Here is a 72089-nt window from a genome sequence, read left to right as displayed (position 1 = left end):
TTTAAAACTAACTACGAGATACATTTTTTACTATTTGCGGATACATTTTGTATTATTAGCGGATACACTTTGTGGAATTTGTTACAAGTTTTAACACTAACTCTCGTATACGTTTTATTTTTTTTTGCGGATACATTTTATAATTTTTGCGGATACACATGACATTTAAGACAGATACACATTATAATACTTCTGGATACACAAGTTCATACTTCCGGATACACATCGTATTAATACCAGATACGCATGATTATACTGCCGGATACACATGTATCCCGTATTAATACGGTGTGTATCTGGGTGGATATTTTGTGTATCCAGTGCCCACCCCTCACCACTGCCGCCATCACCACACAAGTCACACGCCCCCACCACCACCGCCCTCACCACCACCACCACGACGCCCCACCATCACCAACAAAACCACCATGAATCCGCTGACCAACACTCTATTCTACCTATACAACAACAAATCTCTTTACTCTCATTTGAGTCAAGCTCAATCTGGATAAAACACTTGAGCTTAACGTGGTCTACTGATAATCGGCAGACCCTGAATAAGTAACGAATAAGTTAGCCAAAGTTATCTGCTCAGTTAGGCCTAACACTAATATATATGTTCGATGGATTAGTCGACAAAACTCATCCGCCATGAGATGAAAATAGATAATCCGTGAAATCTTCAACACTAGCCGACTCTTTGGTGCTTGGGGTATCGCATGTGCCTAGTTCGACCGATCGAACATAGAAGACGCTTCACTTGATGAGTCCGCTCGAGGAATACTTTCAACGGAATGAGTCACCCATTCCTCTAAATAAGGTGAATCCTTTGCATAACCCTTCCTACTTGACTGATGTTGCATCGCCAAAGGATCAGAAGACGTATGTCTAGCCATTGGTATTCCGGATTTGTCACTGCCTCGTGCAAGAACAGCGCGAAGGTAAGCATCATGAAGCTACCCAGGTGTGACTGATGCGGATTTTTCTCACCTCGAACCGGCCGGAATCACGTTGGCGATAAGACAACCATTGTCGACAAATCAGCCAACATCAAAATTTCTCAAGGATTGCAAGTATATGATTAGTTTTTCGAAATTAATTGTATTTCTAAGTAGATCTAAGAATTGGAAAACGAAAAACAAGATGAAACAAAGGTAGTAATGTGGTACAGATGAAATTACGAAAAACAAGATGAAGCAAAGGCAGTCAGCCAACATCAGTCGGAAAAAATGTCGCCGACAACGGCGACGGTGAATTTTTGCATAAATAAAGGGAGTGATGTAGTGCAGATGCGATGGTGCTAAAATAAGGTGAGGGTAAGGCAGAGTTAATGTTGCCGGTGGACGCCGGAGCTCGTCTTTGGCATTAGATGGTAGGAGAAGAAGTTGAGTGGGTGAGGTTTGTGAGAGTAGTGGGTTACGAGGGAGGAAGGGAATAAATGGGTTCCTGAGTGATTGTGAGGATAGAGTGATTTAAGGGTTAATGTGAGAGTTAATTTGGACCTTTTATTTTGTTCATCCAATGGTTTCTTTTGAGTTCGTACAGTTCGCACCGTAATTTAGTTCGTACGGGATCCTGATTCTCTCTCTCTCTCTATATATATATGTATATATATATATGTATATATGTATATATATATATATATATATATATATATATATATATATATATATATATATATATATATATATATATATATATATATATATATAAATCGAATCATGTGAGGCACCCTTCTTAGGGTGAGGCAGTTGTACCCATCCTAAACCATTAGATCTAAAAATTATAGACTCACCTGTTGATGCCACGTGTCCCCTATATAATTCTAATTAACTAACGCACACATTTTCGTTCATTTACTCAATTTATTTACTTCGTCCATTTTCTCTCTCTATAATTCATCTTCAACTGAGCTCCATCTTCAGCTCCATGTTCGTCATTATCACTGAGCTTTCCGACCGCCATTATAACTGAGCTTTTCGACCGCCATTGTCATCCTGAAATTAGGTAATTTCGATCAACTAATCTTCATTTCGATTCATCCTGCTTTCATCCGTATCCATGACATTAATTTTCGATCGACTTATTTAATTTTCTAAATTAAAGCTCAACTAGTTTAATTACTCATTTTACTGCGTTTCCTTCTCTCTCTTCAACTCAGCTCCAGTGATTGGAAGAATGAAGTAAAGGAGAAATCAGGAGGCATTGCCTTTCAGGTTTTGACGCGCACCATCGCCATGGACGACTCAAGTTCAATTCTTATCCAAATTTCGACTCTCAAGGATATGCTTGACAAGGTTTACTCTAATTTTCATCTCATTCGATTCCTATGTTGTTGAATGTCGTAAACTATTGCAAATAATCGAAGATTTAATTCGATTTAGGTTAACGATGAAATCAAAACGAATAATCGAAGTTTCTATTTCATTATTGCTAGATGATGAAATCGAAGCAATTATTTGAAATTTTAACCGTATTTGATTGTTACGAACCTACGGTGTTAGATGATTTATTTGATATATTATCAGTTATGCTTTAGAGTTAGTTCTATATTTATTCTTAGCTTCACCAGCTTTCTCTCTCTTTTTCATGTGAAATATTGTAGATATCATATCTTAGTTAGACCACTAGTGGTCTTGCAATCTCTGTTAGATTGATTGGAATGGATTATTCAATGAGTGTGTGGAATAGCACTATGGTAGTTTGGGGGGTAACTGGTATCTCAGTTTAGTTTTAAAAGTGGCAAGGCACATCGAGGTGATGAGTGTTTATTAGCAACAAGGTGCCAGTTGTGAGGTGAAGGTTCACGCCTATTTCGCACGACACATATTGTTTTTACTAATTTTACAAATATATTTGTGTGCATTTCTACCATTTTGAATTTTCTCGTCACCTGATCCAATTCTCAGTAGGTGTTGAACCCCTCTTATGTTTTCAACACTGCTCCCTTTGTTCTTATACGTGTACTTTTTGTGACATGTAGATTCGACCAGATAGACAGACTTTATACTGGAGTGCTACATGGCCAAAAGAGGTGTAGTCTCTGGCTAGGAAATTTTTACGTAATCCTTACAAGGTCCGCTTTAAATCTGTTTCCAGGGGGAATTTTTGTTCATTTTCATCATAATTATGCCTTTTCAGTCAGTTCAGGGAAATCTTACCCCAAACATATATGTCATGATCTGATACGTAGGTCACTATTGGATCTGCGGAATTAAAGGCTAATCATTCTATCTGCCAAGTTATTGAAGTTATGACTGATATGGAGAAGTATAACAGGTTCAATATCTACTTTCCCAGGCCATAACCATCTATAGTTGTATGATTTAACTGTATGTTTGCCGATTTCTCCGACATAAGTTTAATGGTTCAGGCTGATTAAGCTGCTTAAAGATGTAATGGATGGGAGCTGAATCCTTATTTTTGTAGAAACAATAAAGGGATGTGATCAGGTCACAAGACAGTTGAGAATGGATGGATGGCCAGCTTTGGCCATTCATGGTGACAAAGACTAGTCTGAAAGAGATTGGGTCCTGGCAGAGTTTAAAAGTGGTAGAAGTCCTATAATGACTGCCACTGATGTTGCTGCTCGTGGTCTTGGTAGGATTGCTGTGTGTTAGGAGTCCTCGATAGATTTAGCTTAGGTCTAAGCTATAACTTTAAAATGCTAGGCTTGTTGGTGGGCTGTTGTCCAGTTCCTATCATACTTCTGTAATTTGGATGGGAGGAGAGGGTGCACTGTCGAAACCGTTGATGCATGGTTCGGGGATCGCTCGATCAATTCTATAACCCTATAGTCTGTACTTGATGAAGTACAGGTTACCAGCATTCTTTACATATGAATCTGCTAGTGTTTCTGCAAACGCGAACCTGCTCCTCGAACCAAATCGAACAGTGTACCATATAACACTGTTGAGACTTGCATTGGTGCAATGTGCTTCTGGGTTTCCCTTTTCACTTCACTTGGGGCTCAAGTTTATGACTACTAAGGCTGGCCTAGCAGACTTTAGCAGGCAGTGTATAGCCTGAGCCGCTCATGATGTATATGATCTTTAGGCAATACACAGAAGCGTGGACATTGTATTTTGTCAGGCATATGTGGGCTAATGATGTCTTCTAATTTCTAAGTATGAGGATATTACCTATTTAAAAGGGGACATTTCTGAAAGCTTATTCTTGTAAAAGTGTCTGAACTCCTAATGGTGCTCTCAAATTCTCACAAGTGTCTAGTAGAAGGCACCGTCACCCACCCAGACTAAGGAGCTTGTATTCATGGCAGCCTGGTTCATTGAGACAAGCTTATTCCTTTGAGGGAGATATTAGACGCTGCTGCTCTTTATCCCTGTTAGGTAAAGGTGGGCACATTTCTGTGATGAATGTGTTGTCTATATTTTGATCCATGTGATCAGTTAGGTTAGGGGATAAGGGGAAATATGCTACCCAAAGTTTATCATTTCGACAACATGATCGAAGTTCCTCTTTTTTTTAGGTTAATGATGAAATTGAAGCGAATATTCAGATTACAAGGCAAATTTAGTCCGAAATTGTTAAGTGTGAAGAAATTGAGGCCGCGCTTGCTGCTAGAGAGTCGGAGCTAATGAAGCTGGTGTATTTCTTAAATTTGAACTACGCGGTTTGATCTCCGTCACTGGTAATTTCTTTTGAATTTATGATATTTATATTTATTTGTTTTTTCGTTCTATGATTATATGATTACGAGTTGATTATTTGATCTCTAACTATTTGCATTCATGTGCAATTCTGTTGTTTGTTACACACATTTGCACTTCTGTCTAGCCCTAGTAAATGATGACGATTTGTGAAGTAAACGATTATTGAGAGAAGATCATTGAGAGTTGAGACACACCTTTAGATGAAAGAACGCGCTTGTCGTGGTGTCCACTATTCATTATCTCGACATTTAATTGTTTCGGTATAGTATCTATTGTTGGGATTTTGTATGTCCATGTGCTATCAGCAACTACGAGTTCATCAGGATTGCTTAGATACTCCTCCAGCGTGAAAAAACCGATTCCTTGTACAAAAGCAGAATGTTTATTTCATGTGAAGGCAGAATGCTAATTGTTTCAGAAATTAAAACATAAACCAAAATTCATCCCAATTAGCGAAGTTTAAGCTTTGTAACACTGTCTTTCTATAGACGGCCTGACATGGTAATTTAAGACGAAAGTATAATCAGCATGAAATCATGTAGGACAATAATTTGTAAAAGTTGCAGTTAAAATTCAACATGTCCGAGGTCAACAGCAGGATTCAGACTCTGTCCACAGTCGTAAAGTATGTGAGACCTTAAAATACTTGTTTCGCCGGTAAGAAGATTCACCTCCACCTGTAAAAACAAAGGTGCACAATCAGGGGAGGAGGCTAAAAAGGAGAAAAATTCCCAACAAGCAGAAAAAGCAGCGCAAACATGATGTGTAAGACCGAGGAAATGGAAGTTACTTACCTCACTGACTGTAACACCCCCATACTCCAAGTGCCTTACCAGGACCACTCAGGTATAGGAACGCCACCATCTCGGTTACCAGAGGCATTGATAATCAAATAGACAATAGCGAAACGTGCTTAAATGATTACAAAGTTTAAGTGATACAACTAAACTCCAAAACTGTTAAAACAAAATACAACTGTTCTCAAATGTTAAACCAACTAGCTAAAGAACAACGCTCGACACATCGGAAGACTTCTAGAACAGCTCGTGATGACTCAACCCAGTTATCCCATGCGCATCAATCATACCTGCTCAATAACTGCTCACCACCCCCGAATGGATCACCACAGATTTTAAAACATTTAAACGGGGTCAGTACTGATTACACAAAACAATAGCCATAATGAAACAGAAACACAAACAGTCCAAACAGCTCAATCAATCCCTAGTCTCCATCGCTAATCTCCACACAACTGACTACACACTAAAGTGTGTAGCCCTGCCAAAGTACCCATCACAACAAGTACTCCACGCCGCCAGTGGGGGACCGCAGCCGCACCCACCAAATCCCCGCTTATCTCCATCGAACGATAAACCCAAGTTCATTAATGTGCACATCCCCTCCTGTGGCGGGTTCCACGGAGGGCGAATCAAGGGCGTGAAGCCACTCCCGCAAGTGACTCCACTCAGCCAGGGACGCACTCCGAAGATCACAGACAGATAAACAGTAATCACAACACAAAAGCAACAACCGTCTGAATCAATCAATAATACGAAATCACAACCGTCTGAATCAATCAATAATCACTAACTACAGCACAATCACCACATATCATGTAATTAATATTGAGTAAGGAAACCCTACCTGGAGAAACAACCACCACAGACGATCTAGCAGCTAATCAGAATTCTCCTCTACGAATCCTCCTCCTATAACATGTATACATTCAATTACTACCACACACATACAAATCACCCAAAATCCTCAAAATCACCCAATTAGGGTTTTGAAGAAACTCAACCAAATGCTATAAAAATTATACAAGCAACTTACCCTTGACACAATGATCACAACGGCGTAAAGAACAAGATGATCCGACTCTCCTAGCCTTAGGGATTTGCTAATGATGCGATGAATCAACTTACGTAACTTCCTTCTCTCAATTTAGAATTTTAGAATGATAAAAAGATTTAAGAAAAGTGACGGAACTCATTATATATTAATCTCGCATCATTAACAAAACCCGTCAAAACTCAGCCCGTAAACTCACTTACTCGATCGAGTAAGGCACCTACTCGATCAAGTTGCCCCCTACTCGATCGAGTACCCAACTTACTCGATCGAGTACCCTACAGGCAGAATACTGTTTTGCGTCAAAAACTACTTACTCGACAGAGTAAGCCCCACTCGATAGAGTACCCAAAGACTCATAAAACCGTAGTATTAAAGTCTTCCCTCCTTAAAAAGAACTTCGTCCCCGAAGTTCAATCCATAAACAAAAAACAAAACATACTAACTCGATCAAGACATAACAATGCAAATAAGAACTCAAAACAAAACTCCAACCCAGCAAACATGGACTCCCAACACCAACTCCACCAACTATGTCTACCCCCACAACATGACTCACGATATCATATAAACCACATTATAGCCTCTCTGGACACTAACTCCATACACTAGTAACTACCCTCCACAAACGCTGCTAGCTCCGTTTCACTAACATATTATCCAATAGAAAATCCAATATCAAGACACTCATAAACATCAAACGGAATGTTACATTCTACCACCCTTAAAAGGAACTTCGTCCTCGAAGTTTACTCACACTTATAAACATCATCATCCAACTGCCAAAACTATGGAACTCATAATTATCATCATCCAACTGTCAACACTATCGAAATAGTCTCACACTCCTAAGCATCACACTACTACAAGCATGGCCATGGCCTTTTAACAATATCAACCACAAAACAAATCCATCCTTTATGCTACACTAACACTCTACTTCCAATTATATTACAACATGTACAACCATCAAACACTCTTTTCCGCATCCTACTCCTCTTAAGATAAATGTTACGTCCTCGTAACTCACTAATACTTGATCCTTAGATATATCTTCTCATTATTCTCATCACCCCACATGTCAAAGATAACCGCCTATAACCTTATATCTATAACCATTCCTATTTCCAAGGCTCTCTTACTTAAACAGTTCTCATACCTCAATTCATTCCGCACTCCATCTAACCAATACCACAAAATCCTTAGCATAACCAACACTCCAACTCTTCTACATTACCGCAACACAACATATTTCTCTATATAAAACACCTATCGCCAAAAGCCTAACTCACAATCCACACTTGTTACGTACACTCACACTAGATCCTCAAATTCTTTTCTTTCATTACTGCAAAACTCATACATAACTTAACATGACACTAATTCCCAATGATACGTCTGTCGTGTACCTAACAAAAATAAACTAACTAGACTAACTATATAGCTAGGGAAGTCAGGTCGATCTCCTCAGGGAGGCAAGATATCTGTAGAAGTCCGTCTATTTGGTCACAAGGGGGGGGGGGGTTGTTTGAATTGTTTTCTAAACTAAAGGTTTAAAGGAAGAGAAGTAGAGAAAAGAGCAGTAAAAGCAGGAAATAGAATTAAACTATCAGATAGAGAAGGGTCATGTCAGGAATTCAGTTCACTACGGTAGTCCAGTGACTCAACTGTAAACAACTTAGACAGATTAATGTGAGACGGATATGGAAAGGTCATTTCGGTCCACTTTCTATCCTAAATTACCACTAACTTAACTTTCATCCTCGTCAGGGTAGTCTATTGTTCATAGCAGGCCTATTTAGTACAACCTTTCGATTTAGGATTAATTTTAGCCAGATTAAAGGGATGACTCAGAAACGTGCACTCAACTAAGTCGGTAAAATACAATTAAATTGCTATGGTGACAGAATCTCACAATTAATTCATCTAAACTATTTACTACATCGTCACATTTCTACCGTAGATCCCCTAATCCCAACATGAAAGAAGTTTAGCTACTCATATCGCTAATAATACTATCAAAACTATCAGCAGATAAATAACCAGCATTCAACATATTAAAACGATGATTAAATTGCATAAAAAGTAAATTAGGGCAAAGGAATAAACGAAGTAAAACAAAGGATTAAAACAAACAAACGATTGATTATTATTAAGAGAAGAGGAAGAGATTACAATCGTGCGAATCCGGCGTAAAGAACAATCAAATCCGAGCGAAATAAATCCCAAAGTAAAGTTACAGTGAAGGAGAAAATAGTACGCAGTCTTGAATGATAGATCAAAAGATAGTAGGAAAATTAGATTCTAATAACCTAGTAACGTAATGCTTAAATAGAAAAACAACTAAGTCCATAAGATAAAATAAGTTCACGGGCTAATTAAAGCCCACACCAGCAGAAACCACTCGATCGAGTGGAATAAAACCACTCGATCGAGCAAAACTCCGTAAGATCTACTCGATCGAGCAGAATAGTTACTCGATCGAGTAACCCCTCTTAATAGCACTTCTGGATCGAGTAGAAAAGCACTCGATCGACCAACTGGGGCCATGAAAACCACTCGATCGAGTGGTAAAACTACTCGATCGAGTCTTCTGTCTCCAATTCAGCTCAAATCCCTGCCCGACTGCCTCGTAAACCGTGCCTTTACGCTTCCCAATGCAGTATCTCACTCTGGAAAAATCCCGTCTCCTCTAAATGCATGCAAAAAGGACGAAAAATGGTACGATTCCACTACTTTCGCGTTCATTTCTACAAAATGAACCAAAGTAGCCAATTCGGGGCATAATACAATATAAATAGTACAAAAATGCATAGAAATACGTGCTGAAATAGGCTAAAAAGACTAAACAATATGCACGTATCAAATCTCCCCAAACCGAACCTTTACTCGTCCTCGAGTAAACTAAAATGCAACTAATGGAACGGAAATGAAAACTCAGAGCTAGCTTAACTTGTCTACTTGAACCAATTTTAATGCAACAAAAACTAACAGTTATAGCTAAGCAGTCAATACGCAAACGAGTTGTAAGCTGTTCAGAAATATAGCCAACCTATCGACCTTGCAAGACCAACAAAATCGGACTCTCTCGTGGTCACTCTTCTCTCATGAACCAAAGGGTGAATGTTATATGTAAAAGAGAGAATAAAGGACAGTCACTCACCTAACTGCGACCTACATAGCATGCATGCAACAAAAATGAAAGACAATTCAAGTACTAATGAACACACTCCAACCAATAATGTCTGTCACAGCCGAGGGCTTACAAATAATATGGGAATAGTGAGGTTCAGGTGAGAAAAGGCAAAACAAGTTATGGTAATGTGGAGGTAAAAGCGTCAAGCTAGTTCCTAAATAGGACCATATAAGACTATCCGCTCTCAACTGACTGAAAAACTAAGTACAAGTGCCCTTCATTTGGCACACAGCTCACTAAACTCAACACAATCTCCTCAAAAATATAGAATAAGAATGGATGAGTTACACTACAAAAAAAAACGCGGGTTAGTGACGGCCCTACCGACGGAAAAAAGAGGCCGTCAGAAAACACGGGTTACTGACGGATTTGTGACGGAACTTCCGTCAGTAGCAATTCCTGACGGACATTCCGTCAGTTACTATTGGCGCGTTGACAAAGTCAAAGGCGCCTAAAAACCTGTGACGGAAATTCCGTCAGTAATAGTCTAAAACTGACGGAATTTCCGTCATTGCTATTCACATGCAAGAATGGATTACAGCTGGAAAGTATCTTGGCCCACTGACGGATATTCCGTCAGTTTTTTCAAAAAACTGACGGAATTTCCGTCAGTGGGCCAAGATATTTAAAATCTGTGTTGATGACAGGCTGTCACAATTATTGGCCCACCGACGGAAATTCCGTCAGTTTTTTGAAAAAACTGACGGATATTCCGTCAGTGGGCCAATAATTGTGACGTGTACAGTCACTTAAATTATTGTCTGTTAAAGTGGACATCTGACGGATTTGCCGTCAGTAAAATAGGAATACTGACGGAATTTCCGTCAGGATTTTTATTTTACTGACGGGAAATCCGTCAGATGTCCTTATAAACTGAAACACCGGATCACTTTCCCTTCACTTTACCAAATTTCCCCCAAATCAATTAAAAATCGTCAACCCTAACCTCCTTAAAACCCGACACCACCACCACCCTCCTCCACTTCCGGCGCCACCTCCACCACCACCAACACCACCACGCCGTCGCCATCACTATAAGGTAATTAACTTCATCTTTTTTTCCTCCGCCAGCCGCCGCCTTCGCTACCTCCGCCGCCAGCCGCCGCCACTGCACTGCCCCTTCTTTTTCATTTTTTTGTCAAGTTAATTAGGTATTACTCCTTTTAATTTTTTTAATTAGTTTAATTAATTTAGATTATTAGTTATTGTTTTAATTGTTGTTGAAAAAGGGCTGGTGTTGATGCATGTTGACTTAGGATAGAAGCCAATGTTGTGACGGATGTATGTTGTTAATTTAGATTATTAGTTATAATTTTTTTTAATGTATGCATGTTGACTTAAGATAGATATTTAATTTTATTGTTAAAAATTAGATTATTGTTAAATGTTAATTAGAATAGATATGAATTAGACTAGATATGTAAAATGAAAAGTAAATCATGTTAGTTTATGTTAATTGAAAAAGTAGTCATTGTTGTATGTTTTGTTTTTAATATTGTTAAAATTATTGTTCATATTGACCTAGTACCCGTTCAAAAATTACTCACTAGGAGTAATTTTTGAATAGTCCCCGTTTTGGGACTGTCTTTGTACGTTTTAAGTCACTTAGGTAGTAAACATGTGCTTGTGATTTGTTAATGAGAAAAGAGTTTGGTGACAATTCCTTTAATGTTCTCTAAATGCATATGTAGAGTAATTATTTATTCTATATTGTGTATTTGGAGAACGGATGGGAATTGCCGCCGAATTTTTTTTCTCATTAATAAATCACAATTACATGTTTGCTAGTGACTTAAAACGTACATTGATGGGTTTACGTTGGAGTGATAAGGACCCAATTCAAAGAAATACAATATTTATATTGTTTAAAATGTTAAATTATTGATTATTATGCTTGATTTTGATTGTTGTTAGGTTATTATGTTTTTTACTGACATATATAAATGTGTAGATATATAATAACATGAAAAGATTAGAACGGCAATGGATGTATGAAATATTAGACGAAAAAAAGAAACCCAAGAAAGCATATGCAGAGGGGGTGAAAGAGTTTATTAAATTCGCGGAAGGAAGTAGTGAGTACAAGAATTTAGGTGAAATGAGGTGTCCGTGTAAGAAATGCAAAAACCTAGGTTTTAAAAGGAAAGTAGATGTTCAAATTCATCTTTGGTCATATGGTTTCGCCGATAATTATTATGTATGGACATATCACGGTGAGAAACTACCTAGTACAAATGCTAGTGAGAATCCTTACCGTGAGTTCGTGGAAAATGCATTGCGTGATACTGTTGACCAAATTTTGGAGGATCGACTTAATCCTGATGACCTTAACGATAAAGAAGTGCGTTATGAAATCCCGAACCCCCAAGTTTCTTCGTTCTTTAAAATGTTAGAGCAAGCCGAACAGCCGGTGTTTGAGGGAAGTGATATGAGTTTGTTGCAAGCAGCTGCTAGGTTGTTATCACTCAAATGTGAGAACAACATATCTCTTAGATGCGCTAATGGTTTTGTGTCGTTCGTTGGTGACATAATTCCAAAGGAAAATCAAATGGCGCGCAATTTTAATGAGATTAAAAAAGTTCTGAAGGGACTCCAACTTCCCCATGAAAAGATTGATGCATGTATCAATGGATGCATGCTTTTCTGGGAGGAAAATTCTAATCTTGAAGAATGTACAAAGTGTCGTGCATCTTGGTATAAAGGTAAAAAGAATTCAAGTGGGAGGCGAATTCCATGTAAACCAATAACTTATTTCCCGCTTGCGCCAAGGTTACAACGACTATATGCAACCAAGCACATAGCAGGTGAGATGAGTTGGCACTACAAAAACTCTCGATTAAGAGAAAGGGGGACAATGGCACATCCAAGTGATGGAGAAGCGTGGAAGCATTTTGATAGAGAGCATCCAGATTTTGCAAGTGAACCCCGGAATGTTAGGCTAGGTTTGTGTACGGATGGATTTCAACCTTTTGGGCAGTTTGGGACGAAATACTCTTGTTGGCCCGTGATTGTGACTCCGTACAACTTACCTCCTTGGTTATGCATGAAGAGACAATTTATGTTCTTATCTGTACTAGTTCCCAGTCCTAAGAACCCGAAGTCAAATTTAGATGTTTTCCTCCAACCGTTGATCAAAGAGTTGAAACAACTTTGGGAAACCGGCGTGGACACCTATGATGTCTCTAAGAAACAAAATTTTCAATTAAAGGCTACATTAATGTGGACGATCAACGATTTCCCGGCATATGGCATGCTTTCTGGTTGGTCCACAAGTGGATATCGTGCCTGTCCTTATTGTCCATAAAATGATCATAGATCTTTTTGGCTTAAAAATAGCAAAAAGGTTTGTTGGTTTGATTGTCACCGTGAGTTCTTAAGACCTGATCATCCTTTCCGCGACAATTGTAAGCATTTTCTTAAAAATGTAAAAGCGAGAATCGCATAGCCGCATCGAAACTAACGGGTGATGAAGTGTGGGAATCTGTAAAAGACTTGCCTAAAATAGTTGATGCTTCAGATAAAGAATTGAAAAGATTGAAAGATCAGAATGAAGGTTGGTGGAAACAAAGCATATTCTGGGAACTTCCCTCTTGGAAAACGTTCTTTGATTCGACACAACTTGGATGTTATGCACATTGAGAAATTTTTTTTGAACAACTTATCAACACCATCATGGATGTACCAGGTAAAACTAAATTTGACACTAAGGGTAAAGAAGACTTTAATGAACTTTGCTATAAACGGACCACATCATCTAGGTTTGTTTTATCAAACGCGGAGAAAAAGGCTCTATGTGATTGGGTTGCTAACTTAAAATTTCACGATGGTTATGCTTGATTTGAGTCGGTGTGTTGACCATAAAAAGATGGTGTTACATTCCATGAAAAGTCATGATTGTCATGTCTTTATGGAACGACTACTCCCCGTTGCCTTGAAAGAGTTGCTCCCGACAGGTCCTTGGAATGCAATAACTGAGATAAGCCAATTTTTTAGAGACATGTGTACTTCTACGATTAGAGTTGATTCTATGGAACGTCTGGAGTCAAACATTGCGGAGATAATATGCAAGTTAGAGAAGATATTTCCCCCGTCTTTTTTCAATTCCATGGAGCATTTGCCTCTTCACCTACCTTATGAAGCGAAAGTTGGAGGACCTGTTCAATATCGATGGATGTATCCATTTGAGAGATTTCTTAATCATATAAAAAAAAAGATTGGCAACAAAGCTCGGGTGGAGGGTTCAATATGCAAAGCTTTTTTGTTAGAGGAAATTTCAAATTTCTGTTCTTTTTATTTCGAAGATCACATTGACACAAAAGCAAAAAAACTTAGATGTTGGTGTAAATTCCGATGACCAGTTGAAATCTAAGTTACCTGAGTTATTCAATGATGACATGGGAACTACAACCGGAAAATGTATACAGAGGTACTTAACTGAGAAAGAGTATGAAGAAGCTCATTTTTATGTGCTAAAGAACTGTGGAGATTTTTTAGATACTTATGAAAAGTAAGTTAATACTTCATCATTACTCAATTGTTTTTTAATTATCAAATTAGAGCGAATTTATAGGTAATTAATACATAACTAAAACATGCTTTCCCTACTTATAGGGAATTTGAGGCACATATCAAAATCAATTTTCCTGATGTCACATCCTCTGATGATGTTTGGGCATCACATGACAAAAGTTTTCGAAATGGTTAGAAATCAAGTAAGTGATGATACATTTTCTTTGAAATTGAACTATACATTTAGATTTCTTATTAGATATTGAAAAAAATATAACAACTTAATTAACATTTTTTTATTCATAGGTTCATAGATTGAAGGATCGTCTAATAATAGCTTTAGCATTGGGTCCTAGTAACATGGTGAAGTCTTGGAGACGGTATTCCATCAACGGCTATAAGTTTCGAGCTTATAAGGAGGGAGTTGATGTTTCGAAGTCTACATTAAGCAATGGGGTTTCTGTGAATTCAATTGAAGGGTTGGACTACTATGGAACCCTAAATGAAGTAATTGAGCTTTTTTATTATGCCGAGCAAAGGGTTTATAGGGTTATATTGTTTAAATGTGATTGGCTTGATAATTCCCCACAAGGACTTAGTATCCATAAGGTTTATGGACTTGTAGATGTAAACGAGAAAAAGAAACTTCGTGGACATAACCCATTTGTGGCAGCTTTTCAAGTCGATCAAGTTTGTTATGCTCCTTAGCCAACCATTAAGAAAGGTAATCAAGGTATTCAGTGGTCCGCGGTTTTTAAAACCAAGGCAAGATCACAAGTTGATGCTCCTATTGAAGAAAGTGTCTTTCAAGAAGATGTGGTTGTGAATGATCACTCAATTTCACCGATTTTGTTGGAAGATATAGAGGATGAAGATGTATACGAAGTGACAGTGGAAAGAGGTCAAGGGGAATATGACAGAGACGTCGGAGAAGAAGGGGATGAAGATGAAGTTGAAGAACTTATTAGATACGAAAATGAGGAATCAGACGAAGAAGTAGGAGTGCTTTTTTTAGAAGATGAACCTGTTTTGATTTGTAGTGATAGTGATAGTGAGGAGGAGTAGTTGTAATTGTACAATTATTAAACATTCAATAAAATTTGCCCTCCGTTTTTTATTACTTGTCGTTCTAGCCTATTTGGTTTTTTGTCTTATACATGTCGTTTTAGCTTAACATCAATAATGTGTTTCAATTTCCAAGGTTAGGTCATAAGAAACCTCTCAATTCAGCCAATAAAATGCATTAAAGAAGAGGCAAGTGGTAATTAGTTCACAGTTTTCCATAGTTAGTGTTTGTTTCAATTGTTTATATATACCCTGCAGAAATGGATGTTTTAAACTAACGATTTTTTCTTTGAACTAACAATTTGAAGTGTTTTCATGCAGTGATTATGCCGAACATTTTTCGCCGTTATTTTGGGAACAATAGTAATGCAAATGCATCTCAACAGAATCGGGAGGACGACGAGGTTGAGAATGAGGAAGATCCTGATCCTCCATCACGAAGACAGGAGAACATGAAGGTGACTCTCTCAGCGGCCCGTGCTCGGCCAGATCATTTTTGGTAAGTTTTGTTAATTTTTTAATTTTTAAAAAACTTAACATTTACAGTTTTAATTTCAAATATTTGTGTATTTTTTAGGTGGGATGACGAACCAATCAAGAAATTTGTTACTTGGTCGTTCACCCGTAACACAGGAGATGAGTACTTCACTAGGTGGGGTGAAGCGAGTAAAGCACAGCGTCAGAAGATGTGGAGTTACTTTGCGGTAATTATGTTTTTCAATAATAATTTTCTTAAGTTTATAATAATTTTCTTAAGTTTATAAGAATTTTCATAAGTTTTATATAACTAATTTCACACTTGTTTTTGAAACAGAGTCATGTAAGATCCATCGATCCTGAGTATGATCTTATTCCTGAGTGGCAGGCGAGGGTAACGAGGCGGATTACCACTCTTATTAATGGACTAAAATATAACAAGAAACCGCCAAAGTGGGTGCCTGCTACTTGATTGGAGAACCTTAGGAATAGGCCAAATGATCCTACTTTTGCCAAACATTCGAAAATCAACACGACAAATAGGAAGTCGGGTGGGAAAGATGGGAAAGCATTGGGCACCCACACTCTTGGTCGGAAGAGTTGCTCCGATGCTTTCAAGGAATTGGTAAGTATTGTTTATATTGCTTTTAAAAAGTGGTTAATATATATGATTGACAAATATATACTTGATTTTACTTGTTTCCATACTAATTTCAGGGTCAAGAGGCCACCCCTCACAAGATGTTCATGAAGACGAAGAAAAATAAGAAGAGCGAGTGGGTTAACCCTCGAGCGGCTGATATTGAGGTAAATTCTTGTATTTAATTTAATATTTATTTTTATTACAAAGAACAATAATCTCTTTCTTATAAAGATAGGTATATATATATCATTTCTGACGATTTTCTATTTTTTCAGCGTGATTTCCAAGCGGAGATGAGTCAGCCATTGCCACCTGGACATTCTCCCGACGAGATTCAGGCCTACTACAAGGCTGTAGGAGGCTTTGACGAGAAGAACCGGATGTTTGGGACCGGAGATACAGGGGCCCAAATATGGTATGTTCTTCCTCCTAACAAAGCTGGCCGACGGTCTTTGTCTTATGCTCCTAACATGATTTCACAGCTTTCCACCTAAATGAATGATGAGCGAGCTGCTCGAGTTGCTCTTGAAAGACAGGTTCGTGAACAGGCTGAAGAAATGGCGGCAATGAGAAAGGCTTGGGCTGATATGCAAGCATCTCAACCCCCAAACACGTGTTCCAAATTTCATACTCCACATAAACGGGATGACTTTGGGGGTGGTGATGACGGGTTTGGAGGTACTGGTAGTTTTATTGAGCCTATAATAACTTAGAGCTTTAAGTTAGAGCCTTTAGGATAGAGCCTTTAGGTTAGAACTTTAGTTTAGTTAGTATTGTCGTCTAGTAGGGAGTATGAAAGACATGGTAAGACAATTCTCTTTCGTGTTTAATTTGTAAGACAATGTACAAATTTGACTATGTTTTTATGTAAAATAATTTGCGTCCCCTTCTCTTTTGTTGTCTATTGATTCCCGCATTAGCAGTCGACGTAAAAATGGATTCCCGCTTGGCGGTCGACGATTGGATGTGTTTTGCAGGTTTTGGTTATATTGGAAACGATGCAAATAGGCATCGTGGCTGTATTTGAAACGATGCAAAAAACGCATCGTGGCTGGGCAGCAGGCTGCTGTTTCCAGGTCTGTTATTTAATATATCTGACGGAAATTCCGTCAGTAATTTTAATACCGACGGAATTTCCGTCACGGCTTTACCTCTCCATTTTTCCAGATTCAAGAGGGAAGTGCCACGTGTCCATGTAACTTACGGATTTTCCATCAGTAAAGTGAGAAAACTGACGGATTTTCCGTCAGTAAAGTGGGAAAACTGACGGATTTTCCGTCACTCACTATCTTCCCCATTTTCCCTGATATCACCCTAAAAATCCACGTGTCAGGACCACCGACGGAATTTCCGTCAGTAATTTTAAAAAACTAACGAAAATTCCGTCCCTTTGGGGCTGAAAATAAAGACGGATTTCCCGTCACAGATCCGTCAGTATTTTGAAAGATTGGTGGAAATTCCGTCAGGACAGGTTTTTTACTGACGAAATAAGCTGACCCTGATTCCTGACGGAATTTCCGTCAGGAAAATGAAATACCGACGGAAAGGCCGTCAGTATGGGCTTAAATTTTCCGTCAGTTTCCCGCGTTTTCGTTGTAGTGTTAGACGGTCACAAACTTTCCTTTTTAAACACCGTCTAAATGAATCAAAACAAACAAATGAACCTCTTTTTTTTACAACTTTTTCTTTCTTTTTTTACGTGAATCAGCTTCCTCTTTTTTCATTTTTTTCATTTTTTTTTTCATTTTTTTTTTCTTTCACGTTTTTTTTCTTTTTCAATTCTCTTTTTTTTTTTTCTTTTTCTCCCTCCTCTATTTACACCAACTCCATACAAAAAGATACGGGCCAAACTGCAGATGGAAAATCATACCACAAAAGACATACTAAACTAGCTTGACTGGGCAGGCTCAGTTTGGGATGTAGCTAATGGGTCAAAAAGGCAAGTTTTGGCTTATGTGGAGCTAAATGGGTGAAAAATATAAGGAAAGCGGGAAAGTTTGCAAGCACCTCCCTGCATGTGACACCAACCACAAACCCGAATGTGTGCATTTGACAAGAAATTGAATGTCATAAAAGTGCAAAAATGATGAACATGCTACGCAAGGAGTACTACTCTCAATTCCTAATGAACCGGTCATGAATGTCACCAGTTATGGGCTTTAAACTCAGAATTTATGGAGTAGGTTGCCAATTTATCAGGTCAAGTCTAAACAGTCAGCTATATTTGAACAGAAACTCGTAGATTATGCGTATGACAAAGCTAATAACTATCAACAGAAGTGCAAGGCTCAAGTAAAATGGCAAGTTATAGTGCAGTTTCATCATGGAAATCTATTGTTCCGACTCAACCTATATGCAAAAATAAACGTGAATATTTTTGGATTTTTGGATTTTTAAAATTCTCTAATTTTTTTTTTATTTTTTTAATGAAATAAATAAACAATGCAAGCTGAAATAAATAAACGTGAATGCAAAACAAATGCAAATGCAGACTCAAAAGGATGCAATACCCTCCCCAAACCAAAACGGACAACGCCCTCGTTGTCCTCCAAAGATACACCAAACAGATATATACAGGGGAACGGGAATATACAACCAATAAAGAATAAAAACAATAAAATAAAGAGGAGACAAAAATAAAAGAGTAAGATATACATACAAAACACGAACTTCCCCAAACCAGCCAGAAAATTGGGGAAGTGAGTAGACCAGTAGCTACTCATCAGCCTCCTCGTCACGGATGTCCTCCACCCTGAACTCCGGATCCTCCTCCTCTCTCCTCCTCCTATGCTCAGCTCGAGCTCTCTCTGCTACCACCGCTGGGTCCTCGTCCTCATCCTCCCCCTCCTCAGCAGACTCCGGGTATCCCTCAGTTGGGTACCGGTAAAAGGAAGGGTGTGACCAACCCTCTGGGATCGGACGATGTCGCCTCAAGTGGTACTCGTACAGAGGGTGTAAGGTAAGAGCTAAGTCCCTCTCCATACGAGCTTGTCGCTATGCAATCTCAAGCAACAAACCATCACGGCGCCCTTGGTCCATGACCGCGGACGCCATAAAGGGTGGAGGTGGTATGAAAGTAGCCGGAAAAACCGGTTGTGCCTGTGTCTGGTCGGTGGGTGCAGGAGTAGGAGTAGGAGTGGGAGTAGGGGTCGGGATGGGAGTAGCCGTGGAAGGCTGGGCACTCCCAGAAGGTGTAGACCCCTCTCCAGTCTCAAGTCGATGCCGCTTCTTGGCGGCGGGTAAAGTGGGAGGTGGTCGGAGTGGAAGGTGGTAGTCCGGTGGAGGTGGCAGTCGGTCGCCCCTAGCGACAGTAGGCGAAGGGGCTAGACGGGGGAGAGTGTCACAAGGTAGGTCCACAGACAAGGAACCGTCTATCTTCCATGTCCAGTAGTCCGGGGTCGGCCAATGCTGAGAAAGCATGGCATCCAGACTCAGATACCTCTCTCCCTCGAGGTACTGCAAGTCACGAGGCCAAACGGGGAAAAGGGAACGGGCAAGAATGGTGGCTATGCCACCGCAGGCAATAGATCCCGTCTCCTTCAGCCCCTAGGCCTGGAAGTATTGGGCGGTCAAGTAGGCAATGTTGAGGGTAAAAGGACCCTCACAGTCAACGTTCAGGTAACCGCCCAAGATGGAGAGCTCGGTGTTGGTGATGTTGTTTGGCTCCTTTTGGCCAAAAATGGTGCTCCCCATCAATCTAAGAGAGTAACGGGCAGGGGGAAGGTGGACCTGTGCGAGCTTTCGCTCGGGAAAGGTGGTCTGGGCTAAGGTCCTCCAAAGCTGACGAATGACCCTCCTAGGGGCGGTAGCGTCGCCCGTAGAGGAGAGGCCAAGTCTCCTACCAAACTCCTCCAAAGTCATCGGAAAAGTCCGGTTGAACAACCGGAAAGACACTGAAGTACTAGTAGGGGCAGCATCGTGTGCCCCGGAGGAGAAGGTGAAGGAGCTGAGGAACTCAAGACTCAGCTCCAGAAAGGTACGATCGCTCATAGTGATGAGTCCGGCCATCCCCGTGCCCCGTAAAAGCTCACAAACTGACTTGTAGATGCCGAGTCACTCAGGTGCCGGTTTATCTAAAAACCGGGAAGGTACAAACTCACAGCCTAGGTGGTGATAAAACCTCTTACGATGTATGGCGTTAATAAAAATCACCTGCGGTTAGTTTGGGTGAGAGTTGAGGGAGTTATCCCCTCGAACAGTGACCGTGCCAGAAGGAGAAGCAACTGAAGTGGAAGGAGCGGCAGAAGTAGAGGTGGCAGGAGCTGGTGTAGAACGGGAACGGCCAAGACCTCGGCCCCGGCCCCTAGAACCCGAAGTAGAAGCCCGTCCGGTGACGGTGCGAGGAACTAGGGCCGCTCTAAAGGCAGCTGCAACTGCAGGTGAGTCCGCCACAGGTGTGAAAACGGCGGCTGGAGTAGAGGCTGTGGCTGCTGTGGCCACCACTGAAGAAGAAAGACTAGCAGCAATGCTAGCAGTGGTAGTGGCCGTAACTGAAGTGGCAGCCGAAACAGAGTTAGCAGCAGTGCTATCTGGCGTAAAAACAGTACCGGCAGCTGAAACTAAGAACACGGGGTCTGCGGTACTAACAGAAGTGGAGGCGGTGGTAACAGCAGGGACCACCGTCTCAGTCAGCGATCGACTAGAAGTCGAGCTAGTGGAGGGCAGAGAGCTAGAATCTATCCTGTATACAAAGGCCAGGGGATTTTATAAGAAAAACAGCGGCTTACAGCAAGAAAACCAGCATGGTAACAGTATGACAAATCCCAAATAGTCGAAAAAATTCGACTTCAGCCCAAAAATTCCCAATATTTCCTCAAAAATTCGAATGGCAGCGGTTAAACAGCGATAGTGGCGGGGGCAAGCATCTAAGCATGAAATTAAATGACAACTGAGGTAAATTAAGCATGATAGCATGAAAACCCAGTTGACAGTATGAGAACCCAGTCTGACAGTCGAAAAAATCGACTGAAAAACAGCCCTAATCGCGAATTTCGCGCAAAGTTCGGATTTAAACATGTAAAAGCAATGAGGAATGAGGATTGATCATCAAGTAATGTAATTAGGGCAACCAAGTTCAATCAAAGTTGAAAAACTCGACTTAATAAGGGATTTCAAACCCTAATCCTAATTAACCTCATAAAAATGCGAAATTAGTGAAATTAAAACGCAAAAAGGTGTAGGAGATACTTACTTGATGAGAATGAACCTACAAATTGCAATTAATCTTCAAACAACAAGCAAAAATGGCGATTTTTTTCGAAAAAACCGCAAACCCTAAAATCCCCAATAGACCGAGTAAAATAGCACAAATCAAGAGTAAAACGGAGGGCTTTGAATGATTAATTAACAAAGAGCAAAATGTAGGTGACGGATTTTGCAAAAGGGCAAGAAGTATGAGGGATTTGGGGATTCTTTTGTCGCAAATAAGGGAAGGGAGACGAAATAATTGGGGTTAAAATGAAATAACAAGGAAAAATAAGGAAGTTAAAGAAAACTCCCTCGTGTCTTTTCCCATTTCACTCGATCGAGTGGTTTAGAACTGCTCGATCGAGCAGTTCAATAATCCATCTACTCGATCGAGTAAAATTTTACTCGATCGAGAACTCCCCATTTCTGCTTTACTCGATCGACTGGTATGGCATTACTCGATCGAACAGAATCCACTCGATCGAGTACAAAAAGTACTCGATCGAGCTCTTTTTCCTCGTGTAAGCTCCTTAATTCGTCATTCTTCCTTTATATTCGCGTAAAATTCCCCAAACCTGCATAGAAACACTCGCAAAAATATCCCAAAATACCAAATACGCAAAGTAACAGTCTATAGTCTCTATCTACTCTAAAAATTGTCTAAAATCTGATTGTCCTAATTAAAAGCAATAAAATAAATTCAACGGAAATTCAAAAATTGTTTATACAAGATGGTACACGGGGCATTTCCCCGCTCATTTCTCAAAGCGATTCAGTAGCCCCTCGGAGGGCTCCTGACTGGAGGACGTCACCTCAGCAACATTGATCGTCCTCTTCAGCTTCCATGAGCTTGAACTTGAATCATTAGGTGGGGAATAGTTCACATCCACATATGCGCGAACTTTTCTCACCCTTGCTCCTTTCTCATCGGCTGTAACACCGTCACTCCCAACTTGACTGACATTAATTGCACAATGCCCTTTGACGGATCCTTCATTGCTTTCATCTGTACCTGCAGCATAGAAAACAGACGAACTTTCCTCCTTTTTCCTCTCAAACTGAGGCGGAGGGGTAATAATAGCAGCACAATACTCCAAATTTTATTTGGAGTGTCAATAATAAGGTCAATAGAAGAGAGGGCATTGCAAGGCTGAGCTTGCATGGGAGCCCTCCGGAACTTAGACTGATGGAATATCAGCTCCTCGTCCCCAACCTGAAAAGTCAATGTCTTGCCCCCGACGTCTATTACTGCACGGGCAGTAGATAAAAATGGTCTCCCTAAAATAATAGGGGTATGTGCATCTTCGGGGATGTCAAGCACAACGAAGTCAATGGGAATAAAGAACCTCCCGATCTTGACAGGTACGTCTTCTATTACACCTAGTGGTCGTGATATGCTACGGTCGGCCATCTGAACAGTCATGTTGGTGCAATTAAACTTTGTCAAACCAAGTCTCTTAGTCAGAGACAACGGTAAAACACTCGCGCTAGCGCCTAGATCGCATAACGCGTTATCAATCAAATGGGTACCGATATGACACGGAATCGAAAAACTACCCGGGTCTGACTGTTTGTGAGGTAACTTATTCTGAACTAGGGTCGTCCCTACCTTAGTCAAGCCTACCATCTCATTATCACTAATATGCCTCTTACGCGATAAAATTTCTTTCATAAATTTAAGGTAAGAGGGTACCTGTGTCAGCATTTCGGCGAATGGTACAGTGACCTGCAAGCTTCTCAGGATTTCGGCAAATTTGCCAAATTGTTGATTAGCTTTAGTATTCTGCAGACGCCTCGGGAAGGGAACCGTGATGGGTATCTCAAGTCCCTTGTTTCTCTCTTCTAATGTGTCAGCTGGATCAAGCTCTGTATCCTTTGGACGCTTCTTTCCTCTCGAACGAGGTCTTTCAGGTGATTTCTCACTTAATTGAGCACTAGCAGGCTCTCGATCAAGCTGTCCGTCATCCATACTACTCGATCGACAAAAATTCCCATTCGATCGAGTAGTTTCTTCAATAGCATCACTCGATCGAGTAGAAAATTCACTCGATCGAGCAGCTGGCTTTTCCTGTTCACCCGATGGAGTAGAAATTCCACTCGATCGAGTACTTTCTTCATCAAATCTACTCGATCGACCTCTAGAAACTAGTCGATCAAGTACTTTCTTAGCCTTCAGCTCATTTTCTTTGACAGAACACTGTTCATCAGCTATTATTTCCTTCCTTGGGTCTGATTTAAACACTTCCGGTCCCTCATATGAACGACCGCTTCTCAAATTGATTAAATTTACCGTCTCATGTGGATTTTTGTCAGTTTGTGACGGTAAATGACCCGGTTTCCATGTAGATTGGTTCGCGGCTAATTGGGCAACTTGAGTTTCAAGTGCCTTGATGGATGCATCTTTCTGTTGATCACTCAACTGCCACTGCTTTGTAAAAGATTGTAGCATAGTCTTTAGCTCACCAATCTCACTCACCCCTCCAGAAGACGATGCTCCGTGATTGGGAGGAGGGAAGGAAGGAGGCTTCTGAAAGCCTTGTTGATTCTTATGTGGAGGAACATACGGCTGCTGCTGGTGCGGAGGAGGGGTAGGATTGAGCATATTTTGACTAGTCCACCTCAAATTGGGATGAACTGCCCCTTGGTTGTTGTAATAGGAACCCCCTCCTTGCCTATATTGTTGAAAGGCAAGGACTTGTTCCTTCTCCATAAGACAGGCAACAGCAGTGTGACCATCATTGCTCCCACACCTCTCACATGTGACGGTCTCCCCTCTAGTAAGCACATGGACCGTCTGAGGCTCCCCAGCAGAATGTAACTCCAACTTGCCGAATCTAGCATTCATGGCTTCCAGCTGAGCCACAAACTGCTTATTGACTGCATGAACTGTTCTAATACCATCCCTCGGGTTTCAATACTCAGCACTGTGATTCGCCATCTCTTCAATAAGGGCCCATCCCTTATCATCGTCGGTGTTTTCCTGGAATCTCCCATTAGATGACGCATCAAGTATGGCTCTATGGTCATCATACAGCCTATTGTAGAACTGGTTAGATATAAACCATGGGTCAAAACCATGGTGAGGAATAGACCTCACCAATTTATTGAATCGGGACCATGCCTCATATAAAGTCTCATCGGGAGCTTGCTTGAAGCTGGTAATCTTGGCCCTCAGCTGATTAGTGCGCTGTGGAGGGAAATATCTCTTGTAAAAGGCAAGAGTAAGAGACTCCCAATCTGTAACCCCTGCAGCTGTGCGGTCCAAATCAGTCAGCCACTCCCTGGCTGAGCCGGTCAAAGAGAAAGGAAACAAAACCTCCTTAATCTTGTCTTGAGTTACCCCCTTTGTGGCGGGAATCGTAGAATAGTAGTCTATAAAGACCTCCATGTGCTTCCTCGGGTCTTCACCTGCCAACCTCTATACAGATTTCTTTCCACCAGATTGATGTAGGAAGGACGGATGTCGAATGTATTCCCATCCTCAGTCTGGAGATTGAAACCCTTTGGAATTGAGGATGCTTTAGGTACCGAATGACTGGAAAGTTTTAGCATCTTTACTTGTTGATCGGTAGAAATAGGAATGTGTTCTGTGAAAAGAGAATGATGTAGCTCTGGCTCGAAAGTACTCAAGTCTTTCTTTCGTGATTTTCTCTGCAGACGGAGTCTATGCCTGAATAGTCTCTCCGCTCAATCACCAAACTAACTCAAACCTGTCTGACCTGGGCATAAACAACACTGAAAGAAAATAAATAAGAACTGCCTCAAGGAATAAAGATTCCCTGAGATGGATAAAATAAACGAAACAAAGACAGATAGGGCAATTGCCTTCCCGGCAACGGCGCCAAAATTTGATACGTCTGTCGTGTACCTATCAAAAATAAACTAACTAGACTAACTATATATCTAAGGAAGTCAGGTCTATCTCCTCGGGGAGGCAAGATATTTGTAGAAGTCCGTCTATTTGGTCACAAATGGGGGGGTTTGTTTGAATTGTTTTCTATACTAAAGGTTTAAAGGAAGAGAAGTAGAGAAAAGAGCAGGAAAAGCAGGAAATAGAATTAAACTATCAGATAGAGAAGGGTCATGTCAGGAATTCGGTTCACTACGGTAGTCCAGTGACTTAACTGTAAACAACTTAGACAGATTAATGCGAGACGGATATGGAAAGGTCTTTTCGGTCCACTTTCTATCCTAAATTACCACTAACTTAACTTTCATCCTCGTCAGGGTAGTCTATTGTTCATAGCAGGCCTATTTAGTCCAACCTTTCGATCTAGGATTAATTTTAGCCAGATAAAAGGGATGACTCAGAAGCGTGCACTCAACTAAGTCGATAAAATACAATTAAATTGCTATGGTGACAGAATCTCACAATTAATTCATCTAAACTATTTACTACACACATTTCTATCGTAGATCCCCTAATCACAACATGAAAGAAGTTTAGCTACTCATATCGCTAATAATACTATCAAAACTAACAGCAGAAAAATAACCAGCATTCAACCTATTAAAACGATGATTAAATTGCATAAAAAGTAAATTAGGGCAAAGGAATAAACGAAGTAAAACAAAGGATTAAAGCAAACAAACGATTGATTATTATTAAGAGAAGAGGAAGAGATTACAATCGTGCGAATCCGGCGTAAAGAACAATCAAATCCGAGCGAAATAAATCCCAAAGTAAAGTTACATTGAAGGAGAAAATAGTACGCAGTCTTGAATGATAAATCAAAAGATAGTAGGAAAATTAGATTCTAATAACCTAGTAACGTAATGCTTAAATAGAAAAACAACTAAGTCCATATGATAAAATAAGTTCACGGGCTAATTAAAGCCCACGCCAGCAGAAACCACTCGATCGAGTGGAATAAAACCACTCGATCGAGCAAAACTCCATAAGATCTACTCGATCGAGCAGAATAGTTACTCGATCGAGTAACCCCTTTTAATAGCACTTCTGGATCGAGTAGAAAAGCACTCGATCGACCAACTGGGGCCATGAAAACCACTCGATCGAGTGGTAAAACTACTCGATCGAGTCTTATGTCTTCAATTCAGCTCAAATCCACGCCTGACTGCCTCGTTAACCGTGCCTTCACGCTTCCCAATGCAGTATCTCACTTTGGAAAAATCCCGTCTCCTCTAAATGCATGCAAAAAGGATGAAAAATGGTACGATTCCACTACTTTCGCGTTCATTTCTACAAAACGAACCAAAGTAGCCAATTCGGGGCATAATATAATATAAATAGTACAAAAATGCATAGAAATACGTGCTGAAATAGGCTAAAAAGACTATACAATATGCACGTATCACCCAACACCCTACACTCACTGTCTCAACAAAATATTATAAACCACTTGCAGCTCTCAGATCAGTACAACACATGTTCCACTATTCGCTTGCCATTACTATGTCTACCAATGCTTCATCTTAAAACAAGATCAAAATTACTGTAATAACCACTCACACTGTGTCCTGTCAACAGAATATCGCTTTACCATGCCGGCAACAGAAACATACACAACTCCCTTCCATATCATACTCTACCCTCACACCCAAGCTGAAACTGGTAAGAAACATCAAAAAACAAAACAACCGTCTATATGTACAACCCGAAACTCACAGAAAGCAACATCAAACAAAACAACAATATATGTATATCTGGTATGTACTTTCGAAATTCGAATTATAATCACCCCGCCTACTCCACCACAACCAGTGACGGCATCGCAACACCGCCACAAACAGCCGCACCGCAGCGCGAAAATACCCGCATCACAACACGAAGTACCGTGCCCGGATCACCCCCGAGGCACAACAACCACGTCGATAGACATCACAACCACATCCAGTTCCCATAAACACTTACTCAGTATAACTTTTCGGACAAGAAAACTTACTCAAAACTGCTTTACTGGCTCATAACACAACATATTATATGGAATAAACAGACAAGAATCTCATGAATATCATCCATACCTTTTTATGGAATAAACATATATCAGGAATACACATACAAGTATAACTAGCCATGCCAGATCACCCAAACTATCACTTTTGAACATCTTAGTTTACCGTACCCAACATATATCACAAAACATTCATATAACAACTTTATAACTATCACACCATACCATCTCTCGTGAGGTCAGAACCTCACACAAACATTTATACACATCATACACCCGTAATCACATCCAACTAGTCAATCCTGATCACGTAAGTTACCACCTGATAAAGGTTACCTCTCGCCCATAACACATTCCTCCATTCGCATAACCATTATCCCCTGCCAAATATAACCATACAGCTAATACTCAACCACTAGCAACCGCCTCCTAAGACCACATCTTATACTTCCCCACAAACGTACCTATCAATCCAGCCTCTACCAACCTCTTTAGAATTGCTATCTTTCTAATTGACTATCACCCTTAACCACTAGTGACAACACCACAATACCCCCACTTCTCGTATAACAACCCTTTTACACTCATCTCCAAACATCACGGTTTCTTTCCTACCTTTGGTTAACATCCCAAATAACGAACATCAAATACATCAATAAAAATTACCTCAACACTATTCCCAATTCCATCCTTAATTGTATCGTCACCCAACTCACCACCAAGATCTCATGTCGTGTAAATTCTTTACCCGGCTTCTTACTTTCCTTAATTCCCGAAACTCTTGACTAATCATATTGTCCTGAAACTCCTATATAACCATTAACTAACATCCTCATGATAGTATCATACATCTGGACGATTCCTGACTTCTATATCACATAACTCCGATCGAGATCTTTCTCAGCTTACTTTTATCCTTCTTATCTCTTTACACTCAACAATACCAATTAATGATTCAACTCCTTATTCCTTCTACCTAATTCTTTAGTGCTCCGGTTACCTTCTCATTGCTCCAAAACTCAAATCTCATTAATTCATATCAGTATCATCTCACTCTTTCTTACTATAGATCTTCTCTCTTTTTTTTTTTCTAGAATCCCAAAACTCATTTCATAACTTTACTTGCCCAAGTAAATCACACATTAGTTTCACCTCTTGATAATGCAAATTCCCAAACTCAATCACTATCTGCAAATCCACGTCGCGACATATCTCCATTAAGTTCACTATATACTACTCTTCTCCATCCTTCTAAAACGACCTTTCACTACATATATTCTTAAACCACACGATTCCTAACCATCTCCCTCCATAATTCTTTACACATCTCAAGTTGCTACTATCCACATTCTTCCTTTCAATCTTTTCATTCTCACGTTCCTTAGACTCACATCATCCCTTGCCCATATTCACTTACTTTTACATTACTCAACACACAATCATATTACTCATCTCATCTCAAAAAACATGTTCCATGCCTTAATAAGCCTTACCAATCTTCCTTTTCTTTTCCACTACTTATCACAACCGCATATAACTCATGTCCTCCCCACCGAACTCATACTCACCACAGGTGCCACTCCTTACATCATAAGATTGGGTAACTTACGCATCAAGACCGACACACATGTAAAGCAATGCATAAGGAATTAAAATAACACCTTTGAATTAAACATAATAGGCAACCAAGTCAAAAGATAAGCATATGACCCAAAACAGGGGTCACTAGATCGAGTACAGGTCACTCGATTGCGTGAGTGACTTACTCGATCGAGTAGGTGAAGGTCAGAAGCACGTAAAAAAAATTACCAGGACTACTCAATCGAGTAAGGGTTACTCGATCGAGTAACAAGAGGTTCACTCGATCGAGTGAGGGCCACTCAATCGAGTACCCTACGCATTTCTTAGCACTGTCCAATTTTCGTAAAACGGTCATAACTCACTCGTTTCTTGGTCGTTTTGGGCGTGTGACCTATCGTTAGAATCGTAACAGAACAAGCTATCACCTCCAATTGGAATCATATTAAAATAATTTAAGCATCTCAAGTTATAATAGTTTAAAGACAACTTCGCTGTAATCAGACGACATAACTATTCAATTTTCTCTTTCAAACAACATAAACAACAAGAAGGTAGACAAAAACAACTCAATACTCGTAAAATCAGTATCCCTAACCACATGTTACCATCTTCAAAAACCAAGCAACAAACAACTCAATGCACATATATCATTCAACTTACCCATCATATATTACCCGCATGTTTTTATTCTATAACTTTACGTAAACAAAATCACAAATACATGACATCAAGTCCCCTTTTTACATGTTACTAGCATAACAACATCATAAAATTACTTTCATCATACAACATGCTTAATCATAAATCATATTATCATGCAACGATTATTCATCTTTTTCCACCAATTCATCCATCATACCACATTCTTCATCTAACAAGTGCATATGACACAACAGTAGACAAGTATATGAACTTATTACTTAAGTGTACGCAAACAAAAATTATGTAAAGTCATATCACATCCCCTAATCACATGTTACTAGTATAGACACATTATAAATCAGTCATCCTGCAACATCATTATTCATCACATATTATCATATATGAACTACTTCCTTTTTATACCACATCATTCATCATTCTCACATACTTTTCCAAAGACTCCAACCAACATTATAAACCAACTATCATTCAACATGCTTTCAACCAACAACATACAAAATCACACTGATTCATGCCACACATCACTATATAGGTACACAATTCGTAAAATAAACACATAGCGATCCCGACTCATATCCCATGGTGACCGGTTCAAAATTGTAGGGCGAGCTCGCGACTTTAGGACGTCTCCCAAGTCTTTGCATTAGCTCCTACAACTTCTACTCGGGTTCATTTTATTTTGACTCCCTATGTTCATTAGGTTCATTGGTTACAGGTTTCATGATCGTCTCTCTAATACCACTTTGTGACACCCCCATACTCTAAGTGCCTTACCAGGACCACTCAGGTATAGGAACGCCACCATCTCGGTTACCCGAGGCATTAATAATAAAATAGACAATAGCGAAACGTGCTTAAATGATTACAAAGTTTAAGTGATACAACTAAACTCCAAAACTGTTAAAACAAAATACAACTGTTCTCAAATGTTAAACCAATTAGCTAAAGAACAACGCTCGACACAGCGGAAGACTTCTAGAACAGCTCATGATGACTCAACCCAGCTATCCCATGCGCATCAATCATACCTGCTCAATAACTGCTCACCACCTCCGAATGGATCACCACAATTTTTAAAACATTTAAACGGGGTCAGTAATGATTACACAAAACAATAGCCACAATGAAACACAAACACAAACAGTCCAAACAGCTCAAACAATCCCCAGTCTCCATCTCCAATCTCCACACAACTGACTACACACTAAAGTGTGTAGCCCTGTCAGAATACCCATCGCAACAAATAATCCACGCCGCCAGTGGGGGGACCACAGCCGTGCCCACCAAATCCCCGCTCATCTCCATCGAGCGATAAACCCAAGTTCATTAATGTGCACATCCCCTCCTGTGGCAGGTTTCACAGAGGGCGAATCAAGGGCGTGAAGCCACTCCCGCAAGTGACTCCACTCAGCCAGGGACGCACCCCGAAGATCACAGACAGATAAACAGTAATCACAACACAAAACCAACAACCGTCTGAATCAATCAATAATATGAAATCACAATCGTCTAAATCAATCAATAATCACTAACTACAGCACAATCACCACACATCATGTAATTAATACTGAGTAGGGAAACCCTACCTGGAGAAGCAACCACCACAGACGATCTAGCAGCTAATCAGAATTCTCCTCTACGAATCCTCCTCCTATAACATGTATACATTCAATTACTACCACACACATACAAATCACCCAAAATCCTCAAAATCACCCAATTAGGGTTTTAAAGAAACTCAACCAAATGCTATAAAAATTATACAAGGAACTTACCTTTGACACGATGATCACAACGGCGTAAAGAACAAGATGATCCGACTCTCCTAGCCTTGGGGATTTGCTAATGATGCGATGAATCAACTTACGTAAATTCCTTCTCTTAATTTAAGTTTTTAGAATGATAAAAAGATTTAAGAAAAGTGATGGAACTCATTATATATTAATCTCGCATCATTAGAAAAACCCGTCAAAACTCAGCCCGTAAACTCACTTACTCGATCGAATATGGCACCTACTCGATCGAGTACCCAACTTACTCGATCGAGTACCCTACAGGCAGACTACTGTTTTGCGTCAAAAACTACTTACTCGACAGAGTAAGCCCCACTTGATAGAGTACCCAAAGACTCATAAAACCGTAGTATTACACTGACAGCAGCTGATTTTGTGAAACATGGACTTGATTTTGTGAACCCTGGACTAGATTATGTGAACCCTAGACCTGATTTTGTGAAACTTGATTTTGTCAAACTTAGGCTTGATTTTGTGAAATCTAGACTTGACTTTGTGAAGCTTGGACCCGGTTATAAGAACTTAGGACTTTTTTTGGTTAATTTCCTAGTAAGAAATAACTATATGAGGTTGATGTATCATGTTTCATGTTTCATGTGTTTGTTATTTGTTGATGCACTGTTTGTACTTATCATCTATTAGCTCAAAAGGTAGAGCATTGTGCTATTGCGTAAGGTGTGGGTTCGAGTCCCACATAGATGAACAAATTTAAATATACAATTATAATATATTATTAATGTTAATATATGTCCAATGTCACTTGTTTGTATGTTAGATTCACACAACCGGGTCTAGGATTCACGAAATTAAGTCCAGGGTTCACAAAACCATGAAATAATTTGGTGAGGCCGGCCGCCTCGCCATAATTAACGGCCTCACCGGATCCGGCATATATATATATATATATATATATATATATATATATATATATATATATATATATATAGAGAGAGAGAGAGAGAGAGAGAGTTAAGATCAAGTAAGTCCACCCATTAAGTGTGAGTCCATAAGTCTCATTGTGAACCTTTGGATCATGAAGATGGAGGGTTGAGATTAAACACCCAAAATTATCATTAATAAGCTTTTTGGTGTAATGTGAGCATTTTTATAAATCAATAACAAAAGATACATCAAGCAGCATACATTTTTCAACAACTACACAGACTACTACTAGTTACAAAGACAAACTATGAGATAATAACCCCTATTCTTTGTAACCATTCTTTCTCTGACCTACGAACTGGGATTATATTGCATCCTCTCAGTCTGACTGTCACCAGCTTCTTTATAGCTTCCCCAACACATCCAGGAGTATGCAAGTTCAACTCCAATCTGCACCTATTTCTTTCCTGCCAGAGATGGTACCAAAGAGGCGAGAAGGCAACTCTTCCAATTCTCCTTTGCTGCATAGTATAATGTAAACCAGGAGACAGTAGCTTCAGTTGCAACCAGTCTTCAATAAAACCTATCACCCTAACACTGTAAGGACAGTCCTGAAATAAGTGATCATGAGATTCAGGTCCACCTTCACAAAGAACACAGCTATCAGTAGTACAAACGCCAATATGCTTAAGCTTCAAACGAGTATTAAGAGCTTCTCTCTTAATAAGCCAACCTATAAAGGCATGCTTAGGGACACACCAGCTGTCCCAAACATCCTCATACCATTGCACAGGGGGGTGTGTACCTGCAACCAACGATACCAGATCTTTAATCGACAGAATAGCCTTTGGGATCATGAACCCAAACACCACTCTGAAACCCTGCAGCCATCCTACTCTTCACCTTGCAAATATTCCTCCAATTCCAATTAACATCAGTTGGAGGAGTATAAGAATTCCAATCCCCACCTTTCATATACACATGGTCAATCCATAAGACCCACAACCGATCTGCCTTAGTATAAATCCAGTTAACCAGCTTACCAACTGTTGGTATATTCCACACCCTTGCTTCTTTAATCCCTAAACCTCCTTCTTTTTTAGTGCAACACACCGTGTGCCATGCTACCAGAGGTGCTATTTGATACTCAGCTCCACCATCCCATAAGTAATTTCTGCAAATTGCCTCAATTCTAGTGATAATGCATTTTGGAATCAGGAAAATGGATGCCCAATAATTGTGTAAGGTATTAAGAACAGAATTAATTAAAGTAAGTCTTCCTGCATAACTGAGCTTCCTAGCTCCAATCCCTTTGATTTTTGCAGTGATCCTATCCAAGAGAATATTACAATCCTGCCTAGTTAGCCTGCCAGGTTGAATAGGAATTCCCAGATATCTAAGAGGAAGCTGTCCCTCTTTAAACCCAGAAATTTGAACAATGTCAGCTCTAACCGCATCAAAAACTCCATTAAAAATAACCTCAGACTTACTAGCATTCACTCTCAGACCTGAGCTAGCTGAAAAAGTAGAGATAGCCCTCAGCAACAACATCATGGACCTCACATCACCTTTACAGAACAACATTAAATCATCTGCAAACAACAAATGATTCAGTTTGAGCCCAGCACACAGAGGATGGTATCTAAAATACCACTGATGAGTAGCATAATCCAGAATCCTAGTCAAATACTCCATACAAATTGTGAAGATAAGAGGGGACATAGGGTCACCCTGCCTCAATCCCCTTTTCCCATGAAAATAGCCAAATTGTATACCATTCAAATTCAAAGTGAAAGAAGTAGAGGTGATACAACTCATAATCAAACCCTTAAACTTCTCAGGGAAGTGCAAGGCACCTAACATTTGCTCAACAAACCCCCACTCAATAGTATCATAGGCTTTCTGCAAGTCCAATTTAAACATACTTCTTGAAGACACAGTTTTCCTTGAATAATATCTCACCAAATCTTGACAAATAAGAATGTTCTCAAGAATACTACGACCCTTGACAAAAGCCCCTTGATTCCTACTAATAATGTCAGGCAACACCAAAGCCAACCTATTACACAGGAGTTTAGAAATTGTCTTGTATATAACATTGCAACATGAAATAGGCCTGAAATGAGTAACATTAGTAGGTCTATCCACCTTAGGTATAAGGGTGATCACAGTGGAATTAATCTGACTGAGAAGTTTGCCAGAGTCAAAAAAATTCATAATAGCACCCCCAATCTCATCTCCAATAATATCCCACGCATCCTTGAAGAACTGGCTAGTATAACCATCAGGACCAGGAGATTTGTCCTTAGGAATACTAAAGAGACAGCTCCTGATCTCCTCAAAAGTAACAGGCTTAGCCAACAATGCCCAATGATCATCAGTACAACAACTCCCTCTTCTGACTACATTAACATTAACATCATTAGTCTGGTTGCTTTTACCTAACAGCTCCTCATAATAGTCAAGAAAAGCTTGCTGAATCTTACTCCCTTCAGTACACAGAACTCCATCTTTTGTCTCAATTTGCATAACTTTATTAAGCATAGTTCTCTTCTTGATAGCATGGTGGAAATAAGAAGTATTAATGTCCCCTGCAATGGACCATTGAATCTTAGCTTTTTGAGCCAGGAAGCTATCCCTAGCCTCAATCAAAGCCCTCACTTCCTGAGACAGGTTATACTCAGTTTGAATAAGCTCCATATCCCCTGGTTGCTCCATAATCTTCTTCTGAATCTCTTCCAACAGAGCACTAGCAATAACAGTACTATTCTCCACATCAGAAAAACAAGTCTTGTTCAACAACTTCAGAGCAGGTTTTAAAGCTTTGAGTTTCTTAATCACCTTAAACATTTTAGTGCCCCCATAAGTATTCTTCCAAACACCAGAAACACACTCCTTAAACTCCTCAGCAGACCCCCATATATTGAAATATTTAAAACTTTTCTTACCACCAAAATCAGTCTGCCTATCAACCAAGGTACAGGGGCAGTGGTCAAAAAGACCTTCAGGGTGGAAATGAGCCAAATACTCACCAAAATTATCCATCCAATCCTGATTGCCCATAATTCTATCCAGCCTACTATAAACTCTACTCCCTGCATCCTGTTTATTAGACCAAGTGAATAGGGCTCCAGTTGCAGAGAGATCCTCCATCCCACAAATAGAAACACAATCTTGGAACTGCTGCATCTCAGCCTCAGTAGTATTACCTCCCAGACGTTCAACAGGAGAAAGGACAGCATTAAAGTCCTCAGTCCACAACCAAGGTAAAGAGCAACACCCAGACTCCTTCTTTAAGAAATTCCAAAGCTCTTGTCTCTCATTGATCCCATTAAAAGCATAAACCATTGTTAACAAAAATTTCTTATGACCAGTTCTTGATACTACCATCATATGAATAAACTGAGCACCATAAGCTAAGAAAGTAACTTCAAAACAAAGAGGATTCCAAAGGACCCATATTCTACCTCCTTTATGCCAACTACAATTCGTAGAAACACTCCACCCATCACATAAAGAAGAATTCTTATTAAGAAGACCACTAGGTTTCAATTTAGTCTCTAAAAGCCCAAACAATCCTACACCATTATTATGCATAAACCACTTCACCACCTTCTGTTTATTCAGGTCATTAAGACCCCGGACATTCCAAAAACCTAAGCTATGCATTAGATTTATTGGAGGGGGGGTCCTTTCCACTCTCAATAACCCTTGCCCCAGGAGTAGTCATCCCATTCAAGGCATCCATAAATGTATAGGCACCAGATTTCCCAACCACTTTTTGTCCAAAAACCCCATCCTGCCTATTCATTCTCATTAACTGTCTAGCTGGGGTAGATGAGATACCCTTAGCTAATGGTGGAAACACTTCAGGTGTAAACAATGGAGTAACTCGCACAGAGACTTAGCAAAGTATGGTTCGCACTTTCGCACGGAGTTCTTTGAACAGGCGCCAAACCCGCTTTGGCCCGAGGTAAATTACCCGCTTTGTTCACGACTTTAGGTTTCCTCTGTCGCTTTCTTCTGCCGATGTTCATCATGCCCATAGCCTTTACATACAACACAGCAGGCAAATGGCCTCCACTCATACTCAACTTTCACCTCCACTTTATTCCCAAATTCATCCAGAAAATACACCACTGTTGGCAAAGTTTGTCCCATATGAAGTTCAAAGACACCTAGCATAGTTGAGCCCGATTTTGTCCGATCAATTCATCTTTTTTAACAAACTTTCCAACCAAACCCGCAATACTGGATAAACAGTCACCCCAAAACTTTAAAGGAATTCCTGTCATTCTAATCCACACCGGTACTATATCCACATCTCCCTTAACCAAATTAGCTTCTGAATTCCATGGTTTAACAACAACAGGTTTGTTTTCAAATAAGTAATACCCAGAATTCAGCAAAGCATCTCTCTGTTCTGGCCTCTTCAATCTAACAAGAAAAACACCATTGTCCATAAACGAGACCCTATCCACCCCAAACTGATCCCACACATTAAAGACATAATCTTCAATCACATCCCATGGAGGGTTTGCTCCTAATATATAACAAACAACAGAATGGTTCCAGAAAGCTACCTCCTTTTTAACATCCTCAGATGTAAACTGAAGGATATCCTCAAACTCCTCCTCTTCGTTGATTGTTGACATTATAGGAACATCTCTCCCACCACGGCGAAGGACCCATCCAGTTCCAGGTTGTTCACTCCTTCCTTCATCAAGATTCAGAACTGGAATACCTTGAACTTCATTCATCAGCTTAGTCTTCCCAGTATCCGTAGTCTGAGGAACTTTAGGACTACTGTTAAGAGGAACGTTCCTAGTATCCACTGATCTGTTTGTAACATTCGCATTTATTTTGAGATTTTTTGAAGAATTTTGTGATTTTTTTGGTGATTTTGATGATGATGCTAACGGTGAAAAAGTATTCTCAGAGAATGTCATAACAGCCATGATGACGGCTCTAAAATTTAGGTTAGAACGCAGGTGAATTTCAGAGAATTTTCTCTTTCTATCTCTAGCATGATTTTTTTTTTTTTTTTTTTTTTTTTTTTTTTGATTAATAAGCTAATTAACCACTCTCTCTCTACCTATACTAATTAATTACTAACTCATCCTAATTAACTATTAATCTAATATATATATATACACTTTTTCAAACACTCATTCCTCTCATCTCTCATAATTTCACTCATTTTATCTCTCAAAAACCTCTCCTCTCTCAAAAACCAAAAAAAATCAAAACCTAAAAAATCAAAAAAATTCCCCCTCTTCCTCACCAACTCACCCCCACCGGCACCATCTACCCCCACCCCCACGACCACCACCATCCACCCCCACACGACACCCCATAACCGCACCTCCTCTCTCACCACCACAACCCACCACTACCTCCAAAAACCACGACCATCAACCGCCGCCAACACCATTTCCCTCTCCACCACCCCGACATCCACCAGCCCCACCATCTCCCTCCTCTTCTTTATATTCCAAATCTGCCATTTTTCTCTCCTCCTCCAACACCGACACCTACAACAACCACACCAACAACACCATCCTCCTCTCCACCACCCCGACCTCCACCGTTGTCAAACCCACCACTCACGGCCACCACTGCCGCTCCTCCTCTCTTCCTTTTTTTTTTCTCCTTATCAGATTTGAAACTAACGGGCTTTGTCGATTTCAGACCGACATGCCACAAACGAGCCATGCTTTTTCTGACAAGTCTTATGGTGGTGATGTTCTTTTAGGTTAGAGAGAGTTGTTGTGATGTCCACGGTGGACCGTGGTGGCTGGCGACGAGAAATACACCGAGAAAGGATGGTGTTGGTGCAGTGGTCAACTGTGTTGTTGGCTTTTCTTGAAAAAAATTCATTAATTTCTCTTGTACACCGACACATTCATTCATTTCTCTTAGTTACAGTTTTATTTTTTTTATTGAAATAAGAAGTGGTTGGTGGGTGGGGTTGGTTTTGTGTTATTTTCATATCTTGTTGGTTTAGTGTTATTTTCATATCCTGTTTGTTGTTCTAATTTTTTTATTTTTTGATGTTTTTTGTTTTTTAAAATAAGAAGTGGTTGGTGGGGTTCAATATTCACGTGAGTGTGTCATTGGTTTTGTGTTATTTTCAGATCTTCTTTGTTTCTAGTTTTTTTTTTTTTTTTTATGATTTCATATTTTAAATATCGTCTATTAAATGTAACTTTAATAGATGATATTTAAAATTATATTTTTCTCTTTTAAAGTTACACTTATTCCTATTAAAATTACACTTATCTCTATTAAAGTCACATTTTATTTATTAAAATTACAGTTTTTTCTGTTAAAGTTACAATTTTCTTTGTTAAACTTACAATTTCTTAAAGTTACATTTTTCTCTATTAAAGTTACACTTATCTCTATTAAAGTTACACGTATTAAAGTTACATTTTTCTCTGTTAAAGTTACATTTTTCTCTATTATTAAAGTTATACTTTTTTCCATTAAAGTTACACTTTTTTTTCTAGTAAAGTTACATTTTTATCTGTTAAAGTTACATTTTTCTCTATTATTAAAGTTACACTTTTCTCTATTAAAGTTTCACTTTTTTCTATTAAAGTTACATTTTTTCTTTGTTAAAGTTACATTTTTCTTTATTATTAAAGTTACACTTTTCTTCATTAAAATTATACTTTTTTCTATTAAAGTTACATTTTTTCTGTTAAAGTTACATTTTTCTCTATTATTAAAGTTACACTTTTATCCATTAAAATTACACTTATCTCCACTAAAGTTACACTTATCTCTATTAAGGTTACCTTCTCAATGACTAAAGTTATACTCTCAATGGACTAAAATTACACTCTTGAAGAACTAAAGTTACACTCTCAATGGACTAAAGTTACACTTTTAGATGGACTAAAGATACACTCTTAGTGGACTAAAGTTGCACTTTTACTATGGACTAAAAGATACACTCTCAATATTAAAATTACAATTTAATGGACTAAAATTACACTTTAATTGACTAAAGTTACATTTCTAAAAAACTAAAGTTACACTTATAAGTCACTCAATTTACAATGAGTTGTGTTAAAATTTGAAAATTTCAAAATAATATTTTCAAAATCACTCGAAAAATTAAAGTTATACTCGTAAAACACAAAATTTGTCGTAAACTTGCTTCAAATTTTAAAATTTCAAAATAATATCTGTCAAAACCGTTTTTTTTTTTGTTAAAGTTACACTTGTAAAACAGTAAAAGTGTCATAAAATTTTATAAACTTTTTCTCAAAAAAAAAAATTGTATAAACTTGAAAGCATAAGAATATTAAAGATAGTGTTAATTGTGTATAATAATCAATTAGTGAATGTATAATTAAAGCTAGAGAGAGAAAGTGGATTAATTAGTGTATAGGAAATTAATTAGTGTTAAGTTATTTTTTTGCTTTCAATCTCAACCATCTATAGTGGAAGATCTAAGGGATATGGTGAGGACTTAGGGATTCAAATACTTAGGTGGACTTATAAGAACTTGACTATATATATATATATATATATATATATATATATATATATATATATATATATATATATATATATATATATATATATATATATATATATATATATATAGAAGAAGGATCAAGTGAGTCCACCTTAAGTCATTAAGTCCATAAGTCCCATTTAGAGCCTTTAGATTGTGAGGATGAATGGCTAAGATTACACCAAAAAGAAACTTATAACATTATAATAATATGTAGACTAATTACCTCTCTCCTTAGGCTATTAGACTTACTGTTCATTCTGCATGTATGTTCCTCATCAGTCACTTGCACGTTATTCAACTTCCCTCCACTATCTCATACAACCTCCTCATAATTTCAAAAAACCGTCCTTCCTTATTCCTGTCTTTCATCTCACATTTCTTCATTTCTTTTCTATTCCTTACTGTTCCATTTCTCTTGCTTACCAAATACAACAATTCCATTTCTTTTCTATATTTTATCGCATTCAAACCCTTGTAGTTCCTATCTTTGTTTCTTTACCTCACTTTGAAGGTAATTCATTGATCATCCTTTATTCTTTTCTTTGTTTAAATTTTTTAATTTTGCAAATTATGCTTGAGTCGTAATTGTTATATTGCGTGTTTCAATTTTATTGCGTGTTTCAATTTATGTGATTTTATTGTGTGTTTGAATTTTTAATTAAATTCATAGTGTAAATCTGAATTGATGGGTAGTGTCAATGTATTTGTTAGGGTTTTAATTGAGCCTGTTTTTGGGGATTGTAAATGTGATGTAATTGGGACTGTGAATGTGAGGACAGCCCAAGTGTAAATGTGAACTAAAAAAAGTGTAAATGTGAACAAATAAAAAGTGTAAATGTGAGGATAGGAGAAGTGTAAATATTATCAAATAAAGTGTAAATCTGACTCAATTGGAAGTGTAAATGTGAAGATATTAAAAGTGTAAATGTGAGGATAGAGTAAGTGTAAACGTGAACACTAAAAATGTAAATCTGACTAAAATGGAACTGTAGATGTGAAGATAATGGAAGTGTAAATGTGAGTTTAGGAGAAGTGTAAATGTGAACAAATAAAGGGTAAATGTGAAGATAATGGAAGTGTAAATGTGAGGATAGGAGAAGTGTAAATATGAGGATAATGGAAGTGTAAATGTGAGGATAGGAGAAGTGTAAATGTGATAAAATAAAGTGTAAATCTGTCTAAACTGTTAGTGCAAATGTGAAGATAATGGAAGTGTAAATGTGAGGGTAGGAGAATTGTAAATGTGAACAAATAAAGGGTAAATCTGACTAAATTGGAAGTGTAAATGTGAAGATCTTTGGAAGTGTAAATGTGAGGATAGGAGAAGTGTAAATGTGAACAAATAAAGTGTAAATCTGACTAAAGTGGAAGTGTAAATGTGAGGATAACGGAAGTGTAAATGTGAGGATAGGAGAAGTGTAAATGTGATCAAATAAAGTGTAAATCTATCTAAACTGTTAGTGCAAATGTGAAGATAATGGAAGTGTAAATGTGAGGGTAGGAGAATTGTAAATGTGAACAAATAAAGGGTAAATCTGACTAAATTGGAAGTGTAAATGTGAAGATACCTGGAAGTGTAAATGTGAGGATAGGAGAAGTGTAAATGTGAACAAATAAAGTGTAAATCTGACTGAAGTGGAAGTGTAAATGTGAAGATACTGGAAGTGTAAATGTGAGTGTAGGAGAAGTGTAAATGTGAACAAATAAAAGTTAAATCTGACTAAATTGGAAGTGTAAATGTGAAGATACTGAAAGTGTAAATGTGAGTGTAGGAGAAGTGTAAATGTGAACAAATAAAGGGTAAATCTGACTAAATTGGAAGTGTAAATGTGAAGATACTGGAAGTGTAAATGTGAGGATAGAGTAAGTGTAAATGTGAACAAATAAAGGGTAAATCTGACTAAATTGGAAGTGTAAATGTGAAGATACTGGAAGTGTAAATGTGAGTGTAGGATAAGTGTAAATGTGAACAAATAAAGGGTAAATCTGACTAAATTGGAAGTGTAAATGTGAAGATCTTTGGAAGTGTAAATGTGAGGATAGAGTAAGTGTAAATGTGAACAAATAAAGGGTAAATCTGACTAAATTGGAAGTGTAAATGTGAAGATACTGGAAGTGTAAATGTGAGTGTAGGATAAGTGTAAATGTGAACAAATAAAGGGTAAATCTGACTAAATTGGAAGTGTAAATGTGAAGATACTGGAAGTGTAAATGTGAGGATAGAGTAAGTGTAAATGTAAATGTGTAGACTGTTATAGGTTGACTGATATTGTGCATTTCTTATGTACTTTTTGTTCCTGATTCAGATGGTATCTGATGGAGAAGTACCTGGAAGTGAAGAACAACCACAAGTTACCCCTACTGTTTCCGTTAAGTGTCGCCCCAACCGGCTTCACAAGCTTATTGGTAAGCTTAACATTGCCCAATGAGCCGCTGTACAGAGGATTGGATTTGGGGGCCTGCTTCATCTTAAACTCAGAACTTTCCCGCTTTCACATGTTCTGAATTTCTTGAGGCTTTTCAAACGATGGTTCTCATGTTTTCGGGCGTCGGAGTTGAAGGAGTTTATGGTTACTAAGTATGATGTCTATGACTGTTTCATGTTACCTGTTAGTGAGAGAGAGATGGAAATAGTACCTACTGGACATATGCATGGTGCTAAAGATGAAAAATATGTGCGCATAAAACAACTGTGGCGCAAAAAGTTCAAAGTGAAATCAAATTCTGATTCTATTCCTTTAGGAGACGTCTTCAATTACATTGAGTCAGAGCAATTCAAAGATGGAGGTGATGAATTTACGCGCTTTGTTTGTGCTTCTTAGCATTTCATCATTCCTTGCGCCGACATTGAACAACGACATTGAAATCAAACTTTTGAAAGTGGTTGAAGATGTGAGTGCCATACCGGAGTATGACTGGTGCTCGTATGTATTAGAATGTTTAGCTAATGCTGCAGCCGAGGCTCGCAGCGTGCAATCACATCTGCTTGGTTGTATCCCTTTCCTTATGATTACTTATTTTCAGCGGTATGATTACCGTGGCAAGAGTTCCCCAGATGGCCTTCCACTTATTCAGCATTGGGATCTGAAAATTCTATCGAATAGGTTAAAGGATGAGCTGGACGTGGGGCCACTGGGTCGACTAACTTTGTCGAAGGTGAAGTACCCGCGATGTCAAAACAAGACCCCTGATGAGAAGGACACTGATAATACGATGTTGGCTATAGCTGGCGCACCCAAGGCGCCATTGGCAAGCCCTACGCCTCTTCTGATTTCAACGTCGGGTACATCACCCGATAAGAATTTTATTCAGATTGAACTCCCTCCCAGTGTTGAAGATGACGATGAGTTGAAAGCTAGGGCTGTAGATGTAAGATTTATGTTATGAATGTTTAATTAATCGCATATTTTTTTTAATATATATATATATTGAGCAGGTATATTTTGTGTATCTAGACTCTTAAATCTTTTTTTGTTACCAACTGTAGGGTGTACACGAGCTGTACTTGAAGATTCAAAGGAATGTTGTGGCCTTCTATTCCTGGTATACGGATGCAGCTGCAATGCTTAAGAATTTAACAACATGTGCTTCTTCTTCAACAGATCTTGTTCCGTCACAAGCGACGCAAGCTTTTTTTGAAGGTGCAAAGGTGAAGGAATATGTTGAAGAAGTTGGAAATTTAGCTTCCCAAATGAAGAAGTATAATGATAACGCTCCCTCATTGTCAGATGTTGGCCAAGAAAAAAAAGCAGTGCCAAGAAAAAACAAAGGCAAGCAAGAAAAGAAAGACCAAGGTTCTTAAGTTCGAGTTTACGCCTACTGTAGAGCCTGTATCACTTGTAGAAGATTCTGATTTGGGTGATAAAGCAGGTGATGCGGCGATGTCACAGGTAATGGAGACCGCTGATTTCGACAACACCGCTGAACTTAACGAAGCCTGTCGACGAGAGGAAGAGGAATCCGGGCTAGATTTAACCGACGACTTGACTCAATTAACTGATCGGCAGATTCTAGAGAAAATTTATAGCCCGGATGAAGTTGAAGAAGCTTACACAAAGCCCTCATTGAACGAGGAGTAGGAAAGTTTGGTAGGGGAAGTGCCTGACACTAGTGGTGCCCCTGAGAAAGCTGAACATGTCGTTGAGAAGTGTAAGTCAGAAGCAACGAATAAGGTTGATGCGGATGTGGTAGGTCAGTCAACTGAAGATGGTTCATCTTCAGTTCAACTAAAATTTATTTCGACTGCTGATATTGAGAACACGCTGCAAGGTTTGACAGATATTGGTGATGGTGGTGGTGAAGCAACAGAGGGCTGCGTACAGAGAGGTGAGGATGAGATTGTGCAGGGTATGGATATGGAGCATGCTCAAGAACAGGGGCATGTTACTAGTGAAGGGGAGGTGTCTTATTCAAAAGTAGCGAACAAAATGGATGCGGATGTGGTAGCCCCGTCAATTGAAGATGGATCATCTTCATTTCAGTTGAAATTTATAGCGACAGCTGATATTGATAACGCGCTGAAAAAGTTGTCAAACAGCGGCGACAGTGAAGTGGCACAGGGTGGTGCACCGAGAGAACAGGAAGAGGTTGTGCAGGGAATGGATCTGGAGCCGTCTCAAGATCAGGGGACCCGCCGTGGGCCTGAATCAGTGGTGGTTGGACTAGTGACTGGCGTGGATGTGGATGTTAGCGGTGCACCGACAGTCCAGGAGGAGGCTGTGCAGGGCATGGACATGGAGCCGCCCCAAGACCAAGTGCCCTGCCGTGGGCCCGAACCACTCGTGGTTGGACTAGTGCTTGGTGAGCCTGTGGATGTTAGCGGTGCACCGGGAGTGGAACAGCCCGTTGACCGACGCCAAGTTAGTGGTACGAAAGCACCGGGTGGTGAGCCTTACGTTGTTTCGACCACAGTCCGTGAAGATGCATCGCAAGAAGGGTTAGAGATTGGTAGTGGCATGGTGAACGAGCAAGGTGAGGGCCCTACTGCACAACCCGGTTGTCCTGGTTCATTTCAGAATGATGACAAGCCCATGGATGTTGCAGAGGGAGCAGATAAGGTGGTTGTTGAAGCACCCTCCTCTGAGTTTAAGTTGCCGGAATTTCAGTGTACGTTTATATCTACTGCAGAGCTAGCTGAGGTATTTAAGGGGGTTCCAGGTGAGGATTTTGAAATGACTGATTTGGCAGGCCCTTCTGAACCAGCCGTTCCCGCGGATGGTCGGGAAATTTATGTCCCCCAGAGTAATATGGATCACCACCCTTTCCTATTTCATTCACCTGAGCCCTTATAATGCATGAAAGTGGTCCCTGAGAATCTGACTTGCACCATGGACTGTGGGGAACCCATGCCTGAGCAGGGCTTTGTTACTGTAGACCTGCAGCTGAATAAGAAATTATTTAGGGGTGTTTTTAAGGAAAGGAAATACGTCCTGGACTACGTATTTAACAAATCAGAAGCTTGGTTGAACGGGTGAGTCGATTAATTTCTATGTCAAACATATTAATACTTATATGTTGTCGTAACCATGTTCGGCTTATATAATTTTTTCTTTTTTTGTAGGGAAGAATTGGCAGTTTTTTCAGACTTCTTCTTCGTGTCACAGGAAGACATGTTAACCCTTGAACCTGGACAGGAAGTTATGAATTCTGTAATCGATTATTGGTACCTACTAATCAATAAGATGATGTATGACCAAACTGCACCAGTTGCATCCTCTCGTTGTTTCTTCGGGCTTAGTCACACCGTACTTGCCCTATCCTCACTCAATGCAATTTTTATAGTTCCAATTTAATTGTAACGTAAGTGTCTAAATTTAATAGCGCTGTCCCTCGTTTGAACAGAGCCTTGCACTGGATATTTGGAAAGCCAAGAAGAAAGGAATTGTTCTTGACAAAAAGGACGAAATCTGGGCTGGGTGGGATGCTTGGATTCAATCCTGTTTGTCTCCATTTCAACTTGGATCTGATATGGTAAGTGTAAATGTGACCTATTGTGAAGTGTAAATGTCATCACACCGAAAGTGTATATGTGATTTTCACAAAGTGTAAATGCCTGGATGTGATTAAGAAGAAAGTGTAAATGTCATGAAATATGAAGTGTAAATGTGATACATAGTGAAGTGTAAATGTCATGATGTATAGTGTAAATGTGATTATATAGAAAGTGTAAATGTGATGACATAGCGAGTGTAAAGGTTAGTAAATAGAAAGTGTAAATGTCAGCACATATAAAGTGTAAATGTGAATATATGTAAAGTGTAAATGTCATGACATATGAAGTGTAAACGTGAGATGTCGTGAGATATTGTGAATTGTAAATGTAATGAAATATGAAGTGTAAATGTGATACATAGTGAAGTGTAAATGCCATGATGTATAGTGGAAATGTGATTATATAGAAAGTGTAAATGTGATGACATAGGGAGTGTAAAGGTGACTAAATAGGAAGTGTAAATGTCAGCACATATAAAGTGTAAATGTGAATATATGGAAAGTGTAAATGTCATACATAGGAAGTGTAAATGTGAGATATAGTGAAGTGTAAAAGTTATGACACAGGGAGTGTAAAGGTGACTTAATATGAAGTGTAAATGTCATGACATATATAGTGTAAATGTGAATATATATGGAAAGTGTAAATGTCATGACACAGGGACTGTAAATGTGACGAATTATTGAAAGTGTAAATCTGAAATTTTTACTGAGTGTATCTTTTATGTCTTTGTTGTCACACCCGCCAGGTCTTCATCCCGATCTTATCTGGCAATAATGATCATTACAGCTGTGCATGCATAAACTTCGTTTCCGAGCAGATAGAGTATTTGGACAACCGTCGATACGACGATGATTTTGAGAAGCTTCCATATTTTGGAATTTCCCGTATTGCGGTAATAATTATAAATAGCATACCTTAATTTGTTCTTTAGTGTTAATGTAGTCTGGAATTGTAAACACTGTTTTTAAATTGACTTTTTTTTTAAATTCCTTTTACAGTGTGATTTAATGGGTGCGTATCTGGAGTCTAAAGCATTGTCAGAGGTTCAAAGGTTGTCGGGTTCAAATTTGTGAATGTCGAATTTAAATGGCAAGGTACGGGTTATTCTGCGTTTGATTGCGGGGTGTACATGATGATACACATGCTGCTTTTCAATGGGAAGCTATTTGACTGCGCCTTAGGTGAGAGGGACGTTCTGAACCTCGTCCGGGCTGAAGTGGTGTCGATTATTATCCTGAGTGACCATAACAAAGTGAGGGAGAGCGTTCGCTCAAGGATAACCCAATTCAGGGAAAAGTATGGTCAAGGTCTGAACCCGGTCTCCAATGTTGCACAGAAGCGGAGTCTGGACGATGAGGAAGAGATTAGGTACAATAACGCCCCCGTGTTGCAGTCCCACCCCCTAAACGCGTAGAAGGAAGCCCTGTGGTCAACCCTGTAGCCATACAGGAGGAAAGCAGCCCCGTTGTTGTTCAAGCGTCAGCGCAGTCGTCAAGCAGCCAACCTTTGTCAACCGTACGGAGCCGTCCCCGGGGCGGGGGGGATGGCTTGGGTTGCTCAATTGACTGTGGGGCTGCTGGTACGCAAACTCTTGTTGTCTCGACCTTCTTAAGGAACAATCAAAGCCTGGTCAGGGGTATTCGATCACGTCGAAAGCATGCGGTGGACTATTGCTTGTTAGACGACTACAACTTTGAAAATTCGTTAGTACCTGCCAGACTCTTATAACAGGGCCAATTAGTTACGATATTTAATTTGTAACTACTTCTCAATTTCTTACGATTATAGTGTGTTTTATTGCAGTGAATCAATCTCTTGGTACAGTAGGCATGCCGCGCTGCGCCGGTCCGACATCATGACCATGCTTCCTGAGGTTGTAATGTCGCCTGTTGTCATTGAGTTGTGGGCTGTTTTGCTGAACCATTTGGAATCTGCTGAACACTTACTTCCTAGGATGGCCTTCTTTAGGATACGTCATATGGTACACCCCCCCGCACAAAGCCTAAAAGTTATACATTAGTTCTTAATTTTATTATGTAGTCTCACTCACTCCTCTGAACAGGAATGTATCATGCAGCTTTTGGATATACGTGAAGGGCTCACGATCCTAATGACATCACCGATCGGTTTGTATCACATTTGGGATACCTTCATCCAGGATCGTGATAAAACTTTCAACCTGAATGCTGAGTTTATCTTCGTACCTGTCAACATTGGTGGGCACTTTGCATGCATGTGTATAAATTTTGGACAACAAACTGTTGATCTCCTTGACTACCAACATCATGCCAACTGGGATAAGTCTGAAATGTGCAATGTTACTCGCCAAGTGGCATCAGCTGTTAGTGATTATTTGGACGTCAGAATGGACAGGGGATATGAGATTACTAGCTTTCAGCATCGGCAAATCCCGTTCAGGCGCCAAACACCCCTTCCTAACATAACAGAATCATGGATTTTTACGTATGATGTATATCTTTGATGTACGAGGGTCAACCTTTTGAGCATCCAGACTTGGAGAGGAAGAGGAATCGATGGTACTTGGTAGTCGAGTTGGTGGCGACGCTTGTTCTAGCTAACATAAATGTCAACAGAGACATTTTTGAAGCAAAGTTGAATGGGTTTATCGCTGGAAAAGAAGATTTATGGGCCAAGTTACAAAAGAAGCGCAAAATTAAAAAATTTGTGTTGTCGAAAAAGTGAATAATTTGTGGACATATTTTTTTTAAATGTATTTTGTTTGGCAATCTTGAACTTAGAAAAGAATGTTTTGTCTTGTGGTTGGCAATGTTTGCAAGTGTAAGCTTTACAAATAATGAAGTGTAATGGTATATTACACTAATGAAGTGTAATGGTTGACTATTTTTTGGCATTTATAATCATAGTTTATTCAAAGTGTAAATGTGACTAAATTGCAAGTGTAATTGTTATCACACTTGTAATTTAGTGACATTTACAATTTAAGTGTAAATGTTAACACACTTAAAGTATAAATGTTAACACTTTGTCGTGTCAACTTTATCATGCGAAAGTGTGAATGTAAACACACCTTTGAAATTAAATTGAATGCGGTGTAAATGTGGTGACATGGGAAGTGTAAATTTGGTGACTGGCCCAAGTGTAAATGTGAACAAAAAAAAAGTGTAAATAAGAACAAATAGGAAGTGTAAATTTGAATATAGGAGAAGTGTAAATGTGAACAAATAAAGTGTAAAACTGACTAAATTGGAAGTGTAAATGTGAAGATATTATAAGTGTAAATGTAAGGATATAGTATGTGTAAATGTGAAGTTATTCTTGGAAGTGTAAATGTCTTTGACATGGGAAGTGTAAATGTTAACACCAGTTATTTGAAAATAAGTGTAACTGTTACTTGAAATAACATAAGTAATCCAAAATAAGTTCAAGTAACACAATGTTTGGCTATCTAATAAAACAGAGAGATTTTGGTCTTATGACAGTGTAACTCTAACGTTGGTGTTACTAAAAGTTACACCAACTGCGATTCAAAGTTACGTTGCCATGAGACCAATTCCTTATCGCCCGCTCCAGTTATAGCACATCAAAGTTTTAAGTTACACACTCAAAATATATAGAGCAACACTTGTCGGTGATCCGACGTCTATTCTTGTTTCGACTCCAGCTCTTCCTCCTCCTCTCCTTCATCCTCTTGGTTGAGACGACCCTTCGCACAATGGCGTGTGTCTGAGAAGGGGTTAGGGCAGTTTCTCTTGTCGTGATTTGTCATTCTCTTGCAATTCTTACACTTACGTTTGGGTTTCCTAGCCAACACCATTGCTTTTGTTTTGGTGACAAACAATCTTTTCCGGTCCCCTTGTTTTTCGAATTCTTTGGTGGCAATATCGTCACTATCTCACATGCCGTACAATTCAGAAATTTCTCCATTTGTTGATTTTTATTCAACACTTCCCCTAATGGTGACATGGACTGTTTAAATGATCTAATTACAGCGGAAAAGCTGTCAACATCAGCTATTCCTTTGTCTCGAAGGAGCCCTACAGCTTCATGAACTTCTGACCACATTATTGACATTGCAATTTGTTTTTCATCGATGACTTGCATGTTTTCTGTTCCTTCACCATTAGTATTGAAAATCCTTAATCGGAGATACTCTTTCATCCATCTATTCAGAACATAATCTTCTGGTATAGTCTTTATCCCACTTGCTGAAAAAATCCATATTATATGGCGGCATAGGATTCCGGTTCTTTCAAACATCGTACAACTACAGCTTGCTTTACGTGTACCTGTGTCATCAGATAAAGCTAGCATGTAAGTGTGAACGTTAAAAATAGTGTCACTGATGTAAAGTGTAAATGTATTGAATTGTAAAGTGTAAATGCTAAGTAATTAGAAGTGTAAATGTAATCTAATAGGAAGTGTAAATGTTAAGGTATTAGAAGTGTAAATGTTAAGTTATAGGGATTTGAATGTGTAAATGTCATGATGTAAAGTGTAAATGTCATGAAATGTAGTGTAAATGTCAATAAGTGGAAAAGTGTAAATGTTAAGGTATAGGAAGTGTAAATGTTAAGGTATTAGAAGTGTAAAAAGGTATAGGAAGTGTAAATGTCATATGATGTAAAGTGTAAATGTCATCAATTGTAAAGTGTAAATGCGAAGTAATTAGAAGTGTAAATGTAAACTAATAGGAAGTGTAAATGTTAAGGTATTAGAAGTGTAAATGTTAAGTTTAAGGGATTTGAATGTGTAAATGTCATATGATGTAAAGTGTAAATGTCAGGAAATGTAGTGTGTAAATGCTAAGTAATTAGAAGTGTAAATGTTAAGGTATTAGAAGTGTAAATGTTAAGTTATAGGGATTTAAATGTGTAAATGTCATATGATGTAAAGTGTAAATGTCATGAAATGTAGTGTAAATGTCAATAAGTGGAAAAGTGTAAATGTTAAGGTATAGGAAGTGTAAATGTCATATGATGTAAAGTGTAAATGTCATCAATTGTAAAGTGTAAATGTTAAGTTATTAGAAGTGTAAATGCAAACTAATAGGAAGTGTAAATGTAAACTAATAGGAAGTGTAAATGTTAAGTTATTAGAAGTGTAAATGTTAAGTTATAGGAATTTAAATGAGATAAAAATAGAAAGTGTAAATGTCATAGGAAGTGTAAATTACCTGGACTGTACGCAACTTCAAAATTCTTCTTTCTGGTTGAATCTTTGACAGTAGTTACCTCTAACTCGCCTCTCTCAGTAAAACCTCCTGTTCTACATGTATCAATTGAGAAGATGGCTTCTTGTTTGAATTTGTGGAAAGCTGAATAGGTGTACACCTTTGCAGCATGAATCTCTAATGCCAGATGTGTTGACGCCGTTGCGGACGAGTGCTTATCCATGTTGTCAAGCTGCTTCTGTGTATGTCTTTGTTGGTCCATAGCACTCTCGAAACGCATCCAAAACTCAACCAATGTTCCTGACTTGTGCTCAAACCTCTTGAAAAAGCTATTTTCGCTCTCAGATCTTTGAGTTGTCTTCATAATCGAAGCCATCCTCAAGTCTCTGCAATGCGCCATCGCCCAATGTCCCCTTATAGCATATGTATCTGCAAACCAATCATTTACGCCAACACCATGATCTTGAATTATTTGCTCCCAGATACCATCAAATTCTGCTGCCTCAAGCTCATCGTCCCATATAATGTCATTAATTTTACAGATGAACTCATTATAATCGCTTCTCGAGATGCCAAACTTAATTGGCATTTTGTTTATTATATGCCACATACAGAACCGATGGCGCGCTGTCTTGAAAACAAGAGGGACATATTTGATAATACCTGGGTCCTGATCTGTAATTATGTAATCGGGTTCCTTACCCCCCCATTGCTTGTAAAAACCGGCTGAAAACCCAATTAAACGACTCATAATCTTCCCTTGCAACTAGAGCCCCACAGAACGTCACAGATCGTTTATGGTGGTCAACACCTGTGAATGGTGCATGTGAATACCATAGAATACTTATTGGTGGAGTAAGTTGGGTCGAATGACACCGCATCACCAAAAATTTTGTAATTATCTCGGGCGGTACCGTCCGCCCATATGGCCCTACGTAGGCTGCCATCATCGTCAAGGTCATAGTCAAAGTAGAAACCTATTCTTGTTTCAGTCATTTCCTTGAAATGGTCAACAAACAACTGACCATCCCGTTGGTGAATGAAACATTTAACATCCTTATGGAAGTTCTTAAAATCATTTAAGCTTGCTCCAATGTTTTCGTATCCATTCACTTGTTCTTTGCAGATTCTGTATGTTTTTGTTGCTCCTATCTTCACCGCCAATCAATCATTAATGATACGTCATATAAATATAACATGAATGGAATTATTTATTTAGTATAGAGAGTGATTATGTATTACAAACCCTTGAGTTTGAAACGATTATCATCTTGTGATAATCTGTTATGTTACGCGATAATTTCTGGAACTCTCTGTCCTTGAGTGAGATAAGCTCGTGATTGTGACCCTCGTGGAACCGATCAATTAATAAAAGACCATTCTTCATATATAGTCGTATCCTCGCTATACACCCCACTCTAGTGACCCTGAATATCCTTTGTGACTTCTCCCCATCCAGTCCGTCATCCTGATCTTTTCTGGGCGTCTTGTGAGCGAAACCTTCTCGATTGCAGACGACGAGCTTTGACTTGATCTCACCGCCACGCCATTTTTTTGTTGTGTACCTACGGACATCAAACCCACAAGCAATGGTGTATATCTTATAAAAAGTCACCGCATCCTCAACCCCTCCAAACTCCTGGCCGATGTACGGTGTAAAGACTGTAAACCTCTTCTCCACCTCCCTACACAGCTCCTGCCTGTCAGGTTGAACCCCATTCTGTTTTACCAAGTCTGTAAATGTGCACAGAGTGTAAGTGTAAATGTAAATGTCCTCAGATATGAAGTGTAAATGTGCTGTTCTGAAAGTGTAAATGTCATCAAAAGTGTAAATGTCAAAACTATAGTAAAAGTAAACATCCAAAAGTGTAAGTGTAAATGTCAGTAGAAACGAAGTGTAAATGTGCTGTTCTGAAAGTGTAAATGTCAGCAAAAGTGTAAATGTCAAAACTATAGTAAAAGTAAACATCCAAAAGTGTAAGTGTAAATGTCAGTAGAAACGAAGTGTAAATGTGCTGTTCTGAAAGTGTAAATGTCAGCAAAAGTGTAAATGTCAGCAGAAATGCAGTGTAAATGTGTTGCTTTATAAGTGTAAATGTCAACAAAAGTGTAAATGTTTTCAGAATGCTAACTCAAATTAAAACTATAATATTAACAATTAAAAGGTGACTATAACAATTAAAAAGTGTAAATGTAAAACTATAGCAAAAAGAGTAAACATCCAAATGTGTAGCAGAAACGAAGTGTAAATGTGATGCTTTAAAAGTGTAAATGTCAATAAAAGTGTAGATGTTGTCAGAATGCTAACTCACATAAAAAATATAACAATAAAAATGCAAAGGTGACTATAATAATAAAAAAGTGTAAATTTAAAAGTACAGGAAAAGTGTAAACGTGAGCGATATCTGATGTAAATGTGAGGCTTTAAAAGTGTAAATGTCAACAAAAGTGTAAATGTTGTCAGAATGCTAACTCACATAAAAAATATAACAATTAAAAAGTGTAAATTTAAAACTATAGCAAAAAGAGTAAACATCCAAATGTGTAGGAGAAAGGAAGTGTAAATGTGATTGTCTGAAAGTGTAAATGTCAACAAAAGTGTAAAAGTACACCAAAAGTGTAAATGTGAGCAGGAATGCAGTGTAAATGTGATGCTTTAAAAGTGTAAATGTCAACAAAAGTGTAAATGTTGTCAGAATGCCAACTCACATAAAAAAATATAACAATAAAAATGCAAAGGTGACTATAACAATAAAAAAGTGTAAATTTAAAAGTACAGGAAAAGTGTAAACGTGAGCAGTAATGCAGTGTAAATGTGAGGCTTTAAAAGTGTAAATGTCAACAAAAGTGTAAATGTTGTCAGAATGCTAACTCACATAAAAAAAATATAACAAATAAAAAGTGTAAATGTAAAACTATAGCAAAAATGTTCATGTAAATGTTGTCAGAATGCATTCATGCTAATCCAAACTCAAATTAATGAAAACCCAGCATGAAGATTTACTTCTAACAATCTTCATTTCAAACCCAGTAACAAATAATCAAAACAAGAATGAACAAATTCGATGACATGCAAAACTGTAATGATTACCTTCATCCTTCCTATTCAACTGAAAAATATGAAAACGTGACTGAAAACAATGAATAAAATAAAGAAATACCATTGATGTCATCTATTATTTGCATGTTTACGCTGGTTTGGAGGATTTAGAGAGAACTTTAGCTTCGTTTTGAGATGAAAGCACCCAGTTTTAGAGAGAAGAAAGAAAGAAACAGGTTGGAATAATTAAGTGTGTTCAGGAAGGAAGAATGTGGGAAGTGGAAACATAGTACAAAGGATATATGCTTTTGTCCGCAGGAAATGATCATTGGTAAGGACAATTGGCAGGAATTGTTGTCCTCTTTCATAGCCAAGCTTTTCCCTTTTTTTTTGGCCTACATTTTGTAAAAAATCTCCACCATAGATGTTGTCCATCTAAGGGTCCTTATAAGGACTTAAGGACTCAAATGAGGTAAGGGACTCATTAGATCTCCTCTCTCTCTCTCTCTCTCTCTCTCTCTCTATCTATCTATCTATATATCTATATATATAAATATATATATATATATATATATATATATATATATATATATAGGGGCGGGTTCAGGTACGAACTAGCTTATCGTACGAACCGTACGAACCATCTAAAAAGGAAAGTTAAAGCGCGGTAATAAAACTCACCCTCACCTAAAAACTCATCCCAACAACAAAAAAAAATTTGATCGAAGAAACGCGATCTCCATTGCTTCAAATCATCCTACTTTCCGCCATTATTGTTCTTGTCCTATGCGAATCTAAGAGGTAAGTTTTTACTCAGATTAGGGTTTACAAAATTTAAATCGTAAATTAGGGTTTGAACAAATTGAAATTCTTAAAATTAGGGTTTACCAATTTTAATCGTATTTTGAGATTTTGATGGTAATTTAGTTTGTGTTTTGATACTATTTTTAGGATGGTTATAATTTCATCATCTTCTCTTGATTAGGTATGAATTATTGTTGTAAATACATTTTTGGGAACTATTTTTTCAATTAAATTTGGGATCCATTTCTGAAATTGCTTAAGGTGTTGTAAGTGATAACGGAAAAGAGGATGAATCAATGACAGAAGAAGTTATAGGTACACATTACTGTTTTTTCTTATTGCGGAATGTCAGATACATGTATCTACTAAACTGAAGTAGTGTATCTAGGATCACAAAGATGTGTACCTCTGTATAATTTTTCTAGCTGTGGATAATTTTTCTGACTGTTTTTGTATTTTTTTGGGTGGTTTAATGAGGGTCACAAGATATATCTCTGACAGAATAAAATTCTTAGCCAAAGATACATCTCTGGCTGTTAGATACATCATTCCAGCTATTTTGAAAAAAAAATGTATCTGGCTAGCTAAAACAGTGTATCTGGCTAGCTAAAATAGTGTACCTAATGTGGCTTGGGTGGGAAAATCTGTGCTCCGTATGTGATAAATACTCATCGATTATGATTTTGTGCAAGTAGAGCGATATTGCAAAAAATTAAGCTAGTATAGCATTTGAAAATTTTTGGATGAATGTTTAGCAGTTTGAAAATCGAAAACTTCTTTCTCTCTGCACAAATTGTTGATGTATAGTGACATATGAATTATTGTATCTAATTTGAATGAGATGTGTACCTGTGCAGATAGTATACCTGCTACTAATGTCCATGCCTCGGATATCTTGGTTGTACTTCCCTTGACGGATGCAACAGTGCACGCAAAAATGTAGCGAAAGCATGTATCTAATATCATAGTAATGTGTACCTATGGACTATATTTTTGCTTGATTTTGGTACTTTGGAACATAATGCGTTTCCCCTTTTGTGTGTCATTTCCTGTGCAGACAGTATAGTTTCTTCTAATGGTTATGCTCTAATGAACAATGATATACCTCCAATGATTCCATTGACTAATGCACCAGGTAAAAAAATTGTGGTTTGTTCATTTACAAGGTTTGATTTAACTAATATAATGTACTTCCCTTAAAAATAACAACCTTTTGGTTAAATTGTCTTGTAGAAACCCCACAAGTTGGTTCTGAAAACACAATTTTTGGATTCCCAAGCTGTCCAGAAGATCTAAAACCAATCAACGGTATGATGTTTTCAAATTTGGAAGATGGAATAGATTTTTACAACAAATACGCAAAAGTTTGTGGGTTTATTCCAAGGTTAGATTCAACAAAATTGGTTAATGGGATTGTTACACACAAGCGTTGTGTGTGTAATAAAGAAGGCAAAAGTAGGAACAAGGGGACTAAAAGAAAGAGGACTGTTACGAGAACAGGATGTGAAGCTAAGGTTAGTTTTAAGAGAATTGACACCGGTGAATACCAAATTTATGATTTTGTTGAGGTACACACACGCAATGGTTACCCACTACAATGGTTCATATGAAACCATCTAGGAATTTGAATCTCTTTCACAAGAAAATGATCATGGATAATTCAAGGGTAAATCATGGTCAAGTGGATTCCTTTAGAATGTTTAGGGAATATGTAAAAGGGTACAAAAATGTTGGGGCTTCTTTAGAAGATTTCAAAAACTTTTCAAGGGATGTTAAGAAATATATCAAGGAATATGATCTTTGAGATGTTATTGGAAACTTTCATGCAAAAAAAGGCTATGTCTCCATCATTTTATTTCGACTTTGAGGTGGATGATGAAAAAAGACTAAGTAAGGTTTTTTGGGCAGATCCAATCTCAATTAAAAACTATGCCCTTTTTGGGGAAGCCGTCTCTTTTGATGCTACTTATAACTTCAATGAGTATAAAATGTTGTTTTGTCCGTTCCTTTGGTGTGGACAACCATAAAAGATGCGTCACTTTTGCGGGTGGTTTGTTAAGAAAGGAAGATGGAGAATCATTTACCTGGTTATTTGAGAATTTTGTGAAGGCTATGGGTGATTTCAATCCTACTACAATTATAACTGACCAATGCAAAGGCATCAATCAAGCTGTAAAAGATGTGTTTGGTGACAAAACACAACACCGATTATGCATGTGGCATATAATGAAAAAGTTGCCAGACAAAGTCGGGCCGACAATTTGCCAAAACACAAACTTTTTGAAGGAAATAAATTCTATTGTTTGGGATGGAGAGATTGATACACAAGAATTCGAATTGAGATGGAAATCAATCCTTTCTTCGTATGAGCTTTCTGATCATGAGTGGCTGAAGTCAATGTTTGACATTCGTTCAAGTTGGATTCTTGCCTACTTCAGAGACATATATCTTGGTGGGATTATGCGCACAACATCAAGGTCAGAATCTGAAAATAGCTTCTTTGGAAATTTCACAAACCCGCACCTCACTCTTGTTGAGTTTTGGATGCGTTTCCAATCGGCTATGGATGCGCAGCATTGGAAATATGCTAAGGTGACTGCCGATGATAAGAACTCTTCTCCAAAATTATCAACACCTCTCCTTCTAGAAAAAAAAAACCTCTGAATTTTACACCACCACTGTTTTTTATCAATTTCAAGAAGAACTCCAAGCTGCGTGTTTTACTTGTGGTCTTTCACCGAGGACAACTGAAGACAACAATGAGCATATTTCAATAATGGTCCGCGAGAAAGACAAGGTATACACAGTTGATTTAACTGGTAATAAATTTTCTTGTTCATGTAAGATGTTTGAAAGGATTGGGTTACTTTGTAAGCATGTTCTGTGGGTGTTAAAAGATAGAGGGTTTGATGATATCCCTACGGAGTATCTATTAGACAGATGGGGCAAATATGCAACTTGTCGTCCCATTTTTAATGTTGTTGGGACAACCCTCCTAGCTGATTGTATGTCAATAGAAAACCACCAAAGTAAGATAAGTGAATTGTGGTCGGAAGTATTTACTTGATTTCGCTTGTTGAAGATAATGAGGAACTTGGTGATGAGCTGCTTGAACTTCTTCGCGCTTTCAACGAGAAATTGATGATTTCAGTTAAGCGTGGGAAGTCAAAAAACAAGAAAGCTGAAATTGAGATGCTTATTGGCTCGAAAATACCGTCTGAAGTTAGTGTTCTACCACCAAAAAAGTGTAAGAATAAGGGATCAGGAAGACGGATTACTTCAAACAAGGAAAAGGCAGTACAAGAAAATGCAAAGCCCTTGAGGAAATATCGTGCTTGCGGTGAAATGACTCATCATGATAGTAGGAATTGCCCAAGTCGAGCCACTCAAAAGTGAGTCCAGTTTGATTTCAGCTAGAAAAAGTTTAAGTTGTATTAAGTATTCTAAAAACTTTCTAGTATGTAAAGACTTCTAAGAAGTATGTTGTATTTGACTTTAAATAGTGGTCTTTCTAGTAAGTAAAGACTTCTAAGAAGTATGTTTAATTAACGCATCATGATAGTAAGAATTGCCCAAGTCGCGAAGTGTTATTTGGTTGTCTAATGTCTCACATTTACTGTTCAAACACTTTGCTTCTCTATTATTATACTAACTTTTATTGTGTACCCTCAAAAGTCGAGGTATGACACACATAATTAAAAATAAAATATAAATACAAATTGAAGATTAAGTTCTTTATTTTAAAAAATTGATGAAACAATGGGAATAGTGAATTGGTGTAGTTTTTCTCGTATCTGAAACCGTCATTCACAGGACCCATCTGAAACCGTCATTCACTTGGAATTAAATGAAGAAAAGTGAATTGGTGTAGTTTCAATTCTTTTTGGATTAAACCGTCATTTACACATTTCTAGACATTTCATCTGCCTTAATTATTTACCACACATTTACACAATTCTAGACATTTCTAGACATCGTGACAAGTGCCATGAATGTGGTTATTTACAACGTTTCACACCAAACATTCATTCGTCATTTACACTCTATGCATTGCATCTGCCTTAATTATTTCTATATAAATAGGTTTTACAATCTCTTTGTTTCAAAAAACTTCAAACTTAATCCATACTGAATTCCCTCTCAACTATTATGTCTTCTAATAATTCATCTGATGCATCTGATGCATCCTATGAATCTGATGCATCCTATGAATCGATATAGAATCCTTTGATTGAGAAAGTTTGGACGCCATTCCGAAATATCGTACGTCAAACCTGTGATGTGTATTCTTTATAATTTGCCAAGCACACGAGATGGGTTTGGAAAGGAAACTCTCTCATATGATCTTGTGATTAGTAGAAATTATTAAAGTCTTTGGATTAAATTTAGTTCAAGCTATCCACCCGGCTATTGCGATAATGGGTCGTTCAAGGGACATGCAATGATTGAGTTTGGAGCGGGAGATGAGCGCAAATGCTTCCTTCAAGCTCGCAAACCGGAGAGCGCTTTTCTAATAATGAAGCTTCGAGGTGGTGGTTTGAAAACGTTAAACCTCCGTCAGGACCATATTTATGGGTTGCTAATAGAGATGATTTGGGACTGGTCGCATATTTGTATGCGAAGGGGCCTTCCTTTGAGTTCGGGACAATTCCGCTTGCATGGGAAAACGATCCGGTGGATTGGGTTGAAGGTGATAATGATGTTTTCAGTGATATTCGTTTTGAAATCCGCAATTACTTTCCGGATTATTAATTTGTACTGTACTTTTTATAATGTTGGTTATATTTTATTAACTTCAAAGATCGGCTACAATCCACATTTTGAATAATAAGTAGATTAAATTGAGTCTTGGATTTGGTACGGCCAAGTCAGAATTTGGGTAAAATTGGATTGTAGAATTTCCGTTCGCTTTGTCGGGTACCAATTGTTAATAGAATTAAGAACTTAGTATTATTATAAGTCCGAAACTATTGATGAATATGTAAGTTGTTTATTCAATTCTTATATCTTGATTTCTTGTATTATTATTATTCTTGGATTTCATAATAGTTATTGTTAATCAATGTTTTAAAGCGAGTTCGAGTTTCTCTTTGTCAAGGTGCACATGAATATTAACCCATATGGCCTTATGTATCATCCATTTGTTGCAATATCGGTTCTATATAGCGAAGAGGTTTTAGCCTAGTGATCTCAACAGAGGTATCATGATTCATGACAACACATGGGTTCAAATCCCCCTCATATATTGCCGATGATTTGTGTTTTCAATATAGTGATAGGAATTCAGGATGCATGCATACGCTTCCTTAACCGGTGCATACTTGGATTCAATTACAGCCGAGTTTCTTCTCGGTTTGATTTGTGAATAAGAGTAATCAATGTGATAAGAATATTAGGAGTTTCCACACTTTAAACTGAATAAGAGTAACATCCACATTTTGTTAAATGAAAGAACAACAAAGCGAACATAAAAAGAATATGTGTATCCACAAAGCGGGGATGTGTATCCACAAAGCCGGGATGTGTATCCGGACAACCGACAATGCGTATCCACACGGATGCGGTGTGTATCCACACGACCATGGGTGTGTATCCCACAGCAGGTGGGGTGTATCTGTACCCAGAAAGTCATATATGTGTATTTACACAACCAGTAATGTGTACCGACGCAATAACCGCAAGATGTCTTAATAGGAATTTAATAACTGAATAGTATTAATAGTAGCCATACATTGAAAAACGATTGAAACAAAAATACATTTGATGAACAAAAACAATTGAGTCAAAAATGTTCCTGGAATGTTTGAACACAACACTATTAAATTCAAATACATTTCACTACGCACAACACATCCTCAAAACACACTCCAATCTACGAACTCACCTGGTCGTAAAACATGAAAAAAGTAACGTTAAGTTAGTTTAAAATAATTTTATATGTAAAATAAAATTAACATCTCCGGCACATAAGTGCCGGCAAAACAGTAGGGATGTGTATCTGCGAAGCCGGGGCTATGTATTCACAAACCAGCGGGTGTATATCCAAACAGCCAGAGATGTGTATCCACACTAGTTGCAGGTGTGTATCCACAGAATATAACCACGAGGTTGTGTCTAAATTTGGAGTTTCAGAAACTTCTACTTTCTATATCTATATTAATATTACCAACTTGATGAAAGTAGACATTATAATCAATGGCAAGTGGTGAAGGGAAATGAACACAAACTCTATTAGTAGCTAAACAAAAGTGATTTAAAGATTCCGTCTTACAATAAATTTGTGTAAAACCGCCGAACACGAATAATTGTGTTTGTTTTCCTCCCAACATATATGAAGGCACAGAAAAAATGTAAACGTCTTACAATAAATTTGTGTAAAATCTGCCATTTGGTGAAGGGAAATGAACTCTAAAACTAGTGGAGAGACATTTGGTGATATGGATAACTAACTATAAACTACTACAGAAATTACTATCAGGTGTGTATGCAGCCAGAGATGTGTAACCGCACATTCTGATATGTGTACCTAGACAGCCAACAATGCGTAACCGCACATTCTACCGGTGTGTATGCAGAGAGCTGCAGGTGTGTATGCAGACAACATTTGCAGTGTGTATGCGACAACATTTTGCAGTGTGTATCCAAGCGGCACTGGGATGTATCTGCACAGCCCCAAGAAGCGTAATCTCACAACCTCGTGGACGGATAAGTGTATCCACACAGCAGGAGGTGTGTATCTACACACTGAAAGAAGTCTATCCAGCAATTTAAGATTGTGTACCCCTACTAATGTATTCTATCTCACCTACATATATGTATATATCAGTTCCACATATTCAAAAATTACCTTTGCAGTATTTTTCTCCCACTTGAGAAGTTTCAACATAATTTGTCGACGATAAGCAATCATATTCTGCAAATTAAAAAACATTGATAACAACAGTAAAATACGATAAATAGAGAAATGAAAAACTGACATTTAGCTAATTTGGCAAGCTTACTTTGAAATAGTTTGGGTCCTCCCATAATTTCCTATCGTGTATTGCACCCTCCAGAAACTTCATAACATATAGTCCGCAATCATAACTACACATACAGTTAAGATTATTAGACTAAAAAAAACTGCATCCATTTTCAGGCTAATAAATAAAGGATTTTTTAGAAAACTTACGTGTTTTCTTGCTGAGGTACATTGATAACAACAGTAGTAAACAAGATGATGCCCTTAAGATGATTGTAACCCTTGTGGCCCTCAAATTGACTTGCAACATGGAACACCTTTGGATGACAACAACTTATCAAAAATAGTAATAAAATAATTTCATCCTAACTGATAATAAAAATGCAAAAATATAACAAAAAAAGTAGGGGCCATACAATATCCTCCACATAAGAATTATACTCCTCAAGATCATCTGCTTTTTCTAAATTTGGCTTGCATGAGTCCAAGATATAGTTTTCCTGTTTCTTGAGGTCCGACACACAAGCTAACCAATGATTACCATTTTTGCCAATTGTGAAAAACACCTACCAATGTCATAGCAGCAAAGGTCATACAATGACATTCCACCCAACGCCAAAACAACTTTTAGGTAGATTCCCAACAAATTTACCTTTTCAATAGTTGCTCCATTTTCAGGCTTGTAGTGCATCTTAAGATGAGGGCACCAGACAATATTCCCTTTCTGAGGCCTTAATGAGGGCTTAACAAACTGAAAATTATAAAATTGTTTAGATATTGAGGACTAATACATCTGAAAAACTGCATTTTCAAATCTGAATCAACATGTATAAAAATGCATTTTTGAATCTGAAAACCTGCATTTTCGAATCTGAATCTTAATTATCTACCTGGACTGTTGTTGGCAAGTAGAGAATATCAGTTCTATCATATGTGCACATCACACCATACATATCAAGCACCTACATAAAAATGATCATGTTCTAAATATCACAAAAAGATTAGTATAAATAATAATAATAATAATAATACTAATAAAGGTGTAGGAAAACTTACCAAATCCATTATCCAGTGCCGATTTTGCAAACTTTGCATTCCTTTTCGACACACTGCCATCCACTCAGTATTCACAAGAGTCTCGTCTAAACTGTAAATGAATATAATTAGAACATAAAAGTGCATCAACAAAATTTAATTGGGCAAATATGTTATCGATTTCACAACTTACTCGATGCCTTTACCCCTTTTCATTACAACAGCAAGAAGTTCCGTGTCTGTGAGTTGACGTTGACATTGATGTTGTGATTGCCTTCTCATTTGGAACTCTTGGTCAACTGCTTCAAATCTAGAAAAAATAAGGGACAAAACAAAAAATTAAATTTATCAAGAAAATTACAACTTCATTAGAAAGTAATTTATGATTATATTTACTCAAAGGAATAGAGGGATACCTCGTATCAAAACTCAAAGATCCAGCTTTTGATAAGAGTTTATCCTTGATTTATTACCGTCGAAACAACAAATCGAGAGCAAACTCTTGCAAAGCAAAAAGCTTAACTTGGTTGTGCTACAAAACAAATTGGAATATATGTTAAGCATTACATGTGTCTAGAAACAAATTGGAATATATCTTAAACATTATAGACTAGCAAATTGATTGAATTGTATCTAGGTAGCTAGATGTATACTATATGAAATCATAACTTACATCATTTAGACCCAAAGGGAAACCCTTTCTAGTGCCTCTGTACTTCTCCAACAAACGCATGAGATAAATCCCAGAATCAACTCCATCACCCATATTTGATTTCGGAATATACTCCTCTCTCACCAGATTCTTGACGTCTTGTATAGATGGAATCTTGTTTCGGACCAAGCAATTCATAACAAATTGTACCTGCATTTGGCAAAGTTGTTTAGCAAACCAACTTTCCTAAATATGACATTCAGAAAAGGACTTTACAGGTCATACCGTAGACTCAATAATTGTTGTATAATTCACAGATTTTGGCTTCATCACATGCAGGATTTCCAACTTCATTGCTATGAAGTTAAAACAAAACACAAATGGCGTCTCAGAGATTATTGGAACAAAAATCTGCAATTTCATGTTAAAAAGTCAGAAAACTTGCAGTTTAAAAATAGTAGTAAACTGGCACATTGAATAAAAAACTTGCGGTTTAAAACGCAAAAATTTACTTACGAGATTTGCTCCCGCAAAATTGTGATTAATGCCGGTAGTATGAGTAGCAATAAGGGGATCCTGGTGATTAGAAAAAAAATTATAAGAAAATGTAGCGGAGTATGACTGCAAAAGAGATAAACATGAGTAATCCCAAGAATATCATCAGATTATTATACAAAACTTACTTCTTCATCGGTTTGTGGGAGATACACCTTATACGGTGAACTGGCTGCTCTACGTGTTTCACTTTCGTTCAAAATGAAACACCAAGCATGTATGACAGATTTAGGCACTATGTCACCTGTCACTACCGTCTTCAAATCTGCCCGACTAAGTTTATGGTTATCACATTGGAAGAGGATCTCACTGTATAAACATGTATCGATAAAAGTTAGTTACGACAATCATACTTTATAAACAAAAAAAGTGTCTAACACAAATTCATAGACAATGTTAGAAAAATCATACCTTTCATCAGATGTCTCTGAAAATACATATTCCAACACATCTTTTTCAACTTTATTCAAATTCCCAGCAACTATAATACTTCTCTGAAGGAAAGGAGATTTGAAAAATTGTGATTCAACTCTCTTTCTCTTAAGCATTGCTCTTGTAATGTGCACTGGTTCTTTTGGTGGCAATGAGGAAATCGGTTCAACAACAATTGGTTCCACAACTTCAACCCCATCTCCAATATTTAGAGCAATATCACAGAACTTTTTTAACTCATCTTCTTGTGATTGTGATTCTGAACTTAGTAATCTAAATGAAGGTGGGGTAAAATCATTATCCGATGGGAGGGAAGGTGGTGTAAACTTTGGAGGGGAGGGGTGTATAAACCGTGGAGACCGTCGAACAAATGTAGAAGATTTTTGTTTCTTCTCAAAATTCAGTGGCTCAAACTCTTGAGACTCAGAGTCCAAAACAATAGGAGAAGCTGGCTTAGCTTTGGTGTTGACAGAAACAGGAACTGAAGCCGTTACACAAGTTGGTTTGTTGATAACATTACTTTTCTCCTTTGCTGGCCGTTTTCCCAAAGCAATTTCTAATTTAAGAAAGAGCTGCCAACAACTCATCCTCATTATCAAATTTGAGTTTACCAAACTTAGTAAGTGGATCCTGCTCCTCACTATCACCTTCATTACAAATGACTCCATTATCTCCCACGTTGTCGGCTCCTCTCTTGTTCACTTTTTCGACTACCATACATTCGACTCGACGGACTCATCAACTTTATTCACGGGAATATTCAATCCCTCTGTTGTAGGTTGTGATGAATAAGAGCAATCACTTAAAGCAGACGCGATTTGAGCCATCTGTTGTACAATCTTCTTTGTCAGGATAATTCATTCTAGCTTCTACCAAAGACTTTGAGAAGCTAGAATAGGCAACAGCAAGATTGTTTGCATCTTACGCCAATTTCTTGAAAGTAAACATATCTTTGCTTGACTCTTGTCCTCCACCACTGTCTCGGTAGCCTTCGGGTCCTCGTAGGCTTTGGGTCCTCTCGGTAATCTCGGTAGGCTTTGGGTGCTCGGTAGCCTCGGGTTCTCGAATAAAAGCCTCGAGGCATATCCAATTGTATTGGGATACTAAAAGTTACATGTTGAACCGTAGCCTTGACAATGCGACATAGAACACCTCCAGTACCAAACCCATCCTTCATCTCATCCTTAAGCCTAGATTTTATCCTTTCTTTCGTCCATGATGCTATTGTTGGGAATACCCGAGGGACTGAAAAATAACTGAAGGATACTCTATCAAGATAGATGAAAACGAACACCATGATAGGCCCAACAAAATTATCATTTCCAGACATTCTCCAATCTTTAATGACTTCAATAAATGTTGTCGGTAAATTTGCACCGATTAAATGGTGCAACAATTTGAAATATCTTCTAAACACTTCAACACTCGTAAGTGGCACAAGTCCCTTTTACGCCCATCAAAAATCTTTGAGACAATGAATACAATAAAGTTTATTTTAAACTCTTCCCCGCCGTCTCTTTGGCTAATTATCAGTTGTAATATATCCTTAACATCAACCTTTGTGGGATCTTTTGTATTGAATTGTCTCAACCATCTACTCTTTAACTCAACAAAGTCAACACTCCTATCTGTTGAGGAAGCTATCGTGACATCATTTGCACCCATAGGAATACCAAGTGATAAATGAACATCTTCATCCGTTATTTGAAGTTGCTCTTTCATATAGGAGCATGACGATATGTTGAATTTGGTAACTAACCAATGCGTAAGAGCACCTGGAACCATATCTGTCCGGAGATTAAGAACCCCACCAAAGCCCATGTCCTTTACATCAGCTACTTGTTTTGCACTCAAATTACTGTTGATAAATGTCAACAACATTTTAGGTGACATACGTGTCCTCAAATAACACTGCCCCAAGCCATCATCATCTTTTAAATTCGTTTTAACAGCTTTCTTGCATCGACTTCTCTTAGTAATAGCATTCTGGGTTTGCTTGCTTGTACTTGCACCATCGTTATATAGCGTCAACTTATCCATGTGTGGTAATCTGAAAATATGATTAAAATGTGTGGTTAAAAACATATGTATCTATAAACCAAAAAATACCATTGACAAAATACATTATTCACAAATGACAAGAATTTTACATTGTGAAGAAGATAAATGGAATAAGAAGCAAAATAGGAAGCACAAATCTGAAAGAAAGTGAGACAATGACATTTGACAGACACACCTACCAAACTTTAAATAGTGAATCTAGTGTGCTAGATGTAAGTATCTAACTACTGTAAAACATGTATACAAAAGAAGATGATGCTAATATTGGATACAAAAGTAAAAAATTATATTACAAATAGAGAGTACGCAAAATGTTAAACAACTTACTACAAATTATACAAAAGAAGTACATAATTATACAAAGGTTTATAACAACTACATAATTATACATAATAACTACTAAAAAAAAGAGAAAAATTACACATAAACTAGCTTGCGCTATATGTCAAGCGGGAAAGGGAAATCAAAAAAAGAGAAATTTTCACGAGTAATTAGCAAATCTGCTGCAATCGAAATTGCTGTGCTTCTTGTCTCAGATGGCAGAGCTCTAAGCAACAACAACACTTCGCCAATTGCAATATCATTAGGAATGTTAAGATGCATATTAGGACTTTCACTTTTTGCCTGGTGAAAATGGAGGATGAACTTTGCTATCATATTGTCCGTTAAAAAACATTTGCAGCTTTGATAAAGGATGTTAGGACCCCTACGAGCAATCCGTACCCCATTCAAATCATTTAGAACTAAAGACCCCAAGAATGCCATGTCAATACGAGGTGCATTTCGATGTATGAGAAAGAGTTGACACCAATTTCTACAAACCATTGCCATATTTGCCTTATCTTCGTACAAATCAAGTCGTGTGAATATCTCATTCATTAAATGTTGATTATTAAAAACATCATATTGTGCTTCAGAGCTTGTGCCATTGACGGTAACTTCCTTTAACGGATCAAATGAAAACTCCATTCCCTTTTGCTTTTCAGATACATAATTACTAATAAAGTTTTCTTTATCTTCTGCTAGAATATTAACAACACACCCATTGCACCAATTTTCCATAGATGATTATGTTGACTTAATTAAGAATAAAGTATTTGGACCTACATTTTTAGCAAGTTAGGGAAAAAAGAAAATTAGTTACAAAAAAATAAACTGAAAATAACTAAGATGATATTTAATTCTGTTTCGACACAACTCCCGCACATGTGTAACCTATAGAAGTAGCATGTGTATCCTATAGAAGTAGCATGTGTATGTTGTAAGCAAGAGATGTATACCTAGAGGTAAAAGTACAGCTATGAACACAGCAACACATGCTAATATTGGAAGACACACAGGCTAACGCTACCATATACATGAAAACAAATTGTGCATCCAGTAAGAGTATCATGTGTATTCCGTAAGTGACAAATGTGTATCCAGAATACAAAAAGGCCTAATATGGCATCCTAATTGTGGACTTTGCCCAAACCGTGAGACTCTTTCCGAATTATGAACCAAAGCCACGAAAATCGCGAACATGAAAATAAAATGGACGGACATGCACAAGCTCTCAGCTCGCATACAGGAACAGTTGTGTGGATCCTATAGAAGGAGCATGCGTATCCTGTATGTAAGAGATGTGTATCTAGACTTAAAAAAACACCAATAAAACATAGCACAACTGAGCATACCACTTAACAGAACTCACACCAGTACGCCAACCAGAAAAATCAATCGCATCCCCTCAAAACACATGACAACATAACACAACAGATAACCATAGCAAGTAAAACAGTAATTATATACGTTTGAGCTTCAATAATCAACATGTGAAGCTTAATAAAGATCGAAAATCAAAAAATATAAATCAGCTGAAACATAAACAACATAAAAATGAAGAAATTAGGGTTACAACACGATAGAAAACGTCACCGTCGGAAGGCAATGGGAGATCAAGTCGCCATCGTCGCCGTCGCGAGCGGTCGTCGGTGATGTCGCCGTCGGGGGGCGGTGGTCGGTGATGAGAGAGAAGTCGTCACCTTCGGGGATAAGAGTGAGATGGACGGGAGTGTAATGGGAAATTGTGAGTGACAGTTGTGGTTTATAAAAAAGTACAGTGAGGGGTATTAGTAGTTAAATGCACGGTTCGCACCGTAATTTGGTTCGTACAGGATCTCGATTCTATATATATATATATATATATATATATATATATATATATATATATATATATATATATATATATATATATATAGAGAGAGAGAGAGAGAGAGAGAGAGAGAGCGAGAGAGAAGGGTTTTCATGAGTCTACTATATCATATAAGTCCCTAAGTCCTCATATGGATCATTGGATGTAAGAGATGGATGGATAAGATTGCATCTAAATGAAAGGCCATAAATCCCTCTTCCTAATCTCTCTCCCTAATCCTCCATAACTCTTCCTAATTTTGTATAACTTCTCCCTCATTCTAATCTCCCTACTCACTCCCTCATTATTCATTCTCCCTCACTTTTCTCATTCAGTCATTCTCTCTCATTCTCTAAAAAAAACCAAAAAAAAAAAAAAAAAAAACCAACCATCTTAATCCCAACCAAAAAAAACCCAAAAAATCATCATCAATCTCACTCACAACCACCAGCCACCACACCAAAAAAACCCAAAAGATAACCACCGACTACACCACCACACGACTACGTTACCCAACCAACAACCCAACGCACCGAACACCACCGACTACACCACCACACGCCGCAACTCCCTCACGCCGCTGACCCCATCAACACCCACATTCCCTCCACGTCCAGATCTGGCCGCGTCACCACCCACAACCACCAATATCATCCGCACAACCACCGCCTGCTCCCACCTCCTTTTCCGACACCGGCCTCCCTCCTCCTTTCCCCTAGCCGCGGCACGCAGCCTCCTTTTCTCCTCGACAACAGCCCTCGCCGGCCTCCCTCCTTCTTCGCCTTTTTTTTAGATCTACAAACATAAACATAATCGGGTACTCAGTTGTTTACTTGGTCTCACTGATATTCATTCGTTTTCAGCAAGTGTCTGTGAGTCAAAAGATTTGAATGATTAAAATACAATATTTGCAACGGGGTCTTAGGAAAATGGCATGGAATTCATACCTGAATATTTCCAATCAAAAGTGCAACTAGAATGAGTCCAGAGGTTTTGGTGTTTGTGCATTTCAATTGGTGGTTGTTTGTTACCCGTTTCCTGTGTTGTGCATTTCAATTAGGGGTCGTTTGGTTCGCTAAGGGAATTGAAGTTCCAAGGAAATAAGAGTTCCCATGATTTTGTAAATCACATGAAATGGAAGAAAGTTGTTTGGTTGGAATGTGGGAAGTTAATTCCACAGGAATTCACACTTACATAGGGGGGCCTAGGTAAGCAACTTCCCACATCATGGAGGAATTGGAGTTCCTATGGAACTTCAATTCATGTGATTTTGGTCAAACAAACAACTCTTCCATTTTGCAAATCCCATGAATTGTAATTCATGTGTTTTGGGTGTTGTTTTCGTGTGTTTTGGGGGTTTTTGTTATTTTGGTTTTTTTTTTTCAGATTTAATTTTTTGGGGTTTTTTTTATTTGTTACTTATTTTAGTTATTTGGTTTTTTTTTGTGATTGTTTATTTGTTTTTATTTTGTTTTTTGGTTTTTTTTTCCTTAAATTTACGGGTTTTTTGTTAGATTAACGGGTTTTTTTTCCTTATTGGTTTTAGATTTGTTGATTTTAATTTTTCATATTTATTTGATTTTTATAAAAGTTACACTATTTATGACTAAAGTTATACACTTAAAATATTAAAGTTATACTATTTACGACTAAAGTTATACCCTTAAAACGTTAAAATTACACTATTTATGACTAAAGTTATACACTTAAAACATTAAAGTTATACTATTTACGACTAAAGTTATACCTTTCAAACATTAAAGTTATACAATTTACGACTAAAGTTATATCCTTCAAATATTAAAGTTACACTATTTACGACTAAAGTATACCCTTCAAACATTAAAGTTACACTATTTTGTTGTGTGTTGTTATTTCTTATTTTATATTTTTTTATTTCAAATATGTCTTATATTACATTTTGATATTTAGATAATGGCTTTTTTTTCAGATCTATTATTGTTGGTTTAAAGTTAGTATTGGTGGTTTCTAGGATTTCGGTTATATATTGGACTAAAGTTATACGATTTTGGACTAAAGTTATACAAAAATGGACTAAAGTTATACAAATATGGAGTAAAGTTATACAAAACTGGACTAAAGTTATACAAAAATGGACTAAATATGAACTAAAGTTATACAAATAAAGACTAAAGTTATACAAAAATGGACTAAAGTTATACAAAAAAAGACTAAGGTTATACAAAAATTGACTAAAGTTATACAAAAATGAGATTGAAGTTTTTTTATTGTACTTTTTTGACTTATTGGTTTATTTTTGTTCACAAAAATGGACTAAAGTTACACAAATAAGGACTAAATATATACAAATAAGGACTAAAGTTATACAAAAATGGACTAAAGTTATACAAATATGGACTAGAGTTATACAAATATGGACTAAATATGTATAACTTTAGTCCTTATTTGTATAACTTTAGTCCATTTTTGTATAACTTTAGTCCATTTTTGTATAACTTTAGTCAATTTTTGTATAACTTTAATCCTTATTTGTATAACTTTAGTCCATATTTGTATAACTTTAGTCAATTTTTGTATAACTTTAGTCCTTATTTGTATAACTTTAGTCCATATTTCTATAACTTTAGTCAATTCTTGTATAACTTTAGTCAATTTTTGTATAACTTTAGTCCTTATTTGTATAACTTTAGTCCATATTTCTATAACTTTAGTCAATTCTTGTATAATTTTAGTCCTTATTTGTATAACTTTAGTCCATATTTGTATAACTTTAGTCCATCTTAAAAAAAACGTATAACAAGAAGAGATTTGAAAAGAATAAATAACAACAAAAACCAACAAAAATTAACAAATAAAATAAACCGATCTCAAACAACAAATTTAACACAAAATCTGGAAAAAAAAAAACGAGTTTATAGAATTTTCCAACGGCGGTGGTGGAGGTGGGTGGCGGTGGGGGTGGGCGGTGGGTGGTGTCGGGTGGGATAGTGGTGGGTGGTGGTGAATGAGGCAGAGAGGAATGAATTATTTATTTGGGTTTTTTGATTTTTTTTGGATTTTTTGGGTTTTTTGATTTTTTTGGGTTTTTTTATTTATTTGGATTTTTTGAGTTTTATTTATTTATTTGGGTTTTGGGGGTTTTTTATTTATTTGGATTTTTTGGATTTTTTATTTTTTGGGATTTTGAGAGAGGACATGAGTTGTGTGATATGTGAGAGAAGTGGATGAGAGGAAAGGAAGTTATAGTGAATTAGTGATTAATTAGAAGGATTAGTGAG

The 72089-nt window shown here is 37.9% G+C and overlaps 3 protein-coding genes and 2 long non-coding RNA genes across 5 annotated transcripts; 3 read left to right on the top strand and 2 right to left on the bottom strand.

Moving 5' to 3' along the window:
* The first annotated feature begins 2992 nt into the window (after positions 1–2992).
* Positions 2993–3779, top strand: LOC141626292 (uncharacterized). Its single transcript, XR_012535898.1, has 3 exons — positions 2993–3076; positions 3194–3279; positions 3374–3779. It is a non-coding gene; the product is annotated as an uncharacterized LOC141626292 (long non-coding RNA).
* A 42055-nt stretch (positions 3780–45834) lies between these two features.
* LOC141633641 (uncharacterized) lies at positions 45835–46996 on the top strand. The gene is made up of 3 exons (XR_012538422.1): positions 45835–45939; positions 46710–46856; positions 46963–46996. It is a non-coding gene; the product is annotated as an uncharacterized LOC141633641 (long non-coding RNA).
* Positions 46997–49708: 2712 nt separating this feature from the next.
* LOC141629420 (protein FAR1-RELATED SEQUENCE 9-like) lies at positions 49709–51705 on the bottom strand. Its single transcript, XM_074442426.1, has 2 exons — positions 51120–51705; positions 49709–50250 (listed from the first exon to the last, which is right to left on the bottom strand). Exons 1-2 carry the CDS (start codon positions 51703–51705, stop codon positions 49709–49711), a joined length of 1128 nt encoding a protein of 375 aa, XP_074298527.1.
* A 109-nt stretch (positions 51706–51814) lies between these two features.
* LOC141629419 (protein FAR1-RELATED SEQUENCE 5-like) lies at positions 51815–55926 on the bottom strand. The gene is made up of 4 exons (XM_074442424.1): positions 55827–55926; positions 52363–52850; positions 52031–52268; positions 51815–51927 (listed from the first exon to the last, which is right to left on the bottom strand). The coding sequence occupies exons 1-4, from the start codon at positions 55924–55926 to the stop codon at positions 51815–51817; spliced, it is 939 nt and encodes a 312-aa protein (XP_074298525.1).
* A 4-nt stretch (positions 55927–55930) lies between these two features.
* Positions 55931–58356, top strand: LOC141629418 (uncharacterized). The gene is made up of 6 exons (XM_074442423.1): positions 55931–55934; positions 56018–56095; positions 56194–56474; positions 57070–57552; positions 57806–57965; positions 58043–58356. The coding sequence occupies exons 1-6, from the start codon at positions 55931–55933 to the stop codon at positions 58354–58356; spliced, it is 1320 nt and encodes a 439-aa protein (XP_074298524.1).
* Positions 58357–72089: the final 13733 nt, after the last annotated feature.

Source organism: Silene latifolia, chromosome Y, assembly GCF_048544455.1.
Source record: "Silene latifolia isolate original U9 population chromosome Y, ASM4854445v1, whole genome shotgun sequence".
In the NCBI taxonomy this organism is placed as follows: Eukaryota; Viridiplantae; Streptophyta; class Magnoliopsida; order Caryophyllales; family Caryophyllaceae; genus Silene; species Silene latifolia.
This window is presented reverse-complemented; position numbering and strand designations above follow the sequence as displayed.

Coding starts and splice junctions, on each gene's coding strand:
- LOC141629418 (XM_074442423.1), top strand. Junction 56,096..56,193: donor TCCATTGACTAATGCACCAG/GTAAAAAAATTG, acceptor ATTGTCTTGTAG/AAACCCCACAAGTTGGTTCT. Junction 56,475..57,069: donor GAACAGGATGTGAAGCTAAG/GTTAGTTTTAAG, acceptor AATTTTGTGAAG/GCTATGGGTGATTTCAATCC.
- LOC141629419 (XM_074442424.1), bottom strand. CDS start 55,926: ATGATATTAGATACATGCTTTCGCTACATTTTTGCGTGCACTGTTGCA. Junction 52,851..55,826: donor GGCATGGACATTAGTAGCAG/GTATACTATCTG, acceptor GCACATTTACAG/ACTTGGTAAAACAGAATGGG. Junction 51,928..52,030: donor TAGGGCCATATGGGCGGACG/GTACCGCCCGAG, acceptor CACCATTCACAG/GTGTTGACCACCATAAACGA.
- LOC141629420 (XM_074442426.1), bottom strand. CDS start 51,705: ATGCCAATTAAGTTTGGCATCTCGAGAAGCGATTATAATGAGTTCATC. Junction 50,251..51,119: donor TGAAGTTGCGTACAGTCCAG/GTAATTTACACT, acceptor CTTACATGCTAG/CTTTATCTGATGACACAGGT.